Raw genomic sequence first — 72,089 nt, 5'->3', positions numbered from 1 at the left:
CGCCAGTTGTTGAAAGACGTATAACAAGCTTGCGATAGCGGCTTGTTGAGCTAGAAATCTGACTAATTATTGAGAGTGTATTTGAAGATCATGGAAATGATAACACGTCCCGTTCAGGAGCCGTTTACCCAGAATTTCACATTTTTAAAAATTTATATTAGTGTTTTACTATTCCAACATTTCTTCACTTTAACTCACATTTCTATAGGTAATTAACTTGCTATCGTTAATGTTCTTTTACAGTAGTTTGTTACAATTTTTTCGACATTCATAAATATTCATAAGTGTCGATATTTTTAACAAAGTAGCAGTTTCTAATGCACGAGCGGTTGACAGTTTGAAGAATGGATACACCTTTTTCCGCATAGTAATGATCTTGTAAATGACACAGAAGAAATACGATAATATTTGCAACTCCGGACGAATATTGTAAATGGACTAGAGAATATGACATATAATAAATGTTTCCGGTTAAAAAATGTTAATTGGACAAGCAGAATACAGAAAGTCCTTTCGGAAATAAAATATGCAGATTACACACGTAGAACAAGCTAATATATTGTTGGATTCATTAATATGCATGGCATGTAATGCGGCAGCTGATGTTGGTCGTCGGAATGAGTGAAAGAAAATGCTGGAACGTACCAGACCTTTTCTCAATGTTATTATTGTTGGAGCAGAGGAAAGAATACTCTCGAAACTTCTGGAAAGATTCAAGAGTATATAAATAACGATTTATTTGCATGATGTGTAAACTTACCAAGATGACTGCAGGAAGAACAAGTGTTAAGTTTGCGAAGAAGATATTTTACTACTAGGAGAGACTGGAAGATTGGTAAGTACTAACTTTGTAGTTGTCTTGTATTATACTTGTTCATTTTTTATATGGGAAGGGACATTGGAAAATGAAATACATGTAAAACAGATTGCAATTGTCTGGTGTATAAGGGAACGGAAGTGTTTGTTTTAATCAGAAATTTATTGCGGATTTTCTGGCATTGAATATCATACGACTCGGTGTACTTTTACGGAATTATAACTGACTAAGATATAGTATAATGTAATATGGAGGGTAGAGGGAATCAACATTATTGATTGCAGCGGAACTTGAACTAGAATTTTCCCATGTGGAGAACCGTACACTAAATTTTATGCTTGCAGTGGGGAGTTTTTACTTATATATAGCTATGATGTGTGTATGATATAAGAGGAACTCAGCAGAATTGGCGTCGGGAATCGAACCAGGACTCTTCCACGTGAAAAACAGGACGATAAACCTTTTGCTTAGCAGGTGTTGTTACTTATATGTAGCTATGAATTGTGTAAGATGTATAATTGGTATTTACAAAGTATATGTTAAGAAGGAAGTTATACTGGATAGGGAGCCATGACACTGCCGGAACTCGAATTAAGATTTTCTTATGTGGAAAACCGTACGTTAATCCTTTTTTATGCCTGTACTGTAGACTTTTCTCAGTTATAAATGGTATAGTTTTACTTTGTATGAACGAACTTACATTGGATAGGTAGTTAGCAGTATCTGCACCGCGAATCGAACCATGGCTCTCTTACATGCAAAGCCAATATGGTTGGGAACGTTAGTGCTACGTTGAATATCATATTTTTGTGATTTGAAAAGTCGTAATATGGTAACTAATTGCATTTTTCTTTTCTGTTTTAGGTGCTGAAGCAAATAATAAGTGATAGAAGCGAGAAAAAGCAGAGAGCGACGAAAGACGTGGATTTGAATTGGATTATTAATTAAACAGAAATAAACTAATATTCGCTAAGTATTATTATTATTATTTTCAAAATTGTGTTTGTTTTCAGGTTTTTATTCATTGTGTACATATATTGATTGCACTTTTCGTCTTATATTTTACAGAAAATGGAGTTTTACTTCGAAGAAGTTAACTTTATTGATGAAACAATTTTCCAAGGAAGATTGAGAGGCTTGGATAGTGCTGATCGTGTTTTACATATTTGGCAACAAGTAGTTGATTTGCAAGCAGCAGGATACATTGGATCTTCTGAAATTGTAAGTGATCTACTATCGCTTTTGTACCTACATTTTTAAAATAATCAATATATTATACTGAATAATGTTCGCTCAGCAGTGGACATTATAGACCTTTTTGACCACGTTTTTTCCGTGAAGATCGATTGTATGATGCGGCATTTATGTCATATTTAAATTATATGGCCTCTGAGAAGGGGCAGTTAGAGCGAGTGAGTGATAAAAGTGTATCCGAGTTCTTTTCATTTAGGGAAATCGTGAGAATGCTCAATCAGAACATAATGATGATGATGACTCATTACATATTGATTGGACACTATTAAATGAAATTAATTTGGATGAGCCACTAGAAATTCAAAATTCCGAAACAAATAACGAAACTGACTTTACAGAGATGTTGTGGCAAAAATTGCGAGAAATTGAGGAAGAAAATGCGCGTGTTGATCGTCTGAATAACGCACATTATTCAGAAGATATGCGACCCACAACTTCTCAGCACCCTCCATTGCAAAGGAGTGGAATGAAAGGGGTGGAAATCATTGTAAAAGCAACGGTACAATATGTAATTACAAATCGCATGGATTATATTACGTCCATGATGGATTATGCGCTCTCTACCGTTTTGAGGGATACACGAGCCCACGATTTTGTTGGTTTAAGAATAAATTCCGACAAAGATCTTTTGAACAAAGAAGTGTTTGTTCCATGACGAAAACGTCAAAATTTGAATACCGATGTGGTTCTTAGAACGGTGGAGAACGTACTAAATAGCAACGAATCATTTATTTTAGGGAATCAATTAGAATTTCGGTTTGACATTGTAGATGGATTACACGGACAGGGTATACCTAAACGCGCAGCGGTAAGAAACTATGCAGAAATGAGTATGTTTTTCAAGGATCATGTGGTGGTCACAAAGGCTAGTGATTTTCTTTGTCTGCCACAATCCATAGTATATTGGATTACAAAACATGAACAAAGCAAGGATGCACTATATGTTATGATCCTATCTACGCGCAAAACGTGGTAAAATAAAGCAGAAAAATTGTGTAACGACGCAAAAATGTACGTTGAACGGAAACAGGGATTTGATTTGGAAGTTGTAGTTGCTTTTCAAAATTATTTAGTGAAAAAGAATTATCAAATTGTAGTATATGAACTACCGGAAGGTTCCAGAGCACCTGTGGTACGCTACCCAGGAATAAATGCGGGAAAAAAAGATATTTATTTTGTATCAGAGAGGGGATACTGTTGGCCATTTTCAGCCCATTAAGAATATTAATTCGTTTATGGGTAAGAAGAAGTTCTGCTTTTCGTGCTTGGAAGGATTTTATGAAAACACGTGCGGCTCACCAATGTCAGATGAGATGTTCGTACTGTGAACATTTTCATAGTAAAGAAACTAACGCGAAATTGGTACATTGTACACAATGTAATAGGAACTTTGCTGAAGGCACTTGTTTTAATAACCACTTAAGAGTCCCTATCACTGCGAAATTAAAATACTGCTAATTTTACAGTAATTATGTGGTATCTTCAAATAAATAAAAGATAATCGAAAAGTGGATCGAGACCTCCCTAGACGATGTCATTTTGCATGACATACCGTTATTACGAATCACCTAGTAACTTTCCGTTTGCAGTTATTTAGAAACGCGAAAGTAAATGTCGGTTTTCTAAATGGCTGGAAATCGAAAACAGATAAATGAGTCATGATAACGGTATCTCAAGCTGAATAATATTGTCTAGGGAGGTCTTGTTCCATTTTTCGATTATCTTTTATATTTTTGAAGATACCACATAATTACTGCAAAATTAGCAGCATTTTAATTTCGCAGTGATGAGGCCTCTTAACACGAAATAAAGTAAAAAATCCACATGTGATTACGTGAAATTGTGTAACTCATGTGGTGTAATTTACGATGTGAGAAAAAGAAAATCTCCTCATGTATGCGGCGACTACTATTATAGTCTTTGTAAAGTGCATGTAACTGTTGGCCATCGATGTTTCGTTCAAAAGTGTAAGCTAAAACGCACTGAACGGCTTTTGTACATTATATTTGATGGGGAAACCATGCTATTAGCACCAAATGAGAAAGGTGAACGGGAGCATGCCGTAAATTTGTGCTGTTGTTTGAATGTATGTGTTCACTACATAAATACTGGAGTAGATAGTTTGTGTTTTAAGTGCGGAGATAAAATAACCGGGAATAGTATGTTTTCTTTCACAACCATGGAGGCGTTTATTGAACATGTATTTATGGAAAGGCAAGAGTATCAGATCATTGTAGCACTTGCTCACAATAATTCGCGATATGGTGGCCTATTTTGTGTTCGGACACTTATTGAGAAACAAAAAATAACTCCACATGTTCTTATGCACGGTCAAAAGATATTTCAAATTAGTATTAGTAAGCGTTTTTATTTTCGGGATACTTTTCTTTATCTTGGTGTAAAATTATCCAAATTACCGAAAACATTAGGATTGAATGTTGAATTGAAAAAGGGCGATTTTCCATACCTCTTTAATACAGAGGAATATCAAAATTATGTTGGAGAATGGCCGGCATTGCATTATAATGACCCTGACTCACGTAATACGGCAGACCGGGCAGAACTTATCCTGTGGAATGAAGAGTGAATACGGAATGGTGATATTTTGATTTTCAGAAAGAATTGTTGGAGTACTGCCGGAATTATGTGCGTATATTGGCGGAGGCAGTAATTAAATTTACCTCCATGATTAAAGAGAAAACAAATGGTATTCAATGTTTTATTTCCAGCACAACGATCGCCAGTGTAGCAATCTTGACGTACCGGCGTCATCATTTGATTAAAAACACAATTCCAAAAATGAAAAATGAAATGAAATGAAATCTTTAAGTTTAACGTCCCACGGTTATGCCGGTTGGGCTAAAGGAGACGGTGATAATGAGAAATGAGTGAAATGGTGGAATGAAGGAAGTGGGAGGAAACGGGAGAACCCCGAGAAAACACAATTCCAGTTATTCCTCCAAACGGGTTCCAACTTACTCATCAACAGAGTATTAAAGCATTAAAATGGTCGAAGTATATGGAACACGTAACAAAGAGATCTATTGTTACTTCGAATAATGCGTTGGAGGAACGGTTTGGCAGACATAAAGTCGATGGTTTTGACGCTAAAACAAACACTATATACCAATTTATGGGCTATTACTGGAATTCCTGTAGAAGCTGCTATAAAGATAATAGAAATAGTATTTTATGCAAAGAAAATGGTACGTACAACACTTTTGAAAAGAGATATGAACAGTGCGCTGCCGCAACTATTTGAAAAAACTAGGTTATAATTTAATAGAAATCTGGGAATGTGAATAGGATGCAATGGTAAAACGTGATAAACATATACAGAATATTCTCGAACAACGGTGCAAACATATTCGAGATTCTCTCATTCCGAAATCTGCCTATCAAAGAGGCAGAACAGAAAATTTTAAGTTATATGTAGACTGTGCAGAGGACGAATACGTGGTTTACGTAGATGTCACTTCGCTTTACGCCGCAACAATGTGTAAGCGAGGCATGCCTGTGAATGTACCTAAAGTACATAATGGCCCCAATTTCCCCCAATGTGCGAAACATTCATGGACTTGTAAAATGCAGTGTTCTTCCACCCTCCGATTTATATTTTCTAATCCTCCCTTATGTTACGGGAGGCAGATTGATCTTTGGATTATGTAAATCGTGCAAGGATGAACAAAATGATAATGAATGTACGCACATATATCTTGAACGTATCATTACCGGTACGTTCTATACCCCCGAACTGCACAATGCATTACACAATGGGTATGAGCTAATTGAAATTCATGAAATATGGGAATTTGATTTATTAGTCCCGGAAAAGGTGTTTGTGAAGGATTATTTGGCTCATATGTGAAATCCTTTTTACAAATGAAACAAGAAGCTTCAGGTTTTCCTGCTGAATGCAGCACAAAAGAAGAACAGGAAATGTACATTGAACAATATTTCAGGCATGAGGGAATACAGTTAAATTATGAGAACATAGAATATAATCCAGGCCTGCGCAGTACAGCGAAACTGTTTTAGAATTCGCTGTACGGGAATTGGGGACAAAGAACAGACCTTTCGCAGTGCACAATCGTTAATACAGCGGAGGATTTTTTCAAAATTTTTAATTGATCCTAAATATGAAATTCAAGCTTTAACACCAGTTGGTGAAACTCATTTAATTATTCAATATAAAGACTGTGAGAGTGAAAATGTTCCATCAACATTTTCAAATGTTGTGCTTGCGGCATTTATAACATCATGGGCACGACTGTGGTTGTATGACCTACTAACAAGTGTTGGAGAACAGAATGTAATCTATTGTGATACGGACAGTATCATGTTTATACAAAGAAAAGATGAGCAACTCCTATTAAAATTAAGTTCGTATTTGGGTGGGTTAACAAATGAAGTTCCCGAAGGTTGGAAAATAGGTGCAAATAAAGTAATAGCATTAGGTGCAAAGAATTACGCCTACGCTTTACGCAATGCTAGTGGGGAAATGAAATATGTATATAAAATTCGTGGAATAACATTAAATCACAGAACAAGTGATAAATTAATTTTGATAGATTTTATGATTTAGTGACGGGGAATCAGGAGACAACTGTAATCGAAATGCCATCCAAAATTGTTCGGAAACCAGATTTGCGCATCTTTTCTCGAAGAGAACTAAAGACACATCGAATGCTGACCAGTAAAACCAGACGAATAGACGCTGACATTGTGACTGACGTACCAAAAAGTGTTACTGTTCTGTATGGCTATAGATCTCATAAATGATTGGCCACAGACTCGTTTTTTGTGAATAAAAAGCAGAGTTTCTATCACATTGTGTCATTTGCAACGAAGATGTTACGTTTTCTATACCCATCCTCTATTCTCGTCGCCGGTCCATCACGCGCTGGTAAAACTCACTTTGTTAATCGATTAATCAAAGAAAGATTTAATGTTAAAAACAAATGACGATGTGGCCAAATTATTTACCAAATACGCTCACCACAAGAAATTAACCGGAATATTTATTGTTCAAAATTTATTTCCAAAAAACCGGCATGCTCGAGATATTAGTTTAAATGCACATTATATAGTGGCATTTAAGAATCCATGTGATAAGTTACAAATTGAATATTTAGCGAGACAAATTATGCCTCGTGAGAGTAAACAACTCTTGAATGCATTTGAGGAAATTACACAAAAACCACACACGTATTTATTGCTTGATCTTACACAACAAACACGTGATGCCCTACGACTGAGAACAAATATATTTCCCGGAGAAATAATGCATGTGTACAGTAGTGTTAAAAACGCGGCCACACCGTTTTATGTTTAGTTGGCATCAAGCTGTTGAAAGTAAAACATCATTATAATACGCTCTGCACGCTTGCAAAATGGAAGCCATCCGATCGGAAAGTTATTCTTTAAAACGCCGGGTGATTTGATTCGTACCATATCACAAGTAGCAAAAAATACTATAAAAGTAAATATCCTCATATCATTAATTCAGAAGCAAAGGCTCTGTAGACATAAGATCTTACGTGCTCTCTCCTCAAAACTTTCTCTTAAAAAGAAAAAGAAATTATTACTACAGAAAGGTGGTGCGTTACTTCCATTAATTCTTGGACCACTCATTGGTGCCTTAGCCTCAACAATTTTTGGAAGATAACATTTCGGAATTACGTAAAATGCGATTAGTTCCAGAAAATGCACTTCATAGAACACAATCTAATTTAAAGACGCATGAAGCACATCAATCAAAACTAGATAAAGATATGAGCGAAATCTTACAACGTACAGATTTGAGTAGAGAACAAAAATGGAAATTTTAACAGCAAGTATTACAACAATATTTACATTATAAATTGGGTCCCACACCGCAAAATCATATTGCCTTACCAATTGTTGACTCAGAAAATGCAAGAAGTCGTACAGATAGTGGTATTTTAACTCTTGTACCCGATATATTACAATCAGTACCAAAAACACTTCGAAGGAAAATGGATTTATTATTAAACAACTCATTAATTCACAGAAAATCTCGTGGGATCAAACAGGTACAGTGGCTATCAATGGAAATATCATTCCCGGTTCCAATATTATCGATTTTGTAAATGATGTAGTTCGTACACGGAAATATTCAACACAACCAGTAGGATTACAGTCGTTTAAAACGTTATTGGATGATATTAATGTTCCTCGGGAATTTATTAGTTCACGTACACCAGGACCGCCTTCACCTGCTTTTACAACCGCGAAAGTGACTGGCGGTAAAATTCGAAAACGGCATTCTTCTTCAACTGCAGTATCTCCCGCAATTGCAGCTAACGTATTTCGGTATTGGAAAGAATATAAAATGTAAATAAGAAATGACAAAATTATCAAAAATCTATTACAAGTATTCAGATTCTGCATCTTTATCCAGTGTTAGTACATTAGAACGTAAAACAAAATTATCCTGAAGAGAAAATTAAAGAATGGTTAGCGTCACGAGATGCATATACAATGCACGCCCCAATACGAAAAACATTTCCACGGAAACAATATTACGTTAGTGGTCCTAATGAAACATTGCAATGCAATGTGCGTTTAACAGATACGGATTAGTGTGTCGGATTAAGTGAAATACATATTCCTTTAACCAGGGCCGGCCTTAAGCCGATTGGACCGATTGCTCCCAATCGGGCCTCGCACCTAAGGGGCCCCGCGCTAGTACCGTCTACTTCCCAGTTGTAACAGCATATTAGGCCCCAGAGCAAACAAGCGTGTTGTGGACCCTATGACTATATTTTGCTCCTAATAAATGTAATTATACATGCCATTCTGCTCGCAGGGCCCCGGCCAAGTCGCTATAATACTGTTAAGATGGCTCTGCTACTCTGGATTGTCAAGTACATACAACAACATATTGCAATAGAGGTTCATCCATGGACTCCACAAGGAAGGGTATGGTCTCTTCCTAACCAGTAAATGAATAGTTTGCATTATGTTTCCGGGCATAAGCAGATATTTTCTGAATTTAAAGCTGCAGAATTTTTTTTGTTTACAACTTCTGTTGCCAAAATAGATATTACGCCCAGGGAGTATTTTGCACACTCCCAACATCCCTAACATACCCCTAAGATGAATTCCTTTTCTCATTCATTCATTCATTTTCAAGTATGCCTTTAATAACGGCGACCTTTTATAAGAAATTGTACCCAGATGTTATGTTTCATTCAGTAATATTAAAACACAGTGCAAGTAGGACCTATTATTTTAACCTTAAATTGCAAACTTTCGAAAGTTAATTCGTGTAAAGCCAAATTGACAAATAAACTATGGTATTTATGGTTATTATGACGCATTTAACACGTCATTCTCTTATATTAAAGTATAATTATTGTACTATACACGTCTTAAAGTATAATTATTGTTGTATGCATGGCTACCCACAGGGTGGAGCAAGGGGTCAGTTACATCTATATTTTGGAAAAGTGTTCAATTCTTCGAAATACATATCTAAACTTGTTAGATTGGCTTGCTGATACACCGTTGTATTTAATAGATTAGTATGAAATCCTATAGTACTATTGCACCATAAATAAATAAATAAATAAATAAATATTTACTATATTTGATATATGCACAGTGCTGTAGCCAAGATTTCATTTCAGGTTGGGTCCGGAGTGGAAATGAGGAAACTAAAACCCAATTTTAGGATTTCTTTTAACAACTTTTCAAAATTTCAGGGGTCACTAAAACAAGTAGTATTATAACTGTGTCCTTTTAGATATGATATACCAATATTGCTAGTTGTAGATTTACATATATATGATTTTATATTGAAATATACCTTATATATGCTTAATCTATTAACTTTCACGCACTATTTAAGCATACATTTTGATTGCCATCCATTCTGACTGCAAAGTCTCTATTAAATTCTTAAATGAAATGAAAGTGACATATATATATATATATATATATATATATATATATATATATATATATATATATATATATATATATATATATATATATATATATCTGACGTCCCAGAATTTGTTCTTAGGAGATGGAAGATTAATGAAAGGGCGTGATCATGAAATTAAATTTTGTGGGCTCTCTCACCGGGAATCGGGCTCGAGACTATGTACACCACAGGCGCGTGCGAACTACTAGACCAACAGGGAGAGCGCTATATATATGGTACAAATTAGAAGGTCATGAAATTATGAAAAGTAAAATTACTCCTGGATATTATGCAAACATTGAACACATACTGGAACAACTAAATAAAGTTTCAGAATTTATACGATTTAACGCTTCCAATATTATTCATGTTATTTCTGAACCAAACGTTGAATTCATAACACTTTCACCTACTTTGGCTATACAACTAGGTTTTGATGGAAAAAATGATCTCGTTATTCAAAAATAGGGATTTAAACAACCATACTTATATATTGGATATTCTTTTCAAATTTTTGTGTATACTGATCTTATTGAATATCAATTGGTGGGAGATACGCAAGCTCCCTTACTACGTATTGCAACTGTTTTCAATATGAATTATGGAAAAATTCAAACGTTACGATATCAAGATATTAACTATATACCATTTTCTAAATTTTGCTTTAAGGAAAACTTATGTTTCCAGTGGCGGAGGTTGCGGGCTCACCAACGGTTGGGATGTCCCCGATAAAGGCGTCAATACATCCAAGTTTGCCGGGGTAACTTCTGTTTCCAGTGGCGAAAGTTGCGGGCTCACCACGGGTTGGAATGAAAGTTCTGTTCCCGGTAATATATGCACTTTAGATGGAGTAACTTCTGTTTCCAATGGCGGAAAGTGCGGGATCACCACCGATTGGGATAAAACCTGTGTTCCCGGTAAAGATGACGATTCTGCGAAATCAGTTTCACCTCTTGTACTAAAATTCAAAGGGTTCGGTAAATCCATGCTTTAAAACCAATCTATACCTCCTTTTACTAAAAACACCGGGTATTTAATATGCTTCGTCCATCACGTGATATCCCATTCCAACGATCAAAATTCCAGAATATTCTCCAACATCAGCTGCCGCATTACATGTGATGCATATTAATGAATCCAACAGTATATTAGCTTGTTCTACGTGTGTAATCTGCATATTTTATTTCCGAAAGGTCTTTCTGTATTTTGCTTGTCCAATTAACATTTCTTTAACCGGAAAACATTTATTATATGTCATGTTCTCTAGTCCATTTACAATATTCGTCCGCAGTTTCATATATTATCGTATTTCTTCTGTCATTTACAAGATCATTACTATGCGGAGGAAGGTGTATCCATTCTTCAAACTGTCAACCGTCCGTGTATTAGGAAGTGCTAACATGATGAAAATATCGACACTTATGAATATTTATGAATGTCGAAAGAATGGTAACAAACTATTTTTTACTTATGCATCTCAACGGAAGCACTGTAAATTAAAGCTCGTTAATGTTTTGGATTGTTCAACGGGGAAGAGGAGTAACAGAAAACAAAAGGAGATTGAGTTGGCTGAGCTGTATACTTTCGCAATTCCTGAGAGCGTCCACTGATTAAAAAAAAAAACAAGAAAGAGAGAAAAGAAACATACATACATCAGAACTGCTTTGAACTAAAATTGCTTGATTACTGGACAAGTTCGCAGTACAAAAATAGCTAAATCATTATTACTAAACTATTGTCTAAAAATCACCCAAAAATATCGCCAATCAGAAAAACAACTTTCTTGTCGCTAGTTTGACGTCGAATACCCTAGATTTAGGGTATCAATAGGGAACACTGATTACAAAGAGAGACCTTTTCTATCATTCCAATTGTGGGGGAGAAAGGAACATTTTTAGATATTATTAATAAGAGGAAGAAAAACTGGTTGGAACATTGGCTAATATGGGACTGGATCGTGAGAGACGTGTTAGAGGGTATTGTGGTAGGAAAGACAGGGAGAGGGCAAAGGACACTACCATGGACGATATCAAAACAGAAAATTGTACGTAAAGACGAACAGGTTAGCGGAAGGCATGATATCTTCTCAATTACGGCAAGTGGTCTACCAATAATTGAAGTATACCTATGATGATGATGAGGATGATGATGATTAATAATTTCAAAGGTAATTCTGACTGGGCATGTGAAAATGTTGAAAATTTCCCACGCGACTTTGTGAGTGTTGGTTTCTTATTGCTATAATGGGGAACTACGGTACACAAAATGGGCAATACTAAAAGCAATAGCGCTTATTGCCATACGAATATTTTGAGTCTCTATACTGACTTGACATTTCATTTCTATATGGCAGCGACGAAAGATCCTACATTGATATTTATTAGTTCAAGGTGTTCATTCATCAAATGATGAGTTGTCCTATTAATATTACATGATTACTTCTCTTATCTTTCAGAAGTACTGAATGTTCTCAACTAAAGCATTCCATTGTATAAGAACTAGAAATAGCAAGATAAACTGCATCTCCATTGGAAAATGAAATGAAATATTTTAAGTCCCATGGTCATGCTGGTTAGATAAAGGAGACGGTGCTGATGTGAAATGAGTGAAACGGTGGAATGGAAAAAAGTAGGAGGAAACGGCAAAACCCCTAGGAAAACCACACACGGTGTTTGTCCACCAGAAAGCTCACTGGGAGTACGCTTGGATCCAACAAGAACCCCATGCATCAGAGGTGAACGCTGTACCACTGAGGCACCACTACATGTCGATTCGAATAAATATAGAGACTGAAAGGGTTAAGCTGCCAACGGATAAAAATCATTACCATGAACTCGAGACGACCTTATGTATACATTTCGTACAATAACTTCTTGAAGCTTTATAATTATAAAGGTAACCAAAAAAGTTATGTCGCTTTTGTGAAGGTTTGTGTTGAATCATGAGTTGAATGCGAATGAAGTTAAGGCGAAGGCCAGTTGTTGGTGTGGGTATATCCAACATAATACCTGGTTATGACAGTGCAGTTGCACCGTGAACTTGCGTAAGAACAGAGTGAACATGGGACCTCTACAGAGCGTCATAAGGGCGTGTATGCTGTACGAATTCAAACTGGAGTCAAACGGTGCTGTAGCGAGGCGGAAGATATACCAGGCCTTTTGTGAGTGTATCATGTCTACACAGACAGTCCAGCGATGGTTTAACAAGTTTAAGAATGCTGATGATTCACTCCAATAAGCACCACTTGCAGGAAGACCAACACATGTATCGTCATCCGCAATAAAATGTTCGCATGTACCGTAACTTCCATATTTTCATTAATAACTGAATTATCTTAAAATATTATCGCTTCTTTGTGCTTTACTTAACAAAGTAGTGTATAATTATTCATAATTTTTTTAGAAAAAATAAAGCAAAATAAGAAAATTATAAGCCAAATACTTTGTTATGAAACCTCACTATATCGCATAATTACGCGAAGAATATTCCGAGGGAAATTTGAGGGAAAATGACTCCATACAATGCACAGGTATTAGGAACACACACAAATACGAAAAATTGAAAGAACAGAAAATAATGTATTTTTGAGTGAACATACAATTCACACTGCACGCAAAGTTCCAATATGCTGAGACCCTTACATCACCTCAGGATAAAAGAAATTGCATGGAAGTTTGAGTTAAGCAACACTGTTAAGTTGTAGCCTGAGTTGAGGCCGAGTTCAGATCCGTGTGAGACGGACTTTATTGAAGGAAAAAAAAAATTAGCTAGTTTCTAGCATCTGCAATTTGTAATCTTTGGGGATCATTCGGTACATATTTTTGCGAAAATAATAATAATATCATAACTTAAAAAAGGACGCACATCATGCTAATATTTCAATTGCCATGCATATTATTGCTAATTGAAACGAAGATTTTGTGCTTGTATTGAATCATACTGCTACGGAATGACCCACCATAATAAATTGGCAACTACTAGAGTAAATGGAAGTTATACGAGTAATAACGGCAGCCATGTTGGGGTTTTCGGGATTTTTTTCGGTTTTCTTGATGGGCTAATTAACTATTTTGGTGTTTTTAATTGGTATACAATTTGTATTGCAGATTAGGTTGGTGTTACTCCTACAACTTCCATTTAGTTTCAGCAACTGTGTAATGTGGTGCCCCCTAGTACTGAAACAGATGATTATTAAGAAGATGGCTAAGAAAGGAGTGTGTATATGAAGTGTGTTTTTTCAATGAGTTATCTTTCTGGTAGTGAATGAAATTGAAACTACGAGTAATAATATAGAACAATATGAAATGATCAGTGGAAGCAAAAAGTAATGTAGCAAAAGTACATTTCATAGCGATTAACTAGACTTGTCTGTGAGAGTTGTGTGAAAGTCTTTTATTATGCGCAAGAGAAACAAAAGAATGCTGTTATGGCTGTTGAGCCAATATTATCTCATCAAAAGCAATACGATTATTTATTAAAATTTTTGCTTGTTGGTGACAGTGATGTTGGAAAGCAGGAAATTTTAAGTGGATTAGAAGATGGTTCATCGGAATCGCCGTTTTGTAGCGGCAGTGGTGAGTTTCTAAGTTTCGTTTCCAATATGCACCTGTTTATGACGTAGTGGTGCCAAGGTTGAGTGAATGAAACGACTTTCTCTGTTGTTATACAAAATATTATATATTCCTACTATATATGTGCATCCGATCTTTGAAAAGTAATTGATTTTGTGTAGATGTGAAATGAAGGATACAGTGATACTAAAATTAGAATAATCTTTTATGTTTACATTTGCAAAAAAAAAAAAAAAGACTGAATGACATTTAAAAATCATATTCTTTATTCCCTTGATGTTAATGATTGCGTTTCTGTCAAAATCCCGTGAGTTTAGTAATTGCGTTTCTGTCAAGCATTGAGATCAAGTGTAACGGACAAATGTAACTGCAAACTCACCATTTTATAAACGTAATAATGCGTGTAAGGTTTGTATATGAAAGTCTATATAATATGCAAAAAGTCAAGTCTGTGTTCTAACTAGTACAATGATTGTTAATCGGACGTGACATAAATCGTACAGAATCTAATCACTATTGGTTATTGACTCCACGGCATACTCGAGCAGACGGTTCTACAAAATTTTGAAAGATTTCTTACATTTCGAGGTTATGCTCCTTAGGACATTACTCGAGCAGATGAATCTGTTTTCTATTTGGTAGAACCGTCTAGGACATTAAAAGTTACAAAGCGCATACGAAAATACCTCTGTTCACAGCAAACCATTCAGTGGGGGAATCCTGACATTGACGAAAAATGAATTTCTTTCAGCATCACATGAATTCTTACTGCCTTAGAAAGTGTTTCATAAAGTAGGAGCTTCAGTAATAGGTGCAAATTGACTTCTTGAGGACTGAGTATAAATATGGTATGTGGATGTATAGCATAAGAACTACATTGAATTAGGCACGAACCAACTTGTGCTAGGCAGCAACTAAAATGCTACAAGGTTCTAGAAAACAGGTCCCCATTCCCATTTAGCTGTAATAAAGACAGAGAACAACATGCCATGCGGGGCTCTAACCCGCCTTCACTCGCTGACACTCGCTTGGCAATACTATGTGAATTAGATATTAAACTTTGGTACAGAAAGGAACCAACGTAGCAACTATAGGGGAAGGGGACTATTCTAGAACCTTCCCCTAAAAACCACGAATGCTATCTGAGTCAGAGTGAGAGCGCAGCAGGGGGACCGAGCGACAGCGAGGGGATGCATTTGTATGGAGCGGGTGCGTCAGCGAGGGTAGGTATACGCAAAGATGAGAAAAGTGGAAAAACATGTGCATTGCTTGTAAAACTTTGCTACACTTGCATTTTCATTTTGCACACTGCCTTTACATATCATTTCCTTTCATCTTGATTTTGTTGTTGAGTATTTTTTGGTACAGACTGCACTTTCCATTCCGTGCTTCTAGAGTTGCCAACTCTGACAAATAAAATTACCGGTATGCCTCAAAATTCCCTATGATATACGCCTCAATATTTCTGTTCGGAGCCATCTATGCGAAGGAAGTGTATTATTGTGAACAAAACTGCATTAGCACTTGTATTCTGCATTTCCTTAGTACATTTACTAATAAGCTTAATAGATACATTATGCTAAAAATGAGAAACTGAGTCGGTATTGATCATTTTATTGCATTTACCAGTAACTGCCATTTCTTTACAATTATCGAAACAGATGAACAAAAGTATATTAATTCCTACGTGTCAGTTTTGAATTTACAAAATGAAATTTACTCTTTAATCCTATACTTCAACTACAGGAAATTGCTTGAAGAAGTCTGAAGGAAGGAAATTGGAAGTTTAAGGAAAGTTGTCATATACATCAGCTAAGGACGTGACACTAAACAATGCAACAAACATTGCAATAACGAAATGCCTAAGAGTTATTTGCTAACAGTCGATGGACAATTTAAATTTATCGTTATCGCACACTGTCTATTGTTGAACACAATCTTTCATAATAAAATCTAATTATCAAATTTCTTATGTCGAATAAAAAAAAATAAACTTCTATAGATTAAAGTAAAGTAGGGGCCATTTTAGCAAAAGGGGTCCAGAATCAGGTAAGACATACAAAATGTACAGGAGAAATGGATGATACAAGTACTTAGCTCTAACATAACATAGCCAAATCTAACTTTCCTAAACTAACACAATATTAGTAGAAATAAGCAACATTGTATCATTTTTAGCGAAATTATGCTGAACCTCTACACTAAAATAATACAAACTAACATAATGTGAACAGAAATTACCGAAATTGTAATATTTTTTTAGAAAAAAATTGCTGGACCCCTTCTGCTAATCATACGGCAAAAAAGTATATATATATATATATATATATATATATATATATATATATATATATATATATATATATATATAGCGTGGTGTATAATACAACGGAAATTTGTATTGGTAAAGGCATTTCTAAAGAATTTCGATGTTTTATTCTGGATTACAGATTCCAAAATACTGGTCATAAACGGGCTGGTAGGTAGTTTGTATAGGTCACTGGCTTTAATCATAATAACAGTCACATTTCCGGCCAGACCGGTGAAATACCGGTCAATTGGCAACCCTACGTGTTTCTACCTTATAACTAACTCACTCTATGGCCTATGGAACCCGGAGGATCAATGCCGCGTTAACAAAAGCTCTCCACTGACTTCTATCCTTAGAAAATTGGATCCAGTTTCTACTGTGTATTCCTATCTCTGCGAGATCCATCTTGATATTCTGGGGCCGCGGTGGCTCAGTGGTAGAGCGTTCACCTCTGGTGCTAGGGGTCTCGGGTTCAAACCCTGCTCCCGCCAAGTGAACTTTGTGGTGGACAAAGACCGTGTGCGTGGGTTTTCTCGGGGTTCTCCCGTTTCCTCCCACTTTCTTCATTCCACCATTTCATACATTACTCATTATCACCGTCTTCTTTAGCCTAACCGGCATAACCGTGGGACGTAATACTCAAAATTTCATTTCACTTTCCATCTTGATATTGTCCTCCCATCTGCGCCGAGGTCTTCCTAATGGTCCTTTTCCGATTGGTCTTCCGGTCAAGACTGAAAGCGTTTCTACTTTCTTCCATTCTGGCTACATGACCTGCCCATCTAGGCCTCCTAGACTTGACGACCCTAACAATGTTGGGTAACCGTATAAATTGTGTAGTTCCTCGTTATGAAGTTTCCGCCATTCCCGTTCCTCTTGGGTCCGAATATTCGTCTCAGAATCTTGCTCTCAAATACTTTAAGTCTATGTTCTTCCTTCAGAGTAACCGTGTGCGTGGGGTTTTCTCGGGGTTCTCCCGTTTCCTCCCACTTTCTTCATTCCACCATTTCACTCATTACTCATCTTCACCGTCTCCTTTAGCCTAACCGGCATAACCGTGGGACGTAAAACTCAAAGATTTCATTTCATTTTCCTTCAGAGTAAGCGACCATTTTTCGCAACCATACAGAACAACAGGCATGATTATCGTTTTATATATTTTAAGCTTCAAATTCCTCGACAGAATTCGCGACAAGAGATTTTGAACCGAATAGTAACACGAATTCCCTGCTTTTAGTCGGCATTTAATTTCTTCATAAATATGATTTTCGTCTGTTAATATTGATCCTAAATATTTGAAAGTATCCACTTTATCGAAAGTATTATTTAACATTTTAACGCATCCACAATTTGCCGTATTACGTATTTAGTTCTCTCTGCATTTACTGCTAAACCCATGTCGCTGCAAGCGTTTAATAAGATATGTGCATTTCTTTCTATTGTTCTCCTATCATCCCCTATTAAATTTACATCATCAGCATATGCCATAACCTGGTGAATACCGTTCAACACTAGGCCCTGGTTGCTATCTTTGATTTTCCTTATAGCGTATTCCAGCACAAAGTTAAATAATAATGGCGACAACGCATCTCCTTGTTTCAGGCCATTTTCGACGTGAAGGCTCGTGGACAAAAATTTTCCTACACGGACTTTACTTTGGGATTCATTTAAACATATCTTAATTAATCTAATTAGCTTTCTCGGTATTCCAAGTTCTGTAAGAACGTTGTATAATCGAGTCTTACGCCTTTCTAAAATCAATAAGTAATTGATGTACCGGGGTATTGTATTCCCACTTTTTTTCTAGTGTTTGGCGAATTATAAATATTTGGTCGATAGTTGAACGATTTCGTCTAAATCCGCACTGATAATCTCCAATAATTTCATCGGCGTATGGGGTCAATCTTGCTAATAGAATATTTGAAAGGATTTTATAGGATGTTGACAGAAAAGAAATGCTTCGATAATTATTACAGTCAGTTTTGTCGCCTTTCTTGTGAATTGGAACAATGATTGATTCTTTCCACTCTTGTGGCAATTCTTCCTTGTTCCAGATAAGGAGAATGAGTTTGTGTATCTTGTTCCACAATTTTTCGCCTCCAGCTAAAATTAACTCAGCCGGAATTCCATCTACACCCGGAGATTTGTGTTTCTTTAACTTCTTTATAGCGGTTTCTACTTCTATTCGGGTGGGTTCTGGAATATACGGTTCTGCAGTGTGTATCTCCTTTTCTCCACGCATAGGGCCGCGGTGGCTCAGTGGTAGAGCGTTCACCTCTGGTACTAGGGGTCTCGGGTTCAAACCCTGCTCCCGCCAAGTGAACTTTGTGGTGGACAAAGACCGTGTGCGTGGGTTTTCTCGGGGTTCTCCCGTTTCCTCCCACTTTCTTCATTCCACCATTTCATTCATCTCTCATCTTCACCGTCTCCTTTAGCCTAACCGACATAACCGTGGGACGTAAAACTCAAAAATTTCATTTCATTTCATTTTCTCCACGCATATTAATTTTTGGCTGCGTGTTAAGCAAATCGTCAAAGAAATCTTTCCATCTATTTAAGATGCTATTCGTATCAGTGAGAACTGTTCCGTCAGCTTTCTTTAATATATAAGCACGAGGTTGATAGCCTTTCTTAAATTCACTGATCCCCTTATACATATCCCGATTATTTTTATTTTTACTATTATCTTCGAGTTCCTTAATTTTAGCTTTCAAAAACTCGCGTTTCTTTGTTCTAAAAGTTTTGGAAGTTTCCCGCCTGATATCTGCGAAATTTGCTTCTACCTTGTTACATATTTAATGTGTAACATGCCGATATTTTTTTTATTACTTTTACAATCGTATTGCAAAATTAGATACAAACCTTATTTCGTGGATTTTACAAATTTATGCCACCACACCATGGGATATCACCCAAAATTTTGCCCATTTCACTACATTTATCTCAGATGCAACTCCCCTCTTACTAGTTTCCACTCTGCTTTTATGTATTTCCCTCCACTACAACAGCATACACGTCCTACGATAGTTAATAACATAAGGGTTTGAAACCCTGTCATATGCTCTACTGACTGAATCTGCGAACTCATATACATTCCAGAATTTAGCATCGGCTTTCTCCCTTCTTAATCAACCTATACTGATGACCTTCATTAAATTTTTTTTGTTACTCTCATAATGACATTTCGTCTGATTCTGTCCATTTCTCCGTTAATTTTGCATTTTGGGGCCGTCATTTGCGACAGTTAACACGCATCAGACAAAGTAAACAGGCAGTGAATGACATTACGGTACGGTGATTAAATGCGTAGAAAAATTAAGTTAAAGCTTGGAGTACACTGAATGAGCAAAACTCATGGGATAGCAGGGCTCTGATTTGTGGATGGACAGCACGTGTGCCCAACGCCACCTGGTAGCCTCAGCGACGGTCTCAGTTGTGTGATAGACAGTGCTGGAAGTGGCTGTGTGAGTGCGCTGGTAAAATGCAATGTCGTCGCGAGTTGACGGCATTCGAACGGGGCATGGTTGTGGGTGCCCGACGCATGGGGCATTCCATTTCGGAAGTGGTTCAGGAATTCGGCTTCCCAAGGTCAACAGTGTCGAGAGTTTACCGAGAATGGGTGAATGAGGGCGTCACAGTCCACAACAGACACCATACCGGGCGTCCACAGGCCCTAAATGACCGAGACAGGCGAAACCTGAGACGAGTGGTAATTCGAGATAGGGGAGCAAATGTGCAACGAATCACGGCTGAATTCAACACTGGCCGAGATAGAGACGTTTCCCAGTGGACAATCCGTCGGAACATGCGTGTTCTCGGGTATGGGAGCCGTCGCCCCACACGTGTGCCACTGCTAACCCGGCGTCATCGGACAATTCGGCGTGCATTTGCCAACAATCACCACGGATGGACACTGCATCAGTGGCGTAACGTGATCTGGTCTGACGAATCACGTTTTCAACTGTTCCATGCAGATGGGAGGCAGGGTGTGTGGCGCACACCGCACGAAGCGATGGATCCAGCGTGCCAAGTGGGCACAGTCCAGGCCGGTGGCCTATCTGTCATGGTGTGGGGTGAATTTTCGTGGCATGGAATGGGCCGCCTGGTCGTTCTGGATGCCACATTGACTGGTCAGCGGTATCGTCAGCTGCTTGGAGACCATCTCCACCCTTTTGTCATGTTTCAACACCCTGACGACATTGCTGTGTATCAATATGACAACGCAGCCCCACATCGCGCCAATATCGTCCGTGCCTGGTTCGACGAGCATGCAGGTGAGATCCAACGACTGAATTGGCCACCTCGCAGTCCGGATATGAACCCCATTGAACATATCTGGGATGCCCTCGAGGTCAAGCTCAGGGCATTGAATCCTCAACCCACGAACAGGACCCAATTGGCTGCCGCTCTGCAGGATGTGTGGTGCCAACTGCCTCCGGACGTGTTCCAGGGCCTTGCTGACTCACTGCCACGCCGTATCGCTGCACTCCGCAGGGCCAGAGGGGGCCCGACCAGATATTAGGTGGGTATCCCATGAGTTTTGCTCATTCAGTGTATATGAAGGCGTGTAGTGAGGCCATGTTAGATAAACTAGAGCATAATGTGTTTGTGTTTCAAACCCACTGTATTATTAACTGACCCAGAAAGTGTATGATGCAATAGAGAGATAAAGGTGCCGATTGATTCCAGCAATACTCCATAGTGTCCCAAAACATATCCCCGTTGGGGGATCTACTGCAGCTAACTGTGACGGAATTAGTCCAAAGGTTGGTTACTGTATGTAGGTTGTTTTCGCGTAGTTTTACAATATAGATGCATACTTATTTAGTGAAGAATAAAGAAAGCAGAAAATTAACAAATATTGGTAATCCTGCACTGAAATGAAATGTACATGTTGGGAAAAATACCAATAGATTTCGAGAAAAGCATGTTGGTGCCCATCCCGAAGAGAAAAGGCACACGGAAATGCGAAGAGCAGAGAACTTTAAGCTTGCTTTCCCATGCATCAAAAATACTGTCCAAAATTATCGCACAACGAATAGAAGGAAAAATCGAAGAACGGCTATCCGAGGATCAGTTTGGATTCAGGAAGAACAGGGAAACAAGAAAAACAATACTGATCATGGATCATGGAAATCACATCAGGATAAACAAACCAATTGTGATAGAATTTGTAGATATAGAGAAAGCTTTTGACAACGTAGATTGGACTATCATGTTCAGAGCATTGAAGACTGAAAGTGGATTACGGAGACAGAAGAATAATATACCAACTTTATTGGAACCAGACAGCTGTTATAGGAAGAGATCAGAAGGAAGCAAGAATAAGTAAAGGAGTATGGCAAGGATGTGGACTTTCACCTCTCCTGTTCAACGTCTATATAGAAGAGGCTATGAAAGAATTCTTTGATAAAAACGAGAAAGGCGTAAAAGCAAATGGTCAGGTTCTCAGAACAGTAAGGTTTGCTGATGGCATAGCATTGATAGCGGAGAACGAAAAGAACTTACAGGAAGCAGTTTCAAACTTGAACGACCAACTGGAAAAAACATGCAGAATGAAGATAAATAAGAAGAAAACCAAAATGATGAAGTGCACAAGAGCAGGACGGGAAAAGGCAAACGTATGGCTAGATGGAAAGAAAATCGAAGACATTAAGACGTTCCCCTATTTAGGAAGTCTAATGTCCTCGGACGGAAGAAGCGAAAAAGACGTAAGTTCCAGAATATCGCAGGCTAAACAAGCATTCAATAGGAAAAGAGAACTACTAACATCAAGAAATGTGTCGTTGGACGTTCATAAACGATTTATTAAGACTTTGGTATGGAGCGTGGCGCTTTACGGTTCAGAGACATGGACATTTAGAAAAGCTGAAATATCCAAACTGGAAGCATTTGAAATGTTGTGTTGGCGCAGAATGCTGCGCATATCATGGACCGAAAGAAAGGGAACGAAGACGTACTAAAGAAAGCTAATGAAGGACGACAGATCATGAAGGTAATAGGAAAAAGAAAAAACAGCATGCTTGGCCATTTTATTCGGCACTCCGATTGGATCACCGTGTTGATAAAAGGAAAACCAGGAAGAGGAAGACCAAGGGTAGAATATCTAGACGCAGTTACGAAGAAGAGGCCTTATCAAAGTATGAAACAGCTCTCCCAAGCGAGAGAAAAGGTTTTAAAATTTCCATGTTGCCCACCAACCTATGATTGAGGTGTACAAGAAGAAGAAGGTAATCCTTCGTGAATTAAAATCTAGTGATTTCAGTGTTGCACCATACCTGTAGAGCATATTGAATTGATACAGTTGAAATGTCCAACTGACGCGTGTCATATTTCAAAGGTAAATATATAAAAACTACAATATGTGGTTAACCTTCGGCTGCAGACATACACTTGACATCTCTCAGCCAAAGATTAGTTTCCGTGATGAAGGAATTCATGAGTCGGCCATGGAAAGGATTCCTCAACCGCCCAGTATAACTCGGCTTTTTCTTGAGAAATGATCGAGATGTCGGAAGACAGGGTAGTGAATGAAAGAGACGCCAGGAGAATATGGTTGATGAGGGCAGCGTATCTGTTGATCGTTTATGGATGATTGTGGATACATTTGCGGTGTATTTCATGGGATTCAGCAGTCTACCGTGTTTGCCTTGACAAAGAAAGACATGATGGAGCACCTCTTCATAGACCACTTTCAAGGTTTGTGTGTCTACTTTAAATCTAGAAGCATTGAAAAGTTCCCCAGTGGTTATAAAATGCATTTTGTAAACAATATGATCCACAATATGAAACAATTTGTGAATATCATAAGACGTATATCGGCGCGCCAAAAGGAATATAGAAACCAGAATCAGGAAACATCAGAGGTACTAAGAGAAGTGAATAAGTTGTTTCGAAGCCTAAACGTTTGAACACCTTCGCAACATACAGTCAGGGATGTAAAACGAATTGCATAAACCTTCAATCATTGTTTCGATCGGATTATAGTATATTAGGACAAAATCTAACATAGAAGTTGGGTACGAGTAAGCTAGGTAAGCAATGGGATTATACGATCTACATAGTTACTGCAAGCAAACAGAAAGTTCGTTGGAAGAAAATGCTGTATTGAAGATGATCTGAGGAAATACTGTTCGATTTGAAACAGTGCCACTGTAAAGGACTGCATGTACAGTACAAGAAGTAGTCTATTATCTATACCCACGGAAACTTTTAATTCTTACTTTATTAGCAGTATTATCAGTCTGTATGATTGACGTATTTTAGTATGAATTTGTATGATTGACGTATTTTAGTATGATTGAAATTTACTCATATTCCTACCAATCTATTGTCTAGTTCTTATGTTATTCTTTTATTTATTTAAGATCCAAGATTCCCGTTGTAGTAGCAGTCTTTTCCAAGAGGGCTTCCCTTTCAAAATGCTCCTGAAGCCCAGTTTCTATAGTATAAGTGACAGACTTATCTTTTCATCAGAAATATAAAATGGTGTTCTATAAAGAATTGTCAAGTCGAGTGGTGAATTCTTTTCTGTTACAGTAACAATAAATATATCAGCAAATAGCGTCAATTTGAAAGTTCAGATTGCAGTGCTGATTGAGCTTTTAATAAATGCATGGAGCTCATCAAAATTTCGCGTGCACTTTTTTTGTAACTTAACTGTCGTTGTTTATGTGTGGACTGAGGAAAATTTTCTTAACCTCGACCGCATATTGTGCCATTTCTGGCACATACCTGTTTCCTGCATGTATACATTCCACCCACCTTCGACCGCAGGTTCTTTTTCCCATTCACAAGAAACCAGTTGTTCAGTTTCTGACTGCTAGTACTACATTGCGGCAAATCTGTGAACTAGAGAGCAGAACGCATTCCAGTCAGAAAGAAGTGAAATTTTTGCATAAAGGCAGAAAACTCCAGTGTTTTTTTATTTTATTTTTTAATTTTCTTTTTTCATGAAATGGTAATTTCTGACCAAGAGGAACAACAACCCTATTGCTACTGCACTATTTAGTTCAGTTTGCAATAATTTGTTGTAATTATTTGCAAACAATCTAATTAGAAAATGACGTAATGAGTTTGTGCCATGTTGGACACATTATGCAATAAACTCATTTTTGCAGTGTTTTGTCATTAATTTTACGGCAGGAAACAGAAAGAAAAACTTCCAAGAAAGATGAAAGAGAATCTATCAGTAAATGTACAAGTAAATGTGCTTTGAAAGGCCGAAACCTTGTAAAACCAGGTATAATCCAGGAAGCAATTTGTTGTTTACTTCAGACATAGAACTGAACAATTCGTGCACCTTAGAAATAATTTTCCACTCAATTTAGGTCTTAGAGCGTGAATAAGCAGTTAGCGTACGCGCCTTTGTTGTGGGAGACCCGGGTTCAATTTCCGGCTGGAGCTCATGTGGTTCGGATTTCATGTCAATCAGTAGGTCCCGTCTCACATAGTCTCGCTGCTGAAAGGGACGTTAAACTCAAAATCAGTCAATAGATCAGTTTAGGTCTTTTGCATCTCTGTCTTTCATTAGTAACATCTGGCCAATGGACCGTCTCGTCTATTCTTATATCTGTCAGTGTTGGTCTTCGGCGAACTCCAGCTCATCGCCGCTCACCTTATATTCCCGGCCTAGAACTTAGCTAGCATATACGCCGGCTCAGTAATACGGTTCTTTGCCCTAAAAGAACAAAATCAGCTGTTCGTAAGTCACCTGCAGTTTCTTTTAAAATCTGACATGAAAGGCGACCAAATGGATACTGAGTGGACGGTACTAGGCCACGTGGAAATGTTCGCATATTGTTATTAATACATATTTCCTATTCATTGTTATTGCTATATATTTGTTATTATCATATATTAGTTTTATCTTTTCTTTTATGTTTTTGTTTCTATTTTGCAGCAGGTTTTTTTCCCTATATTTTGATATCCTTTTTAAATTTTATTTATGACAATCCATGTTTGATCAGTCGTGTTGATCGTAACGGGGACAAATATCCTCAGACGGGGCACCATCACTATGTCCTTTGTTTCGGTCTCTGTAGAACTCCCTGAGTTGTGTTAAGTTAGTTTCATAGGAAGCCTGTAAAAACTGTTGGAAATTTTACAAAAAAAAAAAAAAAAAAAAAAAAAACTAAATAGAATACATGGGTATCTTACCTCAATTTCCGTTCGTCGTCTTGGATATATATATATATATATATATATATATATATATATATATATATATATATATATATATATAAACTCTTATAGGTAATGCTCCCCTTGATCTTCCTATCTTCTAGAAGATTCGACGTGATTTTCACACTGTCAGTCAGTCCTGTGCACAGGCTGGAGTCCAATGTTATACACGTCCTAACTTCCTGTAGCTTTAAAAATCACACCGGAGCACGTAATTATACTGACTTCACTTACTATTAAACTCACTATCTGTGTTGACCGCACTCTAAGATAGTTGCATACGACTGCTTCCTACAGAACAGCAACTTCCAGCTCACAGCACTCACAGTAAACACGAACTGTAACTGTGTGTGTGCATATACGTAGTCTCCCGCTTGCTACTACAACTGCACTTACGTATTGTCACTAGAGGGCGTAAGGTAATACACGTCACTAAACGAAAACTTGATAAACAAAAGCACATAAAAAGGTCTGTATGTGCAACAAAAACCACGTATCACAGAGACAAGAAACCACAGTAGTTCTGTAGTAACGAGATTCTCGTATTGCCGGATAAATGACAGAAAGTCATTGAGCAAAATTGTGCATGTATAATCTCATGTTATTCTCAAATTACAGTAAGTGTATCGTCAATTTTGATCCGCAGGAACTCAATACTTTTTAGATAATCTGATAAAATGCTCTCCTTAAAACGAGAGTTTTCTAAAGTGCCGTGACACGTATTCCTTTATTTTTAATTAGAAGTTTACATACAGTTTCTCTTCCTAACTGTACAGGCTCCTAAGATATTAATTTTTTCACAGAAATTATGCATTTTAATCAGAGTAACATGATAACCCAGTTGGAAGTAGTTGATCGCTATATCCAAAGATTCATTTCAATCCGTTCAGCCGTTTTCCTGTGATTCGATCAATTACGCAAGGGAGAATAGTGGCAAGCGTATTGAAAACCTTTAAGTCGAGTGTTCCTGCAATTATGTCTCTGGGATTCGGATAAAAATATATGCGATATATAATTAAAACTTTTCTTAGCTCGCTTGTACTTAACTCAATAAATCAGCACAATGCTTTAGGTATGTCTGAACAAAGACGAATGTATCTTAGTCTGAATAGAAGCCTACTACCTTTAGAGTTAATACGCACGAATAACCGGATAGAGCCACTTCCGTATAAGCGAAATACATTTTAAATAAAACAAGTTATTTACATGAGAAATTCTTCTAATCTAAAATTAGTGAACAGTTAATTGCGTTTTTTTTTTTTTTTTTTTTTTTTTTTTTTTTTTTTTTTTTTTACCAAGAAACAACATCGATATATCTTGTGAGAACTCGGCAAATGATAAGCTATCAAAATTAGTAAACCAAGAAGCATCAGCACATATTGTTAAATACCTTTTATAGTTTGAACGGAAATTCATAGGGTACGTTTACGTTTAAAAACCTGAGTTATACTGAGCATGCAGAAGTAAGCATCTTGCAAAACCGAATTATAAATTCGTTCTGAGGTAAGCCGAATAGTAATGCTTCATTATTATTATTATTATTATTATTATTATTATTTTTTCAGTATCAGTTATAATGTTTAACATTCACTGAATATGTTAGTGTTACTGTAATATGTATTTTTCTTTTCATGAAAATTTTCCATTAACATATTTCTTCTTCTTGTAGCATATAAAACCACAACCATACTTCTTGATGGAAAACGTGTGAAACTGCAGCTGTGGGACACGTCTGGCCAAGGACGGTTCTGTACAATTATTCGCTCATATTCGAGAGGTGCACAAGGGATTCTTCTTGTATATGATATAACCAATAAATGGTCTTTTGATGGCATTGATAGGTGGCTTAAGGAAGTAGAAGAAGTAAGTACTTTTATACTACAAAATGACAGTATTCATTCAATTGTTTGATTTATTATATCTTAACGCCACTGGAAATATATGAGATAAGACCTAATGCTTAAAGTGGGATTCAAACCATTACTCAAGTGCTCCGGCTCTGTTAGAACTTAGAATCCAAGACCACGTGCAGAGAAATCATGCGTGGTAGCCACTTGACTACAAATAAGCATTATTTCATCGTTATGAGTATTCGAAGGTTTTCTTTTTATTAATGTATTGAAAAAAGAAAAAAATCAAAGTTCATAATTAAAAGTTGTATTAATAACCCGATATTATGGCATAACTCAATTCTCCTAATCATATGCACAAGTGATATTTGTAGGGGTGATTATTTTTTTCGAACGATTTTATTAAAACTGTCTCCAGTGATTTTGTTCATATTTTATTAATAATCCTGCGATATGTCATAAGTAATTTTTGTTGACTCCTTGGAATGAGCTTTTCTCAAGGATCCTTTTTAAATGACAATGTAATTTTATATGCCTCATAATATGGCGTAAGTTATTTCTCACAAAATGTCCGCAATGGGTAGTTTACTTTTTAGGGTAATTTTTGTTTTGAAGAATTTCCTCAAGTACAACTCAGATGAAATATTTGATAAATATTTTATTAACTGCCCTATAATAAGCAAAATTCATAATTATGATAAAGGCCTCAAGGGATAATGTACCTTTTTTAATGATTTTTTTTAAAAAAAGACACAGCTGCTTTTGTTCATATTTCATTGATTAATATTTCATTAATGACATTACTATATGACAAAAATTATTTCTTATAAAATATCTTCAATGGCTAGTTTACCCTTGTGCTCATTCCACGTCAAATCACCCAGAAAAAATCCGAAATGTCACCCACCGATTCAGATTTTAATGGAACTTCATGTACTTGTTAACACCACTATGGTATGAAGACCTGTAAAATTTTTCTTCCGAAATCCTAATAGTTTGTGAGAAATACGAGACCAAAGTTTCAGAATTTCAGGCATTCCGGTCGTTCTCGAGGCCATCTAATATTTCGTAGAGCTTAATACAAAAATTCGTAACTTAGTATCTACACAATGTATCACTTGGAAATTTCTACCCGAAGTTTATATAAGTCTGTAGAGCTAATTAAATATATATATATATATATATATATATATATATATATATATATATATATATATATATATATATATCAAGATTGCTGTACATTAAGGGTGAAAAACGCACCCTTGCACTTCAAAATAGCTAATTTTTTGTGTAAATTTCTAACTTAACGTAATGCGCATTATCGCTGTGAGGCGAGCCAATAACCTTGCCGCTCTTTTTTTTTTAAATTAAACCTTAAGGTATGTTCTAAGAGACTAAAATAAAATTAGTGGTTTTTGAATGCTTCGGTTAGTAATTCTCGTTTAACCCTTCAAGGCCAACGCGCCAGCTTTTCGTGTCATCTGTAAAGTGTTATTGCCATTGATGCAAGCACGGTATTGGCACATCATTGCTCGATTCACTCATACAGGTCTTGTTGAAATGTGTGGGGGTTCAGAGAAGCGGGATAACCAGGCTAGAAACATTCACTTTCGAATTTATATATATATATATATATATATATATATATAAACTGTTTGCCGAACTATTAATATAATTTAATTGAATTTAATGTTAAAATTGAATTAATTTTCAAAATCTATACAGTCCGTTATCTTTCAAATAACGTAGAAATGAAAGCTATATGACAGTCCGAAGGGAGCTATATTTTTCGATTGGGAAGACGTAATTTACAAATGGGAACAGGAGGACCAATACAAAGTACAGATCAAAACTCGATTTCGTACTTCTTTTTATCAACATTTGCGACAGTTACATTTTAGTCTTCAAAATGAAATAAAAATAATGATTGAACTTTTCCACTACATTAAATTGAAAATTTGTAACCAAAGAAATATGCAAAACTTTTTGTGCATGAAATCAATTTCTTACCTCAGCATATGCCAATCACGGTGATTGGATTTCACTATTTGAGACTGAAGGAACTTACTACTTCGTTTAAGCAAAACGCAGCCTGTATTGTTCCTCCACAAACTGAACCTCCTTATCTGAGAAATAATATATTCTTCCAGTACCTTTAGTAAAGGAGGCGCACACAGAACAAATAATATTGGATATCGAAACAGGGCACACGTCGTCTTTTCCTGTAGAATGCCAGTAAAAGGATGGAGCCGGTCAAAAAGGGTGCATAAACTTGACTTCAACATCATTTTCCTCTTCATCTTTACCTAACGCTAACCCAAAAAACCATGGTTAACGTAAACACATGCAAGATATGAATTAGTCGCTTTGTCCCAATCGAGGTTTGGCTTAGAGGAGAGAACTGATGATATGATCGTGTTCCAGGAATTGTTTTTGCACCAGAAAAACGATTTTGTATTTTTTGAGTGTATCTATGAGAGTTTCATTTTTCAGCAAGCTGAAGTCTATATGTTCAATACAAGATCTACAGAAGGTAAAAACTTTTTTTTGCGTATTTAAAAAATCAGAACATCTTTGAAGGCATTCTTTAGTAAGCAGAGGTTTAATTGTCCCACCAATACCATCACATGGGGATTTACCATAGCTTGTAGCAAAAAATGACCATGATGCACTTTAGTTCACAAGTTCATACAATTCTTGTACTGCGCAGCGCATCCATCACTAAAGTAATTTATATTTTTGACATATGGAAATTACTCTTTCAGAAAAGAAGTTATTTGTTTCTGAGTCTCATAAACAAATGCGACATCGTGTTCCAAGTCATCTGATATCACACACAAACTAGAAACAATCAGGTCTGCAGATCCAGGAAGACGTGTATCCTCTAGAGTCCTGGCACTAAGTAGTCCACATTTTTTTGTAACTATGCTTGAAATATGATGATTGTTGATGCCATCTAATGAACAAGATTAGTAATAAGCACAGGTGGGAGGTACACAAACGTTACAAAGCAGTTTCTACTACGGTTCAAGCCTCAGAATGGAAGCAAAAAATAAATAAATAAATAAAAATAAAAACCAGAGGTTCACATATGTGCACCTATGGACTGAAGAAGGTATATAGTACTGCTGGGTGTAGGGTACAGGAATCAGTAGACCAGTGATACCCTTGAACTTCGTCTTGAATTATGTAGGAATAATTTTCACTGAAGTTCATCAAAACGACGGTTGTCTCTGGCTCGAGTTTTTTCTTTCTGTCCTTTAAGAAATGTGACTGTGCTTTGGAAATAAATGAATGTGGCACAAGCTTTTCAAGCTTTCGTATCAAAATTGTCACATACTCGTCCAGTGTGACAGTACTTTTCACCAATTCTGTTCTGTCCGTTGATACACACTGGTAATATGTTACTTCTCCCTAGGATCAAAATCCCGACTGTACACAGAACAAACCAGATGACGGATCAAGTCTTAATATGTCTCTTCTATATGACATGCATGCAGTAGGAGAATAACGTTTTGATGTATTGTACACACGCACACGGAATGTGTTCCAGCAGAACCTGCTAATACACACCACTTAGGACGTAGCGTGCAAAATTTAGAAAATCCAGTTTTAATGTTGGGGTGTAGATGTTTAAATAAGCAGTATAATTCTTTTAAATTTCCAAGTAATAATCGCTTCTCCATGTGTACATTTTTTGAAATATTCACTGTTTTTTCAGGTAGAATTCTGGAATATTCATCATCAACGTAGAAATTCTTTACTATTTGAATTGTATCTTCACATAGCTGTTTTCCCTTCCTCAATTCAGGAATAGCTAAAATCCCTTTATTCTTCAGAACTTCCTTTGCTTGCCGGACGGCATATTCACTCACATTAAATTCATCGACAATCTGTTTCCTGCTCCAAGACGAGAGCACTAAAGTTAACAGCTGTACTTTTTTTCTTCTAGTGATTTTACCTTGGAGTTTGGCCTTTATTAAATCAAGAAGTTTATCCATATCATGAGCCTTTTGTTTCACTTCTTTTGAAATTTTACAAGAATCTTGTTTAGAGACTAGCTCTTTTCCCACAACTTTGCTTATTTTACTTTTCAGAGCAGAACTTGCTGAGTCAAGCTTTCTTTTAGCATATGCAGGCTTGCTATGTAACAGAATGGCATGGAACTTCAGAAGTGACTCCTCTAATGCTGTAAGTGAAACATTAAGATGCTCTACAGTTTCGTTTTTTGCGACAGATTCTTCTAAAACAGATACATCGTGTTCACTGTAGAGGTTGTTCAGTCTACATTTGGCCAATTTCGACTTACCTAAAAATTTAGAAGAATCCATGGCGCCAGGTCCGTAAGTGCTCGATGTGTTTCCCTTGGTTCCTAACCATAGCCCGACAGCGTAATTTCCACTGTACTAGGCTTCTCTGAAGAACTGGGAGGGGAATCTTGACCCATTCCCTTTGCACAGCTTTCCAAAGTCCTTCCACAGTTGTCACACGCCGTTTTCCCAAAACCCGCTTCAGCAATCCAAATCCACAATAGTCCATAGGACTTGCATCTGGAGATTTAACAGGTACCTCATTGAAAGGTAACACCTGTATACCACTTGCCTTCTCCATCTCCCTGTAGAATGCGAGGAACGATCGTGAGGCATGTGATGAGGCCTTGTCCATGTGAATGCGGACCAGATTGGCGTCATTTCCGTATATTGTTGGAATCTCATGTTCGTAGATCGGCCGCATGATCTGCTCCTAAAAAAACTGCGAATTTATTTTGCAGTTCTTCGCCATCCTACGAATCTTCAGTTTACCTCGGTAACAGTAGCCAGTGACGACCATGCACCCTTTTGGGAAGGATTCTTCACAGACACGGACCCACCTTCTAAAGTTCTTGGCGCCTTTCTCTCGGTACATGATGGCTCTCGGTTTGCCGCAGTCAGAAAGGTAAAACCATGCTTCATCGAGCATTACGACGTACATCCACCTTTGTTTTGCCAGGTGCCGTTCGTACAGTTTCCAGGTGTTACACTTTCGTTCCTTTTGGTGGGCATTCGTGAGATGGCCACGAGCTTTCATGACTTTTTCCAGCTTGAGTTAATGGTGTAACTGTTGGGGAGGGGGTGAGTCACAGTCCCCAAAGACACGTCAAGACGATTAACCATACGCCTTTGTGTTGGCGGACTTTCTTGCATTGCCATTTTGCGAAGTTTCCTCTGCATGGTGGAGGTGGCCTTCGTGCATTCCCGCTTCCTAGGCAACTTCGTTGGTGGAGCTTCGTTGCCCTTGTACTTTTTAATAACATTTTTTTATTCGACTTAAACTGATGTTGCAACCATTCTTCTTGCACTGTTTTCTAATGACAGAAACACTAAAGTGGATATCATAAAGAGCCGCAACATAGCCTTCCCAAAATCGGCTTAGTTTGGGCGGCATTTTGGTTACAAAGCGGAAACCCACACACTTGGAAACAGATTTAACACAACACCACAACAATGGTCCTTTTTTGTGCGTTATTGTCGTCCGCGCGGAAAAACAACTCTGTTCCCAGGAAGCCACTGCACAAAACCACGGGACGCCACGAGCCAAGTCGGAAATCGGCCAAACGCAGGCTGAACAACCTCTGTAAATCCGCCCACGTCTTTGCATTCAAAGGAAATCCCAAGTTTGTTTCTGCAATTACCGCATATCTTTTGTCCAGGAATAGCCTTTACAGAGTCAGTGTTTTTATTAATTTCATTACCAAAATCAACACTTTTCGCAGAGCCTTAGTGATTGGTTTTTTTGTGGCAATTAAATGGATCAAAACAACTTGTCTGATAATGTTCATACTTCTTCAAGTAATATGTTTTATGATGACACTAGTTAACAAATCAGAACTGATTCCCCTCCTTTGGGATAATAATTCTTTCTTGGATGCACTGATAATACAATGCAATTTGAACATCCGTGTATAGCTGTTTTTGTGGCATTCACTTTTAGTTTCCTTTCCTACACTGCACTGTTCTAATTCACTTCGCGGCATTGTTGAAGGCCAAATTATCACTTGATAGGATGAACAACACTGCCTTGCAGCAACCCCAATAAGTATTCAGTCTTAAGCACTCAACACGACATAAACATCTGCACAGAAACACAGCTGAAACCGAAATGAACAACTTACTGTACGGCCACAATGCAGAATCAGGCAAGATTAGACATGTTCCTACTCACATTGCTCAGACGAGATTTTTCACGTCAGCTTGGTAGTTCAAGACACAACTTGCATGTTCGCGTTAACTAAACGATTTTCAACCCGTAACTAGTCCTGCATTAGATTTGATAGTTTATTATGCATCGTGTACATTCACAGCTAAAAGTTCTGAGGTGAAGAAATGAAATTTTCTCGCCTCCCACAGTTGCAAATTCGGTCAATCTGACTTCGTCTCAAATACTAAAAGCTACACAATAACTCTAAAAATAACAGTGAGTTTAGAACTTCAGATGGAGAAAGTATTTTATTCGGGTGTTCATGAAACGAACATTTGTCCTTGTGTACAGGTTGTCTTAAAAGTCCCCTGACATAGGGTAATTCGGTTATTATCAGAGTTACAACAAAATGTAAGAGGGAAAATCGTCTCCAAATATGATGTTTTCAATCTAAAGTGAAGGAATTTTTAAAATCGAACTAGCCGTTTGGACTGTACACTCTTTATGTACCCAATGTTAAATGAAAATGCGTCATTGACATTTACCTGGACCCACAACATAAGTGGATGAAGTTACTGTCTTTTACGCTGACGTGTCGATGGCCAGCCCCCATTTAAAACATGACCCTATTCACCATACTTTTACAAAATTGATCCACATCCCCCAGCCCCTCTATTAATGGTAACGTTGCATTTTCGTTTAACATTGGGCGCATAAAGAGTGCACAGCTCGAACGGCTAGTCCGATTTTAAAAAATCCGAAGGACAAAAAGATATATAGTTGCAGAAGTGAAACCATTATACAGAATTACAAATGGAGAATTTCAAAATACTACAGAGTACAGAAGAACTAATTTAGTCCAAGTAAGTTCACTTACGATGACTTAATTTGAAATCAGTAAGAAAAGTGAATAAAGTTACGAATTATTTGAGTCCACTTTGGCTCTGACCAATTTACACATAAATAGATACCAAAGATACTTCTGATTTCAATAAATGCCTCTCGTGAGGTTTGTATGACTCCCTCCCAAAAAAATACGGCATTTCGATATATATTTTATCAATAGTAAACATTATGAAAACGAAACAATATTTAGAATTTTCTTCGATTGCAATTGCATAACAATAATAACTATAAAAAAATCACAAAAGAAGCATTCATAAACTTATATATATATATATATATATATATATATATATATATATATATATATATATATATATATATATATATATAAAACTTGCTTTTGTAGTTTAATCTTTTTGAGTAATGAATGGGGAATTTAGGTATGAATATAATACTATAATATACGGGAGTGAAACGTGATAACTCACAAATGTGTGTTTTCAAGATTTTACGAACACTTACCCTTTTACGAACTTTTTTGAAAAACCAGCTGGTTTAAACTACCTTGGTTTAAACCAGCCAACCCTGGTGGTAGTTAACGCTCGGGGTTGAATTTTCCGAAAGTTTCCTAAGGACGAAATTTTAAGAAAACATCTATTATAATTGTATTCATATTTCATAAATAAATGTTTTAGTAATAATTGTATCATGACATGATTTAAGAAATGGAAGCAAGAGTGTACAATGGGGTGGTTCGCACCTTTTCGTAAGAGAAATGTTCGTTTGTAGTTTAAGGCAGAACAGTTTGTCAGTCAGTAAGGTAAAGCACGGACACACTTTGAGGTAGATAAGAAAAGCAACGTATGATAAAGGAAATATTACTTTCTTTTTTTTAATTTGACCTGACAGCATCGTATAATCTCCCTCCCATTTCTCGTCCGAATCGCTAACTGATCAGCGTTTCACCTCCGTTACTCGTGAGATTGTTTTCTCGAAGTAACCTGCGTATCTCATTCTCTTTTTATCGAGCCTTTGACGTGGGAGACCCTGGCGGAAGCTCATGTGGTTCGGATTCCACGTTAATCAGTAGGTACACGCCTCATATAGCCTCGCTGCTCAGCAGGACGTTAAACTCAAAATCACCTCACCTCTTCATCGGAAGTGAGTGAAATAAGAAAGAGAATTATAAATGAAGTTTGTAAAAATAGAGTAAATTTTATGTTTAAAAAGAAATCACAAAAATATTATTTTCACTGGTTTTGCTGCAAAGTTGCAAACGTATACACTCGCTGGTGCTGGTACACAAAAGGTTGTTCTGGCCACTTGCAAATAGTTCCGATGCGCCACTATCATCTGCAGCACTGAGCTATAGCAAAGGGCTGGTACACATTGCTTACTATTCTCTCGCTTCCTCTATGAGGATTCGGAGTCGAGTGGTACAGTAATACAATGCCGCAGAAAGTGAACTGCTTCACATATGACAGGATTATGAAACAGTATCAAAATCGTGGTTTGACCGTCGGAACACCCACAAGATTATCTCAGTTAAAATAACGGATGAAGTGCTGCGTGAAATAGGCATACATCAGATGGCTGTCAAGGTGTCAAGACAGTCCACCTAACTAAAGGAGATGACCTGGAAAGTCCATGTGTCGCTAACTAGCGCCAGCAGAGTGATCCGTCAATGTCTGTGGCTGAAATGACACCATAAGATCTACCTACATCACGTCCAACCTTGGTACATCACTGAACAAAAGACCAACTGGTGGGAACCGTGTGAACAGTGTCTACTAGGTCTAACAGACAATAAATGGAAGTATATGGCCTTGTTAAATGAGGCGTACATTACTTATCCACCAGTGGTCAAATTTAGGTTATTATCTTCATCCTAGCTATGTGAAGAAACATTCTGATTTTCTCCAATAATGCAGGACAGCTTTCTCTTAGAGTATAAACAGTCTTAACCTTGTATCATGAAATTTTGTATTTCTGAAGCATTGCATCTGTTCACCAGCTTGTTGTAAAATGTAAATTTTATGTCAATTGTGTACTTCCCACAGATTTATGTACATAATTCTACAACCAACAAAAATTTATTTACAGTTATCAAGAAATTCATTCCAACTTTCAAGCATAGAATGAATATGGATAAAGATTTAAATTCAATAGTTAATTTAAACGGTGCATCATATTTCTTCCAAGAATTCGATTTTGTTTCAGGTGTGGAAAGTGATCAATAGTTGTCTGGAGTTATCTTCCAATTTTACTCAGGAAGGATAAAGAACTTAAAAATTATAAACCTATAATCATTTTTCAAGAAAAAATTATTTGTAGTTTTAATAAATGAGGTTATCAACTTTTCTCTCAGAAGGATTCCACAGGGAGGAAAGAACCTTAGTTTGTATCCAGTTTAGCGACCGTTAGATATTGACAAAAGGGTTAACGAACACTGAAAGCGTGTGATTGAAACAATGCATTCCATACAAGGTTCTGATTGATTCATGATACAAGGTGATTGTTCATAATTCAGTGTGTATCCTATAGCATCCATCAGCAATTATTTTCTCAAAGCGGTTTATAATCTCTGTGGCATCTGGATATTATGGGAAGTTGAGGATCCGTAAAGTTGACCTCCATTGGTATCTTACATTTTACGAACTGAACACTTCCAGTGTGTGCATTCACATGAACAAGATATCAGGCCATTCAGCTTAGAGATCTCCCTGATTTTACTACCAAATGGGTAGATATCCTGGCATCTATATTACATTGTTCCTTTTATTGGCACTCAGTGGAAGTGCTCTTATGTCTATGCGATAGACTTTTGCATCTTTTGGTCCTCAAACGACGTGTCAGACATCAATATGTTCGAACTAGTCCTAATCGTTGGAAAAATTTGGGAAGAGTGGTAGAGAATACTTGTGTTCATTTTTCAGCGCAATCTCCTTCAATAGGAATTGCGAAATCGAGTAATGGTTCAAAATGCTGGAGACCCAGTCGTACACTATCGCTGATGGCGAAATATTCTCCTTGAGGTGAGTGTTTTGGCGAACTTGTTCGTATCTATATATTCTGTAGAATAGAGTATTGAGAATGATTTAGATTTTCGTATGGAGTAGAAACAGTAGTTATTAAGCATTATTCTTAATTGTCTTTTAGCATGCTCCTGGTGTCCCGAAAGTCCTTGTAGGCAACCGTCTTCATTTAGCTTTTAAACGTCAAGTGAGTCAGCGAGAAGCGGAAGCTTATGCGGCCAAATATCAGATGGCGTTCTTCGAGGTTAGTCCGTTGTGCGACTTCAACATACGAGAAAGTTTTAGTGAGCTTTCTCGAATGGCTCTTCACAGAAATGGCATGGAAAGATTGTGGAGATCAAATAAAGGTAATTTTTTTTTTTTAACATTACTGTCAACAATATATATATATATATATATATATATATATATATATATATATATATATATATATATATATATATATATATATATAAACTGTTCAAAATACCAGAAAGTTTTTTGCAGTGTGGCTTTTAGGAGTATGTGCTTTAAGGAGTTTTATACGAGGGCTGCTGGAAAACTATCTGCAAACTACTTCTAACAGTAGTGCCAATGTTCTGCTATTATAAAATTCAGAAGAATCACCGTTTCTATGTTTAAATTATTTTTGATTGTTTGTTTAAGCCTATTCGTTTATTTTGTACAGCAGTTGAAGTAGTCGTCTCATGTGTGAAATAGAAATTTCTCGTGAATATTTTCGGGTAGTGATTTTCTTTATTATTTTAAATGTGGTTTAACACTGAAACAATACTTTGAGTGACTCAGTTAGACTTCTGGGGTTCAAACATCATTCAGTAGGACTGTGTACAATTGGATTTCCGAGTTCCAACGTGGTCGCACAGCTGTCGGTGCTAAATTTAGTTAAGGTTATCCATCCACGTCTGTTTTAGCCAATAATGTTGATGCTGTGCGCGTAATGATTGAGAAAGATCAGCATGTGACATGCCGTAAGATCGAAGCATCTTTGAACCCCCACAACTTGACGAGGCTCAAAAACAGGCTCATCAGTGTTTTTACAGAAATGTCCAAAAATTCAGCCGAGCGAAGTCATGTGCACTACATCGTTACAGGGAACGAAAATTGGATTTATTCATTTGAACCCAAAACTAAACAGCAATCCACTGTTTGGGTGTTTCAAAGTGAGCCGAAACCAACGAAAGTTGTCCGTCCGAGGAATACCACCAAGCAAATAATTGCTTATTTCTTAAGTATACCGGACATATGGCAATTATAGCTAGCTGTAGAGGTTTGTAGGAATGTAAGTGCAGAGTGATATACAACAATTTCTTTGCCACAGGTCATCAATGAATTTCGTAAAACAAACTCAAATAATCGGATCATTGTTCACCACGGCAACGCCATTTCTCACTCAGCACACCAAACTGTTGATTGTATATATATATATATATATATATATAAATATATATAGTAAAAATGTATTAATGATTCATTGTCCGTACTCATATAATTAGTGGTACATGAGTTTAGTAAACAAAGACTTGGTCTTTTACTCACTTGGAAAACTTTAGACGCTGATTCAGAATATGTTACTAGTTCGCCGTTTAATCTTACCTCAATATAGATACTACTGATGAAAATTGGGAAAAAAGTCTTTGCGCAATTCAGGGAACCCACATTAATACCATACTACGTTGTGAATGTACTAATGTCATCAAAACTTGAAGGCGTGATTCCCACCTATGATGTCCATGTATGGATTAAATTCATTTGCTACCGTCAGGTTAGATGGAAAAATATAAACCTGCAAAGTTGATCAGAATCTCGTAGATGCAAAAGTTTTGAGTACCTTTGGGATTTAGTATCTTAACTGTACCTTCTCCAGCCTTTTTCGTGCCATGATTCAATCTTTAGAAGGTGCATAGTTTAATTTTAAAACCTTTTGTCTTAATGAACAAAAATTGGTTTCAAAAAGTAGTATTTAACGATCGTTGGTGAAAATTTTTATAAGTGAATTTGTAAGAGTGGTTGGATGTGGCTCGTTTTATTGACGTGATGAAACTAATTTCAACTTAATATAGTAATTACTTTGCCTTGTTTTGTTTTTCCCTACTTTTTACCGTTCTCTATCTTTCCTTTTGTCAGCCAGCCACAAAGGGTTTGAAAAACCCAATCCATCTGGGCCCATATGGGTTTTTTCGGGTATTTTCGGGTTTAATTGGGTTTTTGGGTTTAATTGAGTTTATTCGAAATATTTCAATGTCTTTAGGATAAAGCTGTTAAAATGTGATTTATATTTCAAGATTGTCATTGTCGGAACTTTCAATAATTTTCTGTTCACTGCTGTTTTGAAAAAATGGCCGCCATTTTGAAATTTTGCATTGAATCGCCGAGAAAGTCGCTACAACAAATTTCAAATGTCTCTTGCTTCTACCCTCGAAAATTGCACACTGTAGCGTGGGTACCCGCTAGCTGAAAAATGACCGCCATTTTGAAATTTTACGTTGGATCGCCGCCAAAATATATATACAGCAAATTTAGTGACTCGTGCTTGTACCCTGAAAATTTAAACTTACAAGACCGAAAGTTGTACCCTATAATGTTGTGTGTGTGTGTGGTACAGGCAGACAAACGAACAAATGTAGATCGAGTCATTCCAGGAGCCTTAGACGTTCGCCAAATATGAATACCAAATATATTAATTTGAAACAAAGATATAATTCATGTATTATGAAATAAATGTTTCAAAATGTCTTATATGGCAAATATTTTCCAGCATAAAATAAATGTTTTTATTGTTGAAGTTCACTTCCGATACTTTGCGCATTCAATTACGGGAATTTCCCTAACACTAGCAAGACGGTTCTTTCCCGGAAATGAATTTAAAACAATTAACAAAGAGATAATTCACATTTTATAAAGTAAATGTTTCAAAATGTCTTAAATGAAATTAAATATCTTCCAGCTTAATATAAATAGTTTTATTATTATTGAAATATTCATTTCCGATGCTTTGTGCGTTCAATTGCTGGAATTTCCGGAGCACTTCTTTCATGACGGGTTTTTCCCGAAAATGCAGCCTTCTTTACTGTACATCGATACTTCCACTAGTACGAAAATTTAAATTCAGCACTTGAAATAGTAGCGTTACATAGTCTTCGGAACTCCGAGCATTAAGCTTCTTAAATTTGACAAGAACTTTTACGCTATTGCTGGTGTTGATTCTACAGAATGCTTATTTGAAGAGTAGCAACTAATGAGGGAACTAAACTACTGTTGTTGGAAAACCAAATTTTACTGACGAACACTTGTGTTATCATCAAATGTATGAAATAATGTATGTACACTCATGTCCAAAATGATTGTCTATAACTGTCTTCTTGTAAGAATGTAATTTGATAATGCTTTTGCAGGATACTTTTAATACTGATACTATGTGTATAATTGGGAAATGTACATTTGTGTTAAATTTCATAGGAAAAGAACTGCAAATACGAAAATTAGAATAAGTAATAGAAAATGTTGCTAAATGGACAAGAAAGTTTTATTTTCGTCATATTGTTCTTATTTACTGCTCTTTTGACATGATATTTTCCACATACATGTCTTTGCCGATTATACACATACTAACATTATAAGAAATACCGGGCGAATTCGTTATCAAATTATATTTCTATAACAGCATATTTATAGACATGCGACAATAATTTTGGACATGAGTGTACATATTTATTGGTGGTACAGGCACCTATGGCCTTAAATTCTTCAAATGTATGAGGGATAACGTCCCCCGACATCGCCGAGTCGGCAAGCATACTGTTCACGAAAAGTATTTTCTAAAATATAAAATTGCATATTTTACTTCAAATAGGCTATAAACAAAATCTATACATTAATTTGTTGTATAATTATCTCAAGTTAAGATAAGCTTTTCTTATTTATTCAGTGCATTCATAACTTTATATAGGTTTAAGGTTGAATGTTGTTGTACATACTTTAACATGAAAGCATCTAATTCGCCCAAGGAAAGTCCAAAATCTGATAAAAATCAATTTCAATGTGATCACCTTAGTTGTACCAATAATATACTAACTAAAAGCTCAAAAACCCAGGTGGGTCCAACCCGATAGGTTTTTTCGGACTGGGCCCACTTGGGCAAACCCTGCAGCCACATCAGCTCACCAACACCACGCCTACATCTAAACTCCACTTAAGTTGGGATCGATGGATTTCCGACACAAGCGCTGTAAATTAGTGTAAAGTAAACGTTTAGCAAAAAAACACAAATTATGTGTTGAAAATTTAATATCTGGATTAAGAAAAATTCGTATGTATGATTAAATATTACACATGCAAAAGAAGTACAATTCCAAAACTTACATACGACTACAAACAAACTATAATGCTAGTCACACACCATGAGAATATATTCATATAATCAATATATTTTTAAGGTGCACGATTTTTCTGATGGCATAAACTCTGTATAACACTTACTATGCTGCTTTTTTTGAGTTAATCACAGAATCCGCTGCCGTTCACGTAAAAATGATCACCTGGGACGAATAGAGTTTACAAATCCATGTCAGCGAATCAAAATCCAAGACGACGTTAGTGTTTCCAACGGTGTCCAAGGTGGAATTACTAAACAGTTTTTCTCCGTACTTTCCAAATTAAACACAATAAACTATAGCACCATGTTATTCGTACAAACCAACGTACAGTTCAAACAGTCACAATAGAAAATAATGATCACTGGATCCACCCGACTTATGCTTATGGGTGGATCTAAAGCAGGATGCATCTGCACACACCTGCTTCCTTGAGACCAGACGCGCGAATCAATTCTCTTTTCGGTCAACAGCTGTATGGCTTAGCCTGGAAAGGAAATTCCCGATTTTCACTTGCAGCGTCGGTACCCTTCTGAGGAATGCACTGCCGAGCAATTTCCTCTCTCTTTCTCCATATAAGGTTCTTTGGGCGATTCGCGTCGCAACTATTTAACACACACAGAAGCAAACATACATGCATATGCTTTCGAGAGTGTTTCCTTTTTATACGAGGCTTGTTCAATAAGTTTAAAGTTCTTTCTTCTTTTAATGAAAACAGTGACCCTCAAAAATCGGTGATAAATTTTATGTGTACATTGAGTATATGCCGAAGCAAAGCCATGCAATTGCCATATTGACGAATCAGTTGAAGTTCTACAGAAAAGTATGTACAGCTTTGTCTATAAAACGCAATATCAGTTGAATAAGTGGCCCTCGTAGCGTAGTTGCCAACGCTTTCGCCTTTGGTGCGAGCACTCTAGGGTTCGATTATTGGTGGAGACACTTGGTCGGAAAGGTGTAACAGCTTTTCCAGGCCAGCTGTTCTAAGTGAGGTTTTCCCCGGGTTCATCTCATTTACACCGTGCCGTGATGATACCTAACTTAATGGTCTCAGCCCATTTCTTTCATCCTTCCGATTTCTCCGGGCAATGTGATCGCCGAGGAACGTCATCCCTCATACGTGGCCATAGATGCTGAAAGCCCTGAGATCTAATTCATAATCCTAATCGTAACCAATTGTAAATATGGATTGTAATATAATGTGTTAGGTTTTCCACAAAGCTCTCGATACTGACATGTGTACATGTGCTTGTCCGTCATGACAACAATGCTCTGTGAGGAGATTATTAAAACGATAAGGATCGAGGATACTGGATCATACATATTCCTTCGATATAAACGAGTGTCCTTTCTATGTGATCGCCACATCCAACAAACCGCTGAGAGAAAGCGTTTCTACGCCAGAGACACCATCCTGTAAGCAGTAGGATCTCCTTCGCGGATAGCAAGAAAGGTGACACTCTTATGATATCTAACATATTTCAAAAGAGTGTGGTAAGAAATGTAAGAGTATGTAGATTCTAAAACAAGCAGTTTGTATATTGTTACTACCGACTTTCCAGCCTTTTATACGTAGTTTACTCAAAAATATATAATGAATGAATTTAATTTTGAGCAAAGAAGCCCTAATAATTGTATAGACACATACTTGTGTAAAGACGTATTCCTTCTTTCATAAAGACTACTTAATATATGGATTTCGTTTTCTTTATTCCAGTACTATCTTTACATGGATTTCGTTTTCTTTATTCCAGTACTATCTTTACATGGATTTCGTTTTCTTTATTCCAGTACTATCTTTACAAGAGTTGTGCTGCAGAGCGATAGTAGCGAAAACAACGGTGTATGGTATTGAGCGACTTCCTCTTCCAACTGGTCTGAAATCTCACTTGAAATCGTATGCGATGACAAGCTACACATCACGATATATTCCCAGGGCACCCTCCAAGAACAGTCATAAAAAACCGAAAATAATTACTCCAATGGATGCCTCAAGGACAAGTTGTGCTGGTAGGAACTCATGTGTAATATCGTGAGGGTTGTGAGATTTTTTTTTTTTTTTTTTTTTTCTGTGTAAGAGAGAAAGAGACTGATATAAAATGGAAATACTGAAAATGACGTGGGGAAAAGTTTCTGATTAAGAAGTTGTGTGTCTGTGCCTCCATAAAAAACGTGTGTTGTTTCGTTTTCAGTCACCGTCGTAGAATAATATACCTGAGACTTTTTTTTTAATTTATTAACTTCGAAGGAATATTAAGAGAGTATACTCAGGACGTTTGATATTTCTAGCTAGTAATTTATTTTCAGAGGAAAGGAGGAAATCATACCAAAGGAAAGGAATATAACCAAAGGTGGTTCTGTTGTGGTGCAAATTTTATACGATGTAATGATCTTTGAAATGAAAAAAGAAGTAACTTGCATACATAGCCATCCAGATGCGTGATATTTGAAACGGTTAGAAGCAGAAGATCGTTTCGTAATAATTGAAATATTTGCGAAACGTCTCGTTAGAGTCAAAAGTGTATTTTCTTAATCCAACTTTTTTTAATAAAAAGAAAGGGACAAATTTTTTATACCAGAATGAAGCGTTGTATTATAGAATTTAACTCATCCATAGGTTAAATGGTAATTGTTGTTATATATAAGCAGCTGATAAGTACCTAAGAAGAAATGGTGTAGAGTAGCCACATAATTGTTATGACGGTATTTTTTTCTTGTTTATATTTATTGCTTTACATCCTGCCAGATCATCATGCAATGGTTGTGACTAACAGTAATTTTTCTTAATTATTCTGTTTATATACTTATTTCTTGAGATTTTTATAGTTTCCCATTTTTGCATCTTGTAATATTTTGATTTAATTCAGATTGTTCAATTTTTCGGCATATCGCACAATTTTTACTGGATGACGTAAAGATGTAAAGTTCCAGTAGGTTAAAAGTACGCCTGAAAGTAACAATAATTTGGTGCATTTTCACCAAGAAGATAATATCTGATTGAAATTAATATTCGGTTCAATCCAGTCAAGAGATAACTTGTTAAGGCAGTCCAGTAAAAAGATTGTAAATGTGTTCATGTTCCCGCTATTTATTCGGAGTTATATTTTGATAAACGACAACCAGAAGTATCCAATACCAGTTTGAGTACATATATTTTAAATATATTCTGCAAGTATTGAGCCTCATTTTTTCCATTATGAATGTGAGCATGTTCCCAGTACGCAAGTTAATGTAACATTCTGTAAGTTTTGCAATTACAATGATTTGAACAAGTATATTTTCCCGTCGGAAAGCTGAGATGAATAATTTTGTCTCATTCTGTGAAACCGTTTAGTGTTTTAATGAAACTTTTTTTTTTTATCTGATTTCTTGGTATACTACATGTTAATCATACTTGAAAATTCTCCAAATCCAAAGGAAAAGTAAATAACTGTTCACATATTTGTATGATCAAGAAAAGAATAGTTAATTTGTATACAGTTTAGTAGGCATAGATTATTATTAACATCTGACCAGTATTATTACTTTTTAACTTCGAAAACGAGAGAGTTTTATGCGTATAGTTTTAACAGAAATCCTTCTGATGTTTTTTCGTCGATGTGGTTTTGTATCTTCAGTAACACAAGTGTTTTAAAAATTGAAGCTGAGCTTACAAAGAGGTATTGGTTCCAATATTACTATACGACACAATGTAATTATATTGGCCTGCATTTAATAGTAATTCCACTTAAGTTATATTTGGAGGGCGATAGGGTTTGTTAAACATGACAAGAGCAAATATGAAATATTATTTTACGATTATAATCATAAGCAGTTCTGATTTTATCTTGATAATAGTTAACTACAGGAATCATTACAGAAGAAGTGGACTATTAACTTTACGCATCTATGAAAGTGTGAAAATTAAAATCAACTGTACATGAAACTTTCGTCACATCTTTTTTTGAAATTTTACTGCTAGTATGCTCACAAAGTCCTGATTCATACTTTACACTCACCAAATTTATGTAATATTCCATAGTATAGTACCTGGTAATTATATTTGAGCTTAATGAAGTAATGGATGCCTTCCATGTTATTAGACTCGCACATTCAATAAGTGAGACACAGTCTATGCCATTCTAGTTTTATGCAACATTTTAGAGGAACTAGCCGTATGTCGGACCTTGTAAGTTAAAATAAGTGTATTCAGTGCACCATTGTACTGATTTTCATGATTTCAGTAACATTTATACGAAGAGTTAAAGAAAAATGTAGCATGAAAGTTCTGGATATAGAACTGAACTTCAGTTTCAGATTGGAACAGGAATTGATCTTAAGTGTAAAATATGAAAGGCAAATTCACAGAATGTAATATGGAAAATGACTAGTTCATTATTATTAATTTAATAATAAAGCTGATATTATTGTGCCACTATATTTATCCAGGGGTATAATTTCAAAAAGAACTCTTGTGTTCCGCTTTTCTGTCACGATGTATGTTGAAAAATTTGAACTAAAAACAAAAGAACACAAGTATAATCCCTGTCTAGGAAGTATTCACATAATTAATTTGTCCGAAACAAGAACACAAGAAAATATTAACTAAAGAGTAACTAGATGTTATAATTTCTGTCTGTGCATTTAACATTGGTTTGCTAGGTATGTGAGTTGTTCACGTTAAGTGTTTCAGTACAAGATCCTAGTTGAAATTATATCGCTAAATAAATATTAATAATATACAGTTTTATTTTATATTCATAGAATGTTATTCTCTAAAAGTTAAATTGATTTGAATTCCTTATTGGATCAATTTTGTAATAAAAGTCAAGATTATTTATAATAACAACTCAGGCAGTATAACCGACAAATTTCGAATTGTATTGTAATGACTAAGCTGTATTTTAACTTTCACTTTCCAGGAATCTTTATGTATTGACATACTGTAGAGGCACTCTCAAAAAGGAGTTTTCCTCGCTTAAAAATATATTTTGACAATGATTTATCAATTACTAGACCAATTACCAGTACAGATTTTCTTATCTTAAAAGCGGTATTTATTTTACAAAAAAATCTCATTCTTTCGAAAGTTATTGTGGAAAAAAAAAAAGTCAGCTTTTGAATATGATAGTACAAGGAAATCGAGAATCAGTTTTTTAGATATATATTAGAAGTGAAAACATTGTGTATTGTGTAAATTTCTTATATTAGAAGTGATGACATTGTGTAAATTTCTTACTTTTAGTGCAGGAAAGGAGTGCTCTGAGAACGAATTAGGCTGAATCCATTTCCAGACAGGCAATAAAAATAAAAATTGGGAAAACATTGCCTCTGATTTTCCTGAAATTTGAATATGTCAAACTATAAGAGAATCTGAGAAAAACACACGTTTTAATTTTAATAAAATTTGAACCAGAGATATAGCAGGTCAAAGTTAACCATGCGGAAGCCGTTATCGAACGTCATATTTTTAAAAAAATGGTAAATAGCAAAACCTTTCAACCCAGATGTTTTTTCTTAAGTATATATATATATTATACTTAGTATAAAGAAGTAAATCTAGTCTTATGCTCAAAACTAACCTTTGTACAGCAATTTCAAAGCAAAACTTTTTTTGAAATTTTTTCTCAGAAACATTAATCTCGAAAATTCTGAAAATATTATAGGTGTCGTATATCAAAGAGTACTACGTGTTCTGAAAAGAACACACGCCATTTTACCTCTGAATTGTGTAACAAAGACTTTTAAAAAATCAGTTTCAAACCGATACTTTTAATGCTGTGGAAAGAAAATTACGAAAACAAATTGGAATTAATTTATTATTATTATTATTATTATTACTGTACATACTCTGGCTATAATACTGCTACAAAATTCTAGAGGCTATAATACTGTTCGTTGTGAGGAGAATGAACAAACCTGGCAATAGAATATGCAATGACTCCTTGAGAGTGCAGCTGTAGAAAGGAATATATTCCTACACCTAACCCTATAGGCAGAATGGAACGCGGTGATTGCGAAAACTGGATAACAGTGATAGGGCTACACGGGGTTGGAAATCCAGCGAGTGAAATTTTCAACTCGTTTAAAAAAAAAAAAAATTCTGTTGTGCAAAAAAATATACACCTAATTGTAGTAGTGTATTGTGTACTTTTTTTGACAAAGTCAGTAACACTCTGACCGACATGTATTACAGACTTCGACAGGTTGTGTTTGGTGGCATAATGTTTCACTAGACTCTCGACCGTATCACATGATCCTTTTTCATGTCCACTTGTACTGAAAGTATATTCTGAGAAAGCTGCTAATTTTGAAATTTTATAGGATTGAAAGTGTTTTCTTTTTAAAATAACTAGCAGCCCATTTGAGATTATGCTAGTTCTGGTTTCTTTGGTCTTCTGAAGTTCCAGCAAACAATGAGAAGAATCGTGTCCCGTCATCTTGTACAATTTCGAGACTTTTATCTCATCGGTGCAATAAATCATTGCTGTAAAAATTAATATTTCATTATTCTATCAATGGTAGCCCTTTGCTTCGTCTTGTAGAATAACAGATGAATCCTCTACAAAATCAGAATGATTGATTAAATGTTGTGCAGATGTTTTTGCTTCATTGTTAATATGGGAGATGTGTGTGTACATTGGTTACACATTTTCGAAACTTGACTACGAAATCAAGGGACAAAGTGACGTATTCGTGTTTTCAGGATATAGTACTCCTAGATCTACAACTTGTAATATTTTCAGGATTTTTGAGACTTGTTTATGAAAAAAGAAAACTCAAAACGTTCGCGTTGTAATTGTTGTACAAAGGTTGGTTTTGAAGACAATCTAGATTTACTTGTTTATACTATGTAGCAATAACTACTTTAAAACAAACAAACAAACAAAAAAAAAATCATCACCCATTAGTTTAAAGGTTTGTGATTTACCAATTATTTTAAAAATATGACGTTCATCAGTGGCTTTTGCATGGTCAAGTTTGACGTGCTATATCTGTGGTACACATTTTTTATAAATTAAAATAAAATATTTTTTCTGAGATTCTCTCATAGTTTCACATATCGAAATTTTTCCACAAAATCAGGGACAATGATTTCCGCTTCTCTGCCTGTTTGGAGGTGAATTGTGCCATTATTATTTTCTTTTTCGTTGCAATTCAGTCTGCTTTAAATATACGTACAGTAATGCTTAATGAATGTTTTTGAACTTTAGAGAAACAAATGGTTAATAGTCTATTTTAGCAGGAGAGTGAAAAATAAAAAGTGCATCTCCGTCTCGAAAATGTAAACAAAATAGGCATTTTAAAGACTAGTATTATTTCAAAGTTCTGTTAACGATAACTATTGATACTAAATGGCATTGTCAAGTCCCATTAACTTCTTTTTTCTTATATTCTTCAAATGTACGAGGTGTTTTAAAAAAAGACCGAACTTTTTGCGATTTTTGTTTTATTGCTCATTATACAAACTTTCAGCCACTATCCCAACCAAAGTACTCCCCACTAATGTCAGTACACCGTCATTTGTTCCAATTTTGAAACGTCTGCTTGAAATCCCTCTTTTCGAGGGCGTACAATACTCTCGTCGCATTTTCCTGAATTTCCTTAATGAACTGGTAACGATGGTTTCAACTTTGGGAAATAGAAAATCTGTCGAGCCCAAAGTCCTGGGAATAGAGTGTGAAGGCGTAACGGAAGTGCGATGTTTTGCCAGATAATATGAAAGTTTTTAGTCAGAATGTGGTGGCAAGATCCTGTACTTATGCCATCATCATCAGCAACCTCACGGACAGTTAAACGCTGGTTTGGACGAATTATAATACGCACAATCTCAAAATGTTGATCATCTGTTTATATGGAAATTTGTCCAGTCCATGGAAATTCGGCAACCGAGCGTCTGTCCTCCTTAAAATCGATCATAGCACTGTGTTCGGCTCTTAGTCATCCTTGTATGCTTGATTAAGCATTTGGATTGTTAACGTGAATGTTTTCCCCAGTCCGCAAAATTTCACACAGACGCATTTTTTCTCTAGTTGCTCTTCACTAATCCGAAGAGCAGCTTACGCATGTCACTCAGTCGGTAGTTACTCGATAACTAGCGCATAGATTGGAACCCAGTAAAAGACGATCTTTTACCAAGATGTGCCTTTGGGCGCGCTTGATAGCTCGTACATGTTATGTATTGTTGGCCTGCTATTTAAATATGAATGCACCTCATATTTTACCCATAATAATTTGAAAATATTAAGGTTAAAAGCATAAATATTTTATTTTTATTGATATCCTCATTTTTTTTTTTCCCTTAAATAATATATCTGCGTTTTATTGTGTCTGTGGGTATAATGACAGTATATATTATTGGGTTTTTCAAACCTAACCGTAATGAATGTCGCCCATCGAAGATAAACATAAATCAATGTAATGTGAGCTGGCTTAATGATCACCTATAAGTGTCATTTTGTAAATTCAGATGTTGGATTTTCTTTTCGCATATGCCTGTGTTAAGTTGCGTTACCATTTCCGTATTGTTTCATCGTTGAATTTATTGTAAAATATTAAAAATTATTTTTTATGTATTTGTTTACAATGGAGAATTAGGAAAGAGAATTCACTTAAAGGAGATCTGCATGTGTAAGCAAGTTTGTGCTTTAGACTTGGACAGAGATTAAACATACAAAACAGAACCTTAACAATTGTTCAATAATTAGATCCCAGGAAAGTTTTCAGTTGTCACAAGAAAATTTAGGACCCAGTAAATGCAAAATTGGGAATATGAGTTGTAGATAATCAATAATGAGTTTTCCTGAATGAATCCCAATTCTGTACAAACTAGAATTTTACAGAACATCTTTGAGTTCTATTATATATGACAAATCGTTCATTAAACGTATTCAAGAAAAAATTACATACGATTTGAGATACATTCAGTAAATTGCACATCATATTTTTTCAGAAATGTTTATTTGAAAATAACCTCTATATATACAAGATGTATAAAAAGTTAGGCTCGATTTCTGTTCATGAAAGCAGTTATTACATGTACAGTGATTATTAATTTTGTACAGCTGTTAATGACGTGGGGTAAATGATTGCTTCATATTTATAGTTGAGATGATTGATTTTGATTCAGTCACAAAGGGGCACTGTGTATTATTTTCGGATGTTTTGTTTCATACAAACTATGCTGTTTCGACGTATGCAAGGAAAACACATTGCGGTATCACCAATGTAGTTCCAAATATGCAGATGCAAATCGTCGTTTAAGTGTTAAAATTGACATTGCTTAGGTGCAAAACAAAAACATCAAACCTATTATGGCGAAGATTTGATAAATTCTGTACGCAATGCGTACATCTGGTCGCCCGATGATATGAGCAATGAAAGTTTCTGGAAAGAAATCTGCAAAAATTAATCTGTTGACATTTATTCTACCAATGTGACACGTGATATTGTATTTCTGGTTAAAAGTAAAAACTTTATATTAATAGAATTAGGCATAATTTCTAATACACTCTGTAAATATAAGTTAACCATGTGCAATTATTCCTAACAAGTAACTTTCAGCTGAAGCTACCTGGCAACGTTATAGTACTCAAACAAAAGAGTAACGGGAAAATAAGAGGTTAGAAATTATTTGAAACTCAGGAACTAATTCTTAAAGTCATTCTGTGTGCAGTCAGACTCAGAATTAATCCAAATTACCAAAACTATTTTTGTATTGTCCCATTCTTCAATACGTTGCGGTGGGAATTCACCCTACGATTTCTGTACTAGATACTTGCTTTAGAGTAAGATTTTGTTTTGTTTTGAAATAATGTCCGTTATGTTGTCAGAATACAACACAACAATGTTATGCTGTTTTGGTTTTTTTCTTAAATCTCTGTTGAATATGAAGGAAGTGTTATTAACTCTGTAAATTACTTGCCTATATGAGTTTTCTTACCAGGTCTTTCTACTTTGTTCTATAAATTGCTTTTACTCTTCTGTTCTATAGATCATTTTACGTTGGAAATTATTAATATTTGAAATTAACGATGGTCGTATCATAGTTTTAAAGGTGACGACAGATTGATTCTTCTGTCTTTTCTTAAATATTATCCAGAATTGATTGATTAAAAGTAGAACACCTTTCTCAGGCTAATTTCTTTTGATCGTCTCCAGAGAACATTATTTATATTGAACGAATGAAGTTCAAAACTTCTTGATATTTTTGCACCTACTGCAAGCTTTGAATTAAATCTTGTGACGTACTGGGAAAATTACTATTCTTGTCTTTAAATGCTCGTGAGAAGTGTGAGAAATAGCGTTTTGTTATTTTATAGTGTGAGATACTAAGTTCGAACTATAAACTAATCTTACACCAGTAAAATTTGAAAAAAGGTACTGCTTCGTTTTGTAAAATGGATTTTCTTTAAATATGGCACCAGCCTTAGAGGATATTTCGTTAAGATAAGGATGTAAAGCCTTCTGGAAAGATCAGAAATACATATAAATGTTCAGGCTAAAAAAGCCAGTACTATCAGCGCACTATGAAAATTCTATGATTTGTGTGGGTTCTTGTGATAAAAATTATATGATAACATCTGAAACAAATATGAGTAGTTTTGTTTTTATTGTTTTATTCACATAACTAATAGACAATCGAATAATATGTTGCCTTGGTAACATGAAATCCCAACTGTATACTTATATTAACTGAAATGGAACTAACCCCAGCTCAATTATATAAAATCAATAAAAGAGACACCCCAGGATGTTGGTGTGGGAATGAAAAGGGCGATATAGATCATATTATCTTTAACTGCTCTTCCACCAATAAACATAGAAATATTCTAATTGATGTAATCACTAAATATCAAGGAATTGGCCCTCATAAGATTCAAAATCTTTTGTCATTAAATAATGTAAAAATCAATAAAGCTATAATATCTTTCTTACAAATTAATAATGTCAATATATAAAAAATTGATTGAAAAGATTGGAAACTGCAATAAAAACATGTAAATTTAATCTTGATGTATTTATACTTGGTGTAAATTTTAATCCGGTGAAAAAAGAGTAATCACTTTGAAATTTATACATATATATATAAAATATAATATTTCAACCACGAATCTATGGTGACAATCCTATAATTTGTTATAACAATATAATGTAATTATTTCACCGGATACTTAACAAGTGTGGAAATTTTGATCAACTAAGTGGAAACACCTATCTAGTGTTGTTGGCGAGACGGATTTAACATCTGCGCCAGTATAAAACACCTCTTTGGAGGTGAACTTCAACTTCAACTTCAAAAATGTTTAAACGTACTTTCTCTGGTACTTTCGTTCAGTTCATTTTTAGTTCCAGTTGTAATAACATTCAACAACATGACATCATCCTGCATACTGGGATCGTTGTGGCTGTCGCAATAATGAATTTTATCTCTGTGTTTTAAGTATAAATATCTTTCACAGTAAATGACATTTTCTGTGTAAATATTGACTGAGTTGTTTATCGAAGTCCATCCAATGTAATCAACAAATTTGCCATTCTGTTGTGTAAAAATTATGGATTTACCGTCCAATTTTCATTGACTCATTAAATAAATATAAATGTGATGCATGCAGTCCAAGCATTTAACTGAGATTTTAAATTTCATTTAACTGAGTTATTGTCAATATTTGTTTTAACGCTGAGATATGTAAACTAATCGCAAACTTTCTTTTTATCAGGTGATTGGTAAATACATAATACTAAAGTATGTACGACTCTAAATTCAAGAATTGTCTAGAAGCATCAGTGCAATAATTACTTTTTTGCTGGCCAAATTTCTACCCAAATTAGCGAATTGACTTTCTAGGCTTTGATGCTTGTTCTTTTAATTCCTTGAATAATAAATCTTCCATCTTTTGCAGGAATACTAATATTGGAGGTAACTGTACTCGTGAAAATAAAATATTGCCCCAAAGTTTTAATTAGCATTGAAATAAAATATAACGTACGATTTTCATAAATGAATACATAAAGAGAGTTTTTATGAGGCTATGAGAAACATGGTACTACAGTAACTTGAAATCAGAACCACGAGCTCACATCAAAAGCGAGAATGCTGATAATTTTGCCACTAGAAACTTCTGAATATATGTAGTATTCTAAATTAATGTTTGGAGTATAGTATAATATAAAGGCTTCCAAAAATATAAGTATAAAATCAACTTTGTTCATAAATCCTAATGCACTAAATATATAACATGATTGAACCGATTTCATGATTCTTCATTGATAGACCGTATGATCATCAACGTCATACACGAACTGTGATGTGAGTATATATATTGTTTTACGTTGTCAGTAAACATGTATATTTAATTTTTAATTACACAACGGCAAGATGTGTCGTTGCCATCTGAGTGTTCAAAAAATGTACAGCTGGCTGTAATCCCAAAGGAAGGTGCTGCGATCCTGCATTGTTCGCGAGAAGCTAATGTTCGTGGTGGAAAATAAATGAACAATAGGATTAGTAGAAAAATAAAACGAGAAGAAACGGGTGGTATAAACCGAATAGCAAACTTTTTGTGTTACTTTAGACCGAATCTTTAAAATTAACCTAAATGAAGATTCAAGTTTCACTCAAGGTTGTGATGTATATACACCATTCTGTCTACGGATTTTCCCCTTTACCCTTAAATTATCGTTCCTCAAATTGAGACGTTCCGGGTAGTAGGGGAAACTGAACATCCAACTCCAAACCTACCAAGTATAATTGTGGACCATTAGAGTTAATGATTTTATTTCGTTTGAAACTGCTACTTCGGGCTAAGAACAAAATGTTCTTCAGTAACAGAAAGCTCGATAATAGCAATTAGAATGAATACTTTTGTGTGTGTGTGTGTGTTAGTCTGTAATGGAAAGAATTTTTGTGGAAGATTTTGCCTTTAATGTTAGTAACTTGAATGCGTATGAACATATTTACGTCATAAAAGCATGTAATAAAAGTGATATTATTTTTCGTGGGTAGTATTCACGGGTAGTAGTAAATCTTCACATCAACAAAATTTATGAATCTTATGAAATACTTGTGGTAGAAATTAATATGATGCAAAGTAAATAATAATAATAATCATCATCATCTAGTTATGGCTTATAAAATCTTGTAATATTTTGGACATTACTTTGGAAAAGACAAAAGGGTCAAAACTCACATGAGTAAACATTACATTAGGGTGTTTGAAATAGAAGCTATAAAAGTTTAAAAATACTTCGACGAATAATATATTCATTGCTAGATATGTAAATATCCACGTCGTTTAAATACCAACTCCTTTCATGAATGCCTGAGAACTTTATCCGATTTCTACTAAAAGAGCAGCGTGGACACGATGAAAAAAATAGATCGATCAAGGTGAGCTAAGACCTTTCCTCGTTTCCTTTAACTAAGTCTTAATGTACATATTAAATAAATGAAACCAATATTATATTTTTATTTTCGTGATAGCAATAATTCTTAATTATTTAAAATAAAATTATCTAGACAATACCAAAAGTTTATTTATGAAAATCGTACTTGCAGCAAACGTCCATCCATTTGTACCAATAGTAAAATGAACAAATATGTCGGCTACCTCATTCAAAATTGGCCTCTGCTTTGACAAAATAAATCCAATACCAAGATTATTTATCTCCATAGAATCTATGAATATATGTATTTAAAAACAAAAAGCATGCATTCTATTCTTTGACATTGAGTGAATGATTGTTGTGTGTAATGTTTAGTAATGTAAATAGTATATGATATTGGGCGTGATGTTTTTATCATTGCCATTTGTGTATGCCATTTCTTTTGTATAGAGAAAAAATAATTGTAATTATGTCTGTCGTTTGTAAATTTTTAATTGTATAATAGAATCATTAAAATTATTTCACGAGTAAATTTCTGTCTTTAAATTAGTTTTGAGAGTAACAGTATATTATGCATAACATGAGCTTACTATGAAAAAGCTGTTTTGTGCCGTCTTTATCTAATTCCATATACAATTTTCAAAGAGAAGTGTAGTATGCAAATTATTGTTATAATAGTAGATAGACACATTTCACTCAAGGTAGTTAGGAAGAGAATCACTTTAATAGTTTAGTTAAATGTTAACAGTGTGCTATTTGTGTACAGATCCCGCTTATTATTTTTACAGCGACATTGAAAAAAAGAAATTATAGCCGCGGACCACACGTAAGAAACAGCATATTTTTTTAAACTTGAACGTTTCATGAGTATGCATCGAGGAAGACGACGATAATGTGGATAATAATTTGTAAAACTACGAAACTAGAAAGAAACTATAAACCCCACTTGGGGAGTTGGAATCGGTCTAGGAACCCTGTGCGCCAGAGGTGAGCACTCTACCACTGAGCCACCGCGGTACAAATTTCACGTTAGAGTGCATGTCGTTAAGTTTGTTCGCAAACTTTTACTCAAATCAACCTCACAGACAAATGTCCATACACAATTCCCTCGAATTTGGTAATTTGACTTCCGCGGGGTACATGAATATACTTATGCTAAGGTTCCCTTGTTCTAGTGTAGTATCAGGCGGCGGTTAGGCTACTTATCTTTTCTTCACCGAAATTTCCAATGTGATGTCAGTAATCGATAACCAGTGACATTCGAGATAGTAAGTTAAGAATCACCCAAAACTGTTAAGCAAAGCATGCTTAATGTGTAGTAATATAGCAAACAAAATGTATGTATCTTGGTATGTCTTTAATTTTTTTTATCCATTATTTCGTTAACTATTGACTGTTATCTTCGACGAGAGACGAAAACTTCACGAAAAAGCTAATTTCATCTGGTTACATTCCTTTTTTTTTTTTTTTTTTTTTTTTTTTCTAACGTTCCTAGTTCTATTTAGATTTTTTTCTTTGGTTTAATTTCGAATCCTTCAATTTTGTGTAAGTTGCCTGTAATATACAGCGCAAATAAAGAAGAAAAAATCATCATCTTGAGCATAAAACAACCACTATTTTCTTGCATCCATTTGGGTCAATCCATACAAAGTAGTCCAGATGTGTTTGCTCGACCATCTCCGAAAATTCTAAAAAAATTGAGTGTGATGAGCCTTGTGTATGAGAAGGTCAATAACGTCATTCATATTGTCGTATGTACGAGTGTTCCTGAATGGCGGCCATCTTTGTTATCGGTGGAGTGTCAATTTTTGCATTTGCAAACTACGAAAACTACAGTTGCTCAAGATGTACGAATCAGATGAACACCAAACAAAAATGAATGTTTAGAGGAGAGACTAAGGTACACGGTAAATATAAACTTCTGCGTCTAAATAAATATACAGGGTTGCAAACCAATACATGAAATCACCAGAAAAACTAGAGAAAATTACACTTTTAAACGGGCTGTGTTTTGGAATGGCATAAAGTGAGGGGTTCATAAGTTTTGTGCTGAATACTATTGCATGTAAAAGTTCTGTAGAAATATCCACAGCTATGATGCTACTGACACCATAGATTTATGGGGGTCCGAAAATTGAAGTTTGTGATTTTGATGCCATTTTTGGGGCGTAATATCTCAGGAGGGTAAAGTGCTAAAAATTGCTGCTTATGCCACAAAGTAATTCTGTATGTGAATAAACTATTGCAAAAAAATCATGACTGATATTACATGGAGAAAAAAGTGAGGACATGGTAAAAAAAAAAAAAAAAAAAAAAAAACGCGAAGAAAGTACCTGCGTGACGATGGTCGTAAATCGGAAAAAAATACGTTTTGATATGTTTCATGCTAGATCTCAAAAACTACGCATGGTGCAGCAGTTAGGCCCGCTTTTGTTTGGTTCAGTTGTGCAAAAACTTGCGAGTGGCGTTTGTTCCATCTTTCTAGCTCCATGATCATTGCCACGTTTATATAGTAAGGGGGTTAGCTCCCTCTTGCATCCAGAACACACATCTCGAACTGCACCGTGGTATTAAGGCATTTAATGTATCAGCAAAGTGTCATTTAAATCCAATCCAAGTTACGGAAGTTAATATGTTCACAAGGTTGCGTTATATAGGATAGACTAGCCTTTGGCTACCTGGGAACTCCGCCCCCAAACCCCCGTGTTTGCTGGCCTACGGCTTCGAACCTTTAAAACCTATAATTCTACCAAATTTAAAGTTTCTTTTCGTACTTCAACTATCTAAGAGATAAGATTTTGTATCACAAGAAAATACCCATTTAAATAACATGGGAATTACTTCATCCCCCAATACATACCTTAAAAACTAAAAATATTCATTTTTGGCAATTTTCCTGTGGGTTAGTCACAGAAGTCTACAATCATGCCAAATTTCATCATTCTAATCCTCCCGGAAGTGCCTAAACATTTTGAGGTGTAGAAGATGTCTCAGATAAATAACATTGGAAAGACCTTTCAGTTCCCCATAAAACCTCTGTACGGTTGAAAATCTTTTATTTTTGGTCATTCACTTAAGTAACGCTAACGGCAACATACAAACATACCGAATTTAGTTCTTATTCCAGTTACAGGTACCTAAAACACGAGATTATAAGTCCAAAAAAGGGCCCATTTAAATAACATAGAGAGTTTCTCCCTTTAGACCCGCTGAAAATTAAAAATATTAACTTTTGGCAATTTTCCTGTGGGTTAGTACTTGAAAGCTACAAATCATGCTAAATTTCGCCTTTCCATGTTAATCGGAAGTACCCTTTTAAGTCAGTTCATGTAGTTTTACATTTAGTTAGGATCAGGGGAGTCATTTCAGACTTCGCTTGGGTGGGGCAAGAGCACCACCGACGTAAGGGTTTTTCGTTTTGTACTAGTATATTAGTAGACAATCGACTGAAGTATATATATTCCTCAAACTCTTGGGGGGCAATTGCCCCCTCCTGCCCTCCCTAAATGACGCCCCTGATCCGAACCTCTCCGCGTCTAATGCTCATCTTATCATTGAGACCGACGAGCAATTTGGGAACAGTTCTGTAATACTTTTGGAGATGTCCTTCAACGTCTTACCCAGGTAAGTCTAGGTCTACAGGAAATACTCATTGGTAGGGCAACGGAGGACAGAACCACGACCAGGCGATTACAAATAAATGGCAGCCCGAACAGCGACACGACTTGGCGATTATAAGTACATGAATAAATAAACGGTCTATTCCAGAAAAATGTAAATTATGAATTATTATTGACAACGAACGGCATATATTTTAACCCCATAAAAATATTAACATATGCCAACATATTGGACCGAGAATCCGAACGTTGACATCCACACATAACTCAATGTATTAATAACCATAATAGCAAAAGGGGCAATTTGAAGAGATTTCTTATAATAAACTTAACCATTAAATTTTAGGTAGAGCAAATATTAGTTAAGATGGATGAATTAGATTGTAGAAATAAAAGTAGAGATATCAGATTAGAATATTACCCAAAAATCTGGTGCTGAGGACTTACGTTAAAATTTATAATAGCTGTCATAATGAATTTTGAAGATAGGATAAGAATTAAACGAATTTTGAGACAAGGTCGAATAATAAAGTGTAATATCAATTAATAACCAGCATTGTACTCACCCAGACTTTGACGAGTGAAACTTTTGAGATGTCGATCCTTCCAGTCAGACGGTCACTTCAGAACTCTCCCTAATTCCCTACTCTTTTTCGTCCACCTACCTTTTCTTCCTCGTTTTGGTAGCGACATTTCTTCCGCTTACCATTACATTTTTAGACTTACTTCATAACGTGAAGTGGGAAGTGTTATGATTTCCTTGATACATTGCTACGTAACATATTTTTATATTTCCTATTTAGAAGAATGTTTTAACTAGACATAGTTTTAAATTATTATGAGACTTCCTTGATTTCTTTGCATGTGTGAATGACCTACAGCACCAGACTGGGAATTGGATTTTTATTTGCAGTTAATATAACAAGGTTTACAAAATATTGAAGTCAAAACCAATAAAATGTTAATCGCCCTTCACCAAAATGCTTTAGTCATATTACATTCCTCCCCGCTTGGATATTCGGCATTTCCGATGTCGATATAAATATTTTAAAAATCAAAGTAACACCAAACCATAAATAAACTGAATATATGTATCAAACGTTTTGTTAAAATAAAAATCAGTTTGTGACAAGTTGAAATGAATGAGTTATAAAACACTGTTTTAGTCCATGATGATCATATCAAGCATAGAAAAGAAGTCGTTATGATTACGTTTGCATATTGCAAGGTCAGTAATACAGTCACAAGAATATGCATGCGTCCTTGCAATGTCACATGTAGAAAAAAATCTCCACACAGCAAAACAGAATATAGGTCAGTTTTACATTGTTTGTGTTCTGTGATGGAGTGAAATGTATTTGTTTTTAAGATTTGTTCGCTGATATATTGGTAAGTAATTATTTATATCATTATATAAAAACAAACTTCACTCGTTTTTTTTATATACACTGATTGTATGTTATGTGAATTTTCACTGATGTTCGCAACTGCACTACACTAATTACTTGTGAATATATGTATATATGTGTATATAAGTAATCATGAAGATAATCATAATTATATCCCTCACCAAAATTATTCGTGAATTCACTCTCACTTTTTTTTTATTAAAGATTAAATATGCACCAAAATCACCACACTATTTTACATAATTATATATATATAACGTTTTCACTATTGATACCACATTATTTCACACATAATCACTTAGCACTGTTCACTTACACATATAGACTTGAGGGGAGGGGAAATCACACTAGGGGGGTTCAGACGAGTATTTCCTGGTTCATCCTATTTCCAGTGGATATGGCAGGAATCCAAATGTGTCCTCTTCCGTTGTACTTGTTGAAATTTTTAGTGTCCATGGAAAATATATTGATGGAATTTAGTAGTTAAATGTCGTCTTGATGTAAAGAATGATTATTTATTAGCAAATGGTATGTCGACATAGCTGTCTTGAATATATATTCTTTAAGGTCAATGGTTGGTGATTTGTAATTTCAAAACTGCTGGGATGTCTTAGAGTACATGCATGCTGGTTTGATTGACACGACACAAATTCGACTTAAGAAGAAATATTTGAAGTATAGTTGGAATAAGTAATTATGTAATTTAAACCATGAACGCGCAGAGAGATATTATCTGAAGAGAAATTAGGAATGTTTTGAATGTGTTCATTTTCGAAATAGATATCCTCATATACAGGGTCTAGTTGAGGTAAAGATGGGATTTGAATAGAACAAATTTTCTGTTTTGGCTGTTGAATTACATTTTCTGAAGATTTTCTGCATTGAAAGTAAATAAAAATGGCTAACATAAGGAGAATTAAGAGAGAAATGACAGTGAATATAATTATATAGAATATGGCGACGTTCATGTTGATTATTTGCCTATAAAGGAAAACAGAAGAAAATACTATATAATTTTAGTATGGGAGTTTAATGAATAAACTTATAATTACATAAGACACAATATATATTTGTTTCATATGCGCATACACACTTCCAAAAATTCGCTTTGCGAATACCTTTTTGTGTACTTTTTTTTTTTTTTTTTTTTTTTTTTTTGTCCAGTTTGATGTCTTCGTCTCGCTTTGTAAGAAATTGATATTCAAAACTGGAATTTTCCTTTCAAAGAAAATAATAGTCTGTCTTTGGATTTGCTTTGCAAATCATGTTATGACTATTATTTGATTACTTCAGTAATATAACCTAGGTTTCTATCATCATATTGCAATAATATTTTTCGTATAAAGAAACATTTCATACACTATCGTTTGCACGTGCTTAAAATCATTTAAAGTTTGTTCATTATGTAAATGTAATTTCGTGTTTATATTCGATAACTCCCTATTAATTTTAAATAATTTTATAGATAAAAATATGATAATGAGAGGTAACAGTACAGCACTTGTAATAGATATTATTAATAGCAATGACATTGGGTCATTAGAAATTTGTAAAGATGGAGTGTAGGCATTTACAGTTATATTTTTTATTTGCTGCGCTAAAGATTCCAACTTATTCGAAAGAGTATCCATATGAGGAGAAAAACGAAATAATAGGTTGTGTACTTTACTAATACAAAAAAAAATAACATTAATTAATCTAAAATGCAATATGTATATGTATATATATAATATCAGTTTTAGCTAATGTTTCTAACGAAAATTTTATTCTGGGGGGGGGGAATGGGAGGGGATTCCGAAATCGAAATGACGTCCTATTCTACCCCAAAGATAGATGAAAGAGACAACACAATGTTACAAGAGTACTAAATCGTATTCAATGTTCGAAAAATGAAGGGTTTTGAACTACATTTCTGCAGCGCGATTTTGCAGCTTTTAGCTTAAGGTTTGGTTGAGTTTTAGGAGAGCGCCTTATACTCGCTCACCCACAAAGAATACTATTTAGTACAAATAGACCACACCAACATATAACCTAACTTAAACCGTATTTACAGAGGGGAAAAGGGGATGAATTTAAAAGTATTCTAATTTACTCTTTTCTTTCATGAATTTCACTAATTATGTTATTTAAATTATTTTTATAATTTAGATATAGACTTCTTCTTGCACAATTATGCTGTGTTTCACTGGTTGCATATTTCCAAGGATGACGTTTGTCTCTTCTTGTCCTTTGTTAGCATTTTCATTTGCTATTGAAGATTGCAGCGGCTTTAATCGACGTACTTCTATCTCATCTTGGACATCAGCTCCTTTTGCATTTTTAAAAGAAACAATATATTTATTTGAGCTGGGCAAACGTGATAGTATCACACCTTGCTTGTCATAACGGAAATCAAATGCTGCTGGTATTCCTTTATGTCTTGTTACATTTTGAATGAGAACCTTTTGTCCAGGGTGAAATTGTGTTTGCGCATGATGGCCTTCGTATTTCTCCAATTGCTTGAGATAACTTTTATACATATTCTGATAGGCATCATCTCTCGCGAGACGCATCGTTTCCATCCGTTCGATATTTTCTTCCTCTTGAATTGGAGTATTAAATTGGAGATCAAAAACAATCTTTGCTTCAAATCCATGGAGCAAGTAGAAACTCGAATATTTAGTAGTTTGATTCTTCAAATTATTTAATCCAAACACAATTTGCGGTAACATGATGTCCCAATTATTTCCAGTTGATTTGATGTAGTAACGTAACGCTCTTTGAATTGTGTCACTCGTTTTCTCAGCCAAATTGAGAGAATAATGTGAATTTACTGGAATGAATTTCAATTCTATTCCTAATAATTTCGCTAATTCTGACACAGTGGCGAAGGGTGATAGTTTCAAGAGGGTAGGCTCAATGTTCTACTACTACTACTAATAATAATAACGATAATAATAATAATAATAATAGTAAAATGAAACAGATTAGACATAAATATTTTACTACAGAAATACAAGAAGACGAATTCACATAAATTTAATGCAACTATAGTTCGTCGACAGCACTTATTCGATCCGGATCTCAATTTTCATAATGAAAGTGACGTATGTGACTCAGAGATAATCTTAATTCGCCATAATGTAATTTAATTGTTTTAATTGGCGTGATCGGGTGGGGAAGATGGACTATCACATTATCTGTGCTTCACAAGAAACATATGTTGTTTAGTTTACATGTACTGAAACAAACTCTGCTTGTAAAATTTTGTCTTTAATTATATTGTTCAAAACACATGACAAGCATTCAATCAAGATATTTTGTGTTAAATAATCAGACATATATATTGTACCAATGCATGCAGAACTCTCTTGCCCTCTGTTTGTTTTATTTTCATCATAGGCGTTAGTCTTCGTTCCTTAATAACACATTAATTTCCAAAAGACCACTCACATAGAAGGTTCTTTAATAGGAATTATATTACGTATATTCATATTCTCCAAATACTGACATTTTCTCTCATTCACTTTTGCAAATGTAAGAAAATAAATCACTCACATCTCAAAAACGCACACTTTCTAATGAACTCAACGAGTCTGATTTAGTACAGGTTTCCGCCAACGCAACGGAATAAAGGGGCATTAGTTTGCGTAGCGCCTTTAGAATTTCTTGTTCCAGTTTTTGCGTTGCGTTTGAGTCCGCAAAATTAAGCAAAGTTGGAACGGAATGGAGCCCACTTTATCTTGCTCTTTATTTGTTTGATATATCGAATCGAAATCGAAGGTCTCGAGATAAACTAGTAGGTAGAAACGAAAGTCGATAAGCGCTGAGGCCGGTCTCTTTCGCAGGTTATACGCTGGTGAAGAAAACGTCATTTCCAACACGTTCTCTCGCGGGATTTTCTGAGTAGCTTGGCGGTAGTTCTACTGCGCCTGAGACACTGCTCGGTGAGCCTCCCAGCAGTGGTGCCAACCACGATTTCTTTATCGAACATTTTTTTTCAACTTAGAAAATATCATGCAAGGAAACTGAATTAATTATAAATTATAATTTCTGAAAGTAAATGGGTAGGCCGGGCCTCAGGGCCTCTTACCACCCTTCGCCACTGTTCTGACATGATCTTAGATTTATGAGATGGAAGACGGTCTAGTATTAAAGATGATGGTGCCCCGTACTTTAAAATGAGTTTATTATAAATAGCAGTCGCAATAGTGTCTCCCGTTAAATCCGGTATGCTTTCAGCTATGACATATCTTGTACACGCATCACACATAATTAAAATATACTTGTGACGATATGTAGAAGATGTTGGAAAGGGGCCGCATTGATCAATTCTGACTACTGAAAATGGGGCCGCTTTTGGGAATATTTGAGGTTTAATAGTACCTACTTGGCTTCCTCTTTTATTCACTTGACAAGAAACACATTGTCTAATTTTCTGACGAAAGTAATTGCGCATGTGTGGAAAATACGCCTTTTGTAGCGCTAATTGATATGTACGATTCTGGCCTGCATGCGCTGCGGCTGACGGATGAGCGTGCAATAAGTTAAAAATTTCATATCTCATTTTGAATGGAATACACAATAAATGCTTCGTGATATTTCCAAATCTATGTGCACGGTATAACTTTCCATCAATTAATTGAAATGCTCTAGCTTGCCGTTCGAGCCTGTAGTCTTCTCCTTGCTTATTTTCCTGTAAGCATCTGTATATGGGTCCAAAATAAGGGTCCGTCTTCTGCATTTTTCCAATGTTTTCGGGTGCTTGGAAATTTAATAAACATCTCTCTTGGTCCAAATCTTCTAATAACAGGTCTCCCGGTTGTGGTGGAATAACCGAAATGCGACTCATCGAGTCTACAGGGTTATTCTCACTGCGGACATGAACAGGGGTAAAATCATACTCCGACAAAATTAAACTCCAACGAAGTAGTTTGGGCGGTAGATTAGCTGCTGTCTTGAGGTAGACTAATGCTCGGTTGTCTATTTTCAAATAAAAATGCCTTCCTATTAAATAATATTTAAATGCCTTTACTGCGGCTAATACGGCTAGCAATTCCTGTTCTATTGTTGAAAGTTTCTGCTCTGCTGGTGTCAAAAGCCTCGAATAATAACCAATGGGAGTCCAATCTTGTAATTTTTCGTCCGTACACTGCGTACACATTGCAGAAATTCCTATTTTGGATGCATCTGTCCATAAACACAAAGGTTTGTCTGGCCGATAAGGAGCTAATATTGGTGCTTCCAAAAGTTTCTTCTTTAATGTCTCAAATGCCTGTTGGTGAGTAGAGTCCCAACTAAATTTTACGCCCTTTTTTAATAACTTTTGTAAATTTTGTACTACTTCCGCGTAATTAGGTAAAAATTTCCTTACAAAATTGCACAAACCGAGAAACGATCTAACGTTCTTCGTCGATTTTGGGACAGGATAAGTTTCGATTGCTTTTAGCAGCCGATCTGAGATTTGGTAGCCATAACGCGACACTTTGTGTCCGAGCGCTAAAATTTCTTGAAATAAAAATTTAGATTTTTCTACTGAAATTCTAAGTCCCGATTTTCTAAGACGTTTAAATAGATCTCTTAAAATCTCAATAATTTGTTCCTGTGAGTTGGCAAAAATGTATAAATCGTCTACATAACAGGCTATGTTTTCTGGATGGAGGTTGGCCAACACCATAGACATGAATCTATTGTACACAGCACCACTATTTACAAATCCTTGGGGAGTAACACAATACTGAAATGTCCCAAGTGACGGTAGAGAAAAGGCAAAATATGGACGAGAATCTGGTGTTAATTCTATATTAAAGTATGCCGAAAATACGTCCAAATTTACATACCAAACATGTCCAGCCATGGAAGAAATTATATCATGTATAGGTGGTAAAGCCAAGGAATGATGAACCACTTTCGAATTCAACAGTCGCATATCAGCTATTTTTCTCAACTTTCCCGATGGTTTTCTCAAAAATAACACTGGCGAATTAAAAGGAGAATTAGACCTTTCCACAACACGTTGCTGAATTAAAGTATTCATGTATTCACGTACTTCTGATTGCAAGGCTTTCGGAATTTGATATTGTTTACGAGAGGTAGGTAACTCTAACTTTAGTTGCACCCTGTATTGATATCCTCTCGTACGGCCTAATTTATTTGGATTCCAGGTAAAAATATCGGCAAATTCCCAACATAAATCTATTACCTTTTGTTTATATTTCGGACTAGCTTTTTCTCCTATTTTCAATTTTGAAGCATCAAATAACCTTTGACCTTCTTCCAAAAATTCATGATTTATGTAATCGTCATCTTCTAATGCGGTAATAACATCTGTCGGTTGAATATATATATCTTCTGCCTTACCAACTACAAGATTAGTATTCAATACTACCTTATGTGCTAATGGATTTATTATTTCAATAACTGGAGACTTATCTGACACAAGAGCTCTCGGAATTAAAATTCCTAACCTTTCCGGTAATTCTTGATTCGGTTCAAGAACAATTTCTTTATGTGACCTAGATTGTTTTAATGTAAGTGGAACGATAACTTTAGATCTCGCTGGTAGCATAGATCTCTTCTTTACAACAAATTTAGGTGCAAGAGCTTCCTCAACTAAAAAGAATACGAAATTCGACACATTATGCTCCTTATTTACATCAATTTCTGCATTCTTGGGTGGTAATCCAAACCTAGTTAACGTTAAAAGATTCTTTCCTAGACACAAGTTAGCTTGGTGAAATATTAAGAAATCGTTTCCTATTAACACTTTCGGTTTAAAATGTTCCAAGACACGAAACTTGTGGTGAAAAGTCCTTCCATTAATGCAAAAACGAACAATTGCCATATATTTTATAATTACGGGGTTCTGAGATACACCCGACACTTTAGTCTGTGTTTCAATAAGTGTTACATTTCTGGGTAACAATGATTTTTCTATGATGCTGATAGTAGAAGGAGAATCCTCAATAGCATTGACTGTCTTAGAATTTACGTCTATAGGAAACTTAGCTATTTCGTTTTCTATATTTAAAGGGACTTGAATGAATTCCTTTTTCGATTTCCTAGCATTTTTACGCCATTCGTTATATGTGACTAGATTATCTTTCTGTTGACGGTTTTGATTATTAGGCTGTACACCGCCGTCATGCACGGATGAACTCAGTTTAAACCTTGCGTTTGAGATGCATTTGCGTTTGAACCCTGCATATTTTGATAAGTAGGAACTACATATTGGGGAAAGCTTTGTTGTACTGGTACCATTTGTGGAATGCACAGATTTCCCTGTGACATACAATTTGGGTCATTAACTACTGGTAATTGCCAAGTTTGATACATCTGGGGTACAAATGACTGTTGTGGGTAATAATTATTTCGACCTCTACTTTTAAAATTATTTTTACCCCTAAAAACTTTGCCTCTATATGAACCTGTTCCAACACTATTTTGTGACTGATAATTATTTTGTCTATAATTTCTCGAATTTCCTCTGAAATTTCCACGAAAATTTCCTCTATGGAAACCTCTGTTGTTCTGATTAAAATTTTGTTTAGCAGAATTATTTCCCTGTGATATCTGCACATTAGTTTCCTCACATTCTTTTTGTGTATCCTCAAAATTTTCCATTTTCAACGTTAATTGTTCTAGTTGTTTCTGAACATTCTCCATTGCCTGCGATATTTTGTCATGTTCTTTGTTATTCCGTTCCGATCCACTAGTTTCAAATTTATTATCGTCCTGTTTAGTCACTTTCGCAACCTGCGAACTAGATCTTATATTAATACGCGATCTCCTATTTTGACGCAAAACTATATTATCTTCATCTTCATCTGACTCGGATAATTCGGCCTCACTTGATTCTGATGATGTTTCAGAATCCGACGACATATATTTACGCAATTTTTCCAATTTACGCAACTCCTTTTTCATTGATGAATTTAGTCTAGCATGAAGCTCGTGTTTCTTCCTATTTTTCACCCTATACCTATTTGTTTCGAGATTATTCAAGGCTTGAATAAACTCATCCAATGAATTAAATTGCTGCACACCTACTCTTTCTAAAAAGTATGGCCTCAAACCGTTTGTCAAAATAGAAATAATCTGGGCTTCCGTTAATGTAGGTGCTCCTTTATCTATAAGTCCTAACACATCGTATATGTAACTTTGTACCGACTCGTGTTTCTTTTGAACTCTGTTTTGAATTTTGGCAAATATATCTACATTCTCTTTCGGTGTTTTAAAACACTTTTTTACTTCTTCCTTAAATGTGTCATATGACTTAGAATTTAACTGCTTTCTATTTATAAAAACACGTAATCTTTCTTTATCTTTTCCTGAAAAACACGTAATCACTAAATCTTTAGCCTCATCCGGGGATAATTTGTTTAGCTTTATAGTATCGTCAAATGCAGAAAAGAATTGCTGAATAGTCATTTCTTTCGGATCATATTTAGGAAAAGGAAAAGCATTGCTATACACATTTACAATAGGTCGTGAATTTTGGTTGGGTGTTCCAGACTGAGAACTAGATTGAGAAACATTATGGGAGGGAGATAGAGGGGTCGCCATGTCTGATCTTAATTTCACCCTACGTCTGCTCATAAGTTTTATAAGAATAATATTTAATTCTTGAACGTGATTTCTGTACTGAAACTAACTTCGTTTTTCAAGATAACCTTCGCACACGCTAATGTCTACATAAGCATTTCCTGTTTCAATGCACTGCAATACGATATCTTAAGAATGCCTGACATGAAAAAAACCCAAACATGAACGCAAAACGTATCTATATGTATATGTAATATTTCTTTGTTGTAAGTTACCACAGAATTCTCTATAGGAAATGGTATGCACATATTCAAACATATATATCAGCACCATCCTGGATAATAACAAATCTGATATCCCATGTAATTTTTCTCTGCATGATTTAATTCCTTACTCATATATGTGTGGCTTCGGGATCGATATCTATATTTTAAACGGAAAATTGTTCTATAACGTGTTTCTAACATGGGCGCTAGCCACAAAATTCGGCGCTTATTCCACCATAACATATTTCGTAACAAGGGCGTTAGCCACAAAATCGGCGCCTAAACCACCATAACATATGCCAACATATTGGACCGAGAATCCGAACGTTGACATATACAACTTTATCCACACATAACTCAATGTATTAATAACCATAATAGCAAAAGGGGCAATTTGAAGAGATTTCTTATAATAAACTTAACCATTAAATTTTAGGTAGAGCAAATATTAGTTAAGATGGATGAATTAGATTGTAGAAATAAAAGTAGAGATATCAGATTAGAATATTACCCAAAAATCTGGTGCTGAGGACTTACGTTAAAATTTATAATAGCTGTCATAATGAATTTTGAAGATAGGATAAGAATTAAACGAATTTTGAGACAAGGTCGAATAATAAAGTGTAATATCAATTAATAACCAGCATTGTACTCACCCAGACTTTGACGAGTGAAACTTTTGAGATGTCGATCCTTCCAGTCAGACGGTCACTTCAGAACTCTCCCTAATTCCCTACTCTTTTTCGTCCACCTACCTTTTCTTCCTCGTTTTGGTAGCGACATTTCTTCCGCTTACCATTACATTTTTAGACTTACTTCATAACGTGAAGTGGGAAGTGTTATGATTTCCTTGATACATTGCTACGTAACATATTTTTATATTTCCTATTTAGAAGAATGTTTTAACTAGACATAGTTTTAAATTATTATGAGACTTCCTTGATTTTTTTGCATGTGTGAATGACCTACAGCACCAGACTGGGAATTGGATTTTTATTTGCAGTTAATATAACAAGGTTTACAAAATATTGAAGTCAAAACCAATAAAATGTTAATCGCCCTTCACCAAAATGCTTTAGTCATATTACAATATTGTACTGTTAATTTTCTCAAAAACTACGCATGTGAATTTGTGCTCATGCATGTACGAGGATGATACAAAAAGTAATGCCTGTAAAGTAATACCTTTATTTGTGTTTGTCAGATAGTACCGGCAGATGTATCAGTGCAAAGTTTGCAATGTCACCTACAAATGGTGGCATCATTTTCCATCATAGTCCCATTACGGGCAATACACTTGCGCCAACGCCAAACAAGGTTTTTAATGCTGTCGGCGAAGAATTGTTGAGGCTGCTGGGGACACCACAGCCGAACTGCTGCTTCCACCTCCGCGTCACAACTGTAGCATTAATCCTTAAATTTGGTTAAGAGCCAAAAGTCGCATGGTGCAAGATCTGGACTAGCAGAATGATGCAGAATATCAACAACACTTTGCCAGCAGCAGATGGGATAAGTTAATTTTTTGGAAGAGAAGGGAACGTGTGGCGGTACTCCATCCACTGACGCTTCGTTTCCGGATCGTAGTGGTATATCCACGATATGTCGCCGGCGATGAAAGTTCCTCGGCCCACAATCTTCCGCAGTCAGAAATTCAATGACAGCCCGGTGTTTTAATCGGACGTCACGACTGGATGCCATGGAATGCTCCATTACTCTGGAACGAGAAGAGACAGGAAGATGAAACTTGGAACATTCTATAGTTTAAACATCAGTGCTGGCCAAGTAGTGGGCATGGAGGCATTAATTGAATCACACACGTAACTTTCTTGAACCTAAGTTGGCCTATCGATTTATACGTGTCTTTCTTTGAACAATATTATGATATATCTATATCTATTTACGAGGGCCATCCGGAAAGTGGTACCCGTTTGCGCCGCATGAAGCGCTGACGACTCGGGGAGCCGCTCGGCAAGGACAGACCGCGTCAGTCGCTTTTCTGCCTGCTCTGTGCAAGGTTGCGTGACGATAGCAGTGCCTGTGTTGTGGCTGTGCTCGTTTATAATGATTAAACGAATTGAGAACCCCGCCAGGTGTGAAGTGAAGGCCGTGATTAAATTTCTTAATGCATGAAACGTTCGACCTTGTGAGCTCCTCCGTGGCTAAGCGGTTAGCGTACGGGTTCGATTCCCGGCGGGAGCTCATGTGGTTCGGATTCCACGTTAATCAGTAGGTCCACGTCTCATATAGCCTCGCTGCTGAAAGGGACGCTAAACTAAAATCAACTCAACTCAACGTTCGACCTTGTGAAATTCATCGCCAATTAAAGGGGGTGTATGGAGACAATGTGATGGACGAGTCGTCTGTTCGGCGCTGGTGCCGCAACTTCAACCTGAGGAGGGGGAGTACACACGACGAGGAGCGTTCAGGGAGACCATCTGTCATTACAGACGAACTGCTGAGGTCAGTAGACGAATGCGTGAGGAAAGATCGGCGCGTCACAATTGATGAACTCTGTGAACATTTTCCTAACGTGTT

The 72,089-nt window shown here is 35.7% G+C and overlaps 1 protein-coding gene across 1 annotated transcript; it reads left to right on the top strand.

Moving 5' to 3' along the window:
- Positions 1–14,177: 14,177 nt before the first annotated feature.
- Positions 14,178–56,268, top strand: Rab40 (RAS oncogene family member Rab40). The gene is made up of 4 exons (XM_081731370.1): positions 14,178–14,599; positions 27,760–27,953; positions 38,126–38,348; positions 44,163–56,268. The coding sequence occupies exons 1-4, from the start codon at positions 14,452–14,454 to the stop codon at positions 44,405–44,407; spliced, it is 810 nt and encodes a 269-aa protein (XP_081587496.1). The 5' UTR covers positions 14,178–14,451; the 3' UTR covers positions 44,408–56,268.
- The last annotated feature ends 15,821 nt before the right edge of the window (positions 56,269–72,089 follow it).

The sequence above is a fragment of the Thermobia domestica genome, chromosome 11 (assembly GCF_964235325.1).
Source record: "Thermobia domestica chromosome 11, izTheDome1.hap1.1, whole genome shotgun sequence".
Taxonomy (NCBI): domain Eukaryota; kingdom Metazoa; phylum Arthropoda; class Insecta; order Zygentoma; family Lepismatidae; genus Thermobia; species Thermobia domestica.
Note: the sequence above shows the minus strand (reverse complement) of the source record. Positions and strands in the feature narration are given on the sequence as shown.

Bases quoted from the DNA above. Each gene is read 5' to 3' on its own strand.
- Rab40 (XM_081731370.1), top strand. From the start codon at position 14,452: ATGGCTGTTGAGCCAATATTATCTCATCAAAAGCAATACGATTATTTA. The intron at 14,600-27,759 runs GTGAGTTTCTAA...TTCTTCTTGTAG, and splicing joins GCCGTTTTGTAGCGGCAGTG to CATATAAAACCACAACCATA. The intron at 38,349-44,162 runs GTAATTTTTTTT...TCTTTATTCCAG, and splicing joins ATTGTGGAGATCAAATAAAG to TACTATCTTTACAAGAGTTG.